The sequence below is a fragment of the Phalangium opilio genome, unplaced genomic scaffold (genome assembly GCF_054372755.1).
Source record: "Phalangium opilio isolate 3A_F unplaced genomic scaffold, DU_Popi_V2 ptg000060l_1, whole genome shotgun sequence".
In the NCBI taxonomy this organism is placed as follows: Eukaryota; Metazoa; Arthropoda; class Arachnida; order Opiliones; family Phalangiidae; genus Phalangium; species Phalangium opilio.
Genome location: NW_028324177.1, coordinates 4,316,640 through 4,387,861, shown reverse-complemented (window position 1 = coordinate 4,387,861; position 71,222 = coordinate 4,316,640). Strand labels below are relative to the sequence as shown.

Below are 71,222 nucleotides of genomic sequence, written 5' to 3'. Positions count from 1 at the left end.
CTTAAACTATATTCATCGCTGGCCTGCTAGTAATGGGCTCGATTTCGTAAAGAGTTAATTCCAAGATGGCCGCCAACCAGACTTGTGTTATTTTGACAGATCCCTGTTTGAATTTCCTGCCTTAAGCCCATGTCTGAGAAACAAAGACTAATATACAAATAAAGATTTTTTAATAACAAATACCAAATAATATATATAATAAAATAGAGAATAACAAGAATATAAATATAAACAAAGATATTGCCATTGTTTGTCATTAAGAAGGTCAATACTTCTTTTCTTTGAGTTGTGGCTTGTTCCCATGTTACATACTAAATTCGAAATTAAAAAAAAACAAAAATATTTACCGCCGCTTTTATCGCTAATGAAACCACTTTTTAAATCGTAATTTTGAAGGTAATTGGTCTTATCTCTAGTGTAAAAAGCATCTTGTTCAAAGTGACATTTTGATTTTCAAAACTTGATATTTTAGTCGAAATCTTAACTGAAAGCCGCTCTTTAAATCGTAATTAGCGCCACTAGCTTCCTTTATTTATTTATTTATTTGTTGTTTGGTACATAAAGTCATAGGTTGACTTTTGGAGACCGCCTTGTACTACAAATGGTTATAATTATCACAGGTATTGCATATAAAAGTAAGAAATATATACATTTGGTTATAGTTATCACAGTAAATGGTATATAAAGTAAAAATACACAGAGAAGAAAAAAAAAAAATAAAAAAAATAAAATAAAACACAGCCTTGAAACAATTATTGGCTAAATAACAGTAGCTTTTAATAGTTGGTAGGAACTAATAGTAATTTGTGTTGGTATTTTGGGTGTAATGTAATATAAGGGCCTTTCGAAAACAAGACTTATCTTTAAGGGATACTAAATCTGCTGGGAGATCATTCCATAGGTTTATAATGCTGCGTGTAAAATGGTTTTGACGGACGGTTGTTGTAGCACGTGGTTTAGACAATTTATGAGGATGACCGCGCGTACTAGTATACACTGAAGACGTGAAAAATGTATCGAAGTGCAGATCTAGTTTGTTATTAAAAAAGTCATGAAGAAGACACAAGTCATTTATCTGGTGTCTTTGATGGATGGGGTTGATGGTTAGTTTAAATAATCTGTCGGCGGCTGGTAGTTTTTCTAATAGTGGTGATAATTTTGTAAACCGATTTTGGGCCTTCTGCAACGATGTCATTACATTTTTTCCAGAAGGGGTCCAAATAGATGAGCAGTAGTCAATATGGGGTAAAGCTAAAGCATTGTATATAGTACGTAACAGAGTCGGTGAGCGTCGTAGGAAGTTACGCCTAACCAGGCCAGTGATGCTATGGAGTTTTTTGCAAATTTTATTAGTGTGGGTAGTAAATTTAAGGTCAGTGTCGATATGCACTCCAAGGTCACGTTCTGATAAAGTGGTAGATAGCGGTCGACCGTACAGGTAGTAGGTGAATTTTGGGTTCGAATGACCCAGATGAAGGACAGTGCATTTGTCCACATTAAATTTGAGACCGTGGTTTTCAGCCCAATGCTCCACCGAATTGAGGTCAGCTTGTAGTAGGTGTGAGTCTGAGATAGTACGTATTTTAAGGGATAGTTTCGTATCGTCAGCGAAAAGTAACACTTGGGCAGATTGCACTACTTGAGGAAGCGAATTGATAAGAATGTTAAATAATAAGGGTCCAAGAATTGATCCTTGGGGGACACCTTTTGCCACTGACGCCCAGTCAGACACTATCCCTTTAAGGACAACTCGTTGGGTACGGTGGGTAAGATAGTCCTTCATCCAGTTTAAGGCTTGACCAGTTATGCCAGCCAAGTTTAACGCTTCTAAAAGTTTGGCATGAGGTATTGAGTCAAAGGCCTTGGCTAGGTCTAGATATAGCACATCAACATAGTAACCCTCATCTAACCATTCAGTCCATTTATCAGTGGCTTGGAGAAGGTTAGTGGTGCATGACCTTTTCTTCAGGAAGCCATGTTGGGCTGTAGTAAAAAAGTTGGTTTGTTCTAGATGGGATATAATTTGACGTTGAACAAGAGTTTCACAAATTTTTGCAACAACGTTTATGGAGCTGATAGGTCGATAGTTGTTAGGGAGTACTTTAGGTCCTTTTTTGTGTATCGGTGTTAAATTTGCCTGTTTCCATTGATTTGGGAGAAGTCCAATTGCAAATGACTGAGAGATTAATGTATAAATTGGGGAACACAGTTGAGTAGCAAGACTGCGCAAGATATAGGGGTAAAGACCATCGGAACCGGGGGATTTGTTCGTTGGAAGACTTTTTAGGATGGCATGGATATCTTGCTCAGTACAAGTAAAATCTTGAAGGCCAGGCATAGGTAACGGTGAATATGATGGCGCATTTGGATCAGCAACAGTGGAGGAAAAGTAGTTCATGCATTCTGATGGCTGACGTCAAGTGGCGTAAGATAAACGATGCCGGATGAATTTTGATGAAAGACAGGCAGGGTAATCGAGGATTGTTAGAGAAAGATATTTTAAGTAAAGTCCTCTATTGGTTCTCGAAGATCATGGGCCGAGGCGTGGTTGTTTTTTCGTTACTTTCAAGAGGCCAATGGAAAACGCGTCAAATTAAGTCTTGCCGCGGAAGAAGTAGCAGGACTTAACTTAAACTCGATTTTCCTTCATTGCGGTAGTCAGTTGTATGGACGCATATGACACCGCAATGAAGATCGATTCTTGGCTATCAATTGGATCAGTGTTACTTTCTTTTTCCATACTATAATCGGTAATGTTTTATTTAATTATGAAAAACTAAATTTTTGTTATAAATGATTCCGAAAAATCTTACTTGATAGCCAACTTAGAACCCGACAAGTCGGGTTCTAATGAGTCGAATTTGGTCTCTTCCCAGACTATTCCTGAGAAGAGCCAGATGGAACAATCGAATTTGGTCTCTTCTCACACAGCTTTTGCTTTGTGAGTCCACGATCGGCGGGTAAAGACATCTTCGTACTGGTACTGAGTAGTTTTATGGATAAGCGTCTAGTTAAACAACTGATAACTCTCTCTTTAAAACACGGTTCTTATATACTAAAAGATCGAGGTCAAATTTAATATTAGAAGAGTTCTCTAGGCAATGCTTTCGATAAATTTATTTGTTACCGACCCCCAATCTTTAATCTATTTTATTGGATGCGGTTTAATTAACTATTCACGACTTTCACGTAGATGCTGCAAGGATGACGACTTAAAACCTTCCTTGTTTTGAGGAAAATATTTTATTGGATGCGGTTTAATTAACTATTGACGTAGATAGTTCGAGGATGACGACTTAAAACCTTCCTTGTTTTGAAGAAAATAATTTATTGGAAGCGGGTTAATTAACTATTCTTCACGCGCATTCTTCATCCATGATGAGTCTACGAACATTTTTCTTACACAGTTCCGTCGCGTATCTTGCTTTCTCTAACGCCTCAGAGGCTCAGAGAAAAGGAATATAATTCAAAGAGGGTAAGTATTAATTAATGTTATTTAGTTAGATTAATTACTAGTAGGATTAATTGTCTCAGTCGCAGGAGTATGATGTGGGATTTTGTTACCGATGCCTTGATGTCTCGACGATACGGAATGAATTTACATACTGTTGAACAACGAGATAATCGCTGGATTTTCGCTGTTCGTGCGATAAATCAGAAAGCGTTTCAACCGCATCAGTCTGGACTTAAAGATCAATCCTGGGCCTTGTTTCTAGTAAGTTATGTCATTTTTGTTAAATGGTAGAGTTGGAAAGTCAATTAGTATTAATTTCAGGATTACGGGAAGTTGAAAGGACGTAAAAAACCAGAGACGTCGGAAGAATACACCAAGTTGAGGTCTAATTTCTTTAATGCCATAATCAGATGCGCTTGTGATGGGATCATCTCAAAAGTTGATCGGCAAACGGCAGCTGATCTTGGTATTACACTCTTTAAGGATTATAAGTACTTTATGTATGAAGGTATGTCAATAGCGTTCATTTTTTTTTATCTTGAATTTATATTTTATTTTCATTTAATTCAATTTTTTTTATTTTTAACTATAGGAGAAAATATTCAGAAATATGAACACCATTTCCCCATTGTTGATAGCAGTTGTAAGTAAATGTTTATTTATTTATGTTTAGGAGTGAAGTTCTAAACCTTTTTACTTAAATTTTTGGTCTTTCTCAAATTAATTCGCGACCCTTTTCAGAGTAATTCGCGACCCTTTTCCCAATAATTTGCGATCCTTTTCCCAGTAATTCGCGACCTTTTTCCGAGTAATTAGCGACCCGTTTCCGAGTAATTAGCGACCCGTCTCCTATTAATTCAGGTTAATTAACATTAGTCTCTTAAACATTTTCAGCTTATGCATACTCGCGCTACAACAACGGCAGCCAAGACTCGAATGATAAATACCCAAATCCTGATCGCGGCCAAAATGATTTTGAAGGTCCGTTTCCTCAAGGCGATTATCTTTTCAGCGTCAGTATTGACGAAAACGGCAAAGTCACCAACACAAAATTATTAGGAGCGATGCCAGATGGTTATGACGTTAACGTCAAATCTGTTGACGCTCCTTACGAGTTTGTCAACACCAAAAAAATGCGTTTTGAACGTGTGCAACAAAATAATAATGTCAACAATAACGACAGTAACTCTTCACATTCATCGGGTGAAGAATCTTGTAGTAGTGATTTAATCGTTGAGGAACAACGTGACGCTGGTGGTCAAATTGTTGCCAAAAATAGTACACCCATTGTTGTTAAATTAGATCCAGGTTTTATATTGACGAATTTTGGCGAATCTGGGGACGAAATAGGTCAAAATTTGGATGTAGATGGGTTAAGGGAGGTGAAAAGCGAAGTCCAATCTAATTATATCGCGAATGGACAAACTGTTCATGCTCAAAACGGTGGAATTCATAAAAAATGGGTAAATGGAGGTAGAAAACTGGAAAATGGATGTACCGGTAGAAACACGATAACTGTACAACCTCGTCAAAAAGTTAAAAATGGGCGAGTTCGTCTGAAATCTGTAAAAGGACAAACTCGCGAATATTCGGTTAACGGAACTTCTCGTAAAAGTTCTGTAAATGGTACAATTTCACTTTGCGATAACGCTTCCAAATATAGTGTTAAACAGGTGCAAGTTGATATTAGCTGATAAATTTAATACCTCACTTAACAGTCATCAGACACGCATTAATTAAATTTTCACTACCCACAATCAATGAATTATTAACTTTAATCACCATGATTTAATTTTGACATTAACAGTCACTGCTGTTTTTTGTTTTTTCACGAACATATTCTCGAAGTTGTAAGCTTTTAAAATGATTACGGGTAATCTATTTTCTTTAACGCATGAGCTGTATAAAATTTAGGTTAAATAAAAAATGGCATAGTACGCTATAAAACGACTTTTATTTGCTTAATTTGCTCCAAATACCCACCTTAAAACTGTTGATTTTCAAAGAAACACGCACTTTTACCGGAGCAGTAATGCGGTAGAATGTTGTGTCTCGTATGGTGATGTCATAAGCGGATAATATGGCAGCTTCCTATAATTACCGGACGAAATAACACACAGCGATGCATTAGCATTTTCACCCAGCACATCAGAAGACGTTTAAAAAAAAAATCTACAGTTTAAACAACAAAATAAGCAATTAAAACAAGCCTAATGATTCTCTTTAGGGAGAAACAACTTGGAAGTACTTTCCATAACGAATTGCCTTCAATAATTTAAGCGAGACCAACTTGGTCTAAATTATTTCAATGGTGGAAAAATTAAATATTTACATTGGGTTTTTATTTAGAAAGCTTTTCACGCCTGCGTATTTAAAGGTTGCCTGATTTGAATTCAGTTCACAATTGGTCAGTTATTTAGGGTAAAATTTAGGTAATACGCCAGCGAATGTTTGTAAATTTGTTCTAGTTTAGACCGTGCTGCTGACGCGGGTGTACCAATTTTTTCAAAATAGATCAGTACTTTATCCGACATTTAGATGTACAAAAACAACTAAAGTCAACTTGATAAAATACGTTCTATGTTAATGGAACATTTATATTCATCAGGGTTCGTTCGTTATGGTGTTAGAATTTTTCTATGCTAATGGAACATTTATATTCAACAGGGTTCGTTCGTTAAGGTGTTAGAATTTTATAATAAATGCATCCATTTTAAAAATCTTTGGGGATTTACATTTGCAAGTGTTTTTGGAACTATCTTGAGACATAGAACAAAAAATGTCCGTACATTCGCAACTAAGATCCAGAACACAATGCGCGTTATTTTTGGCTCAAATTTCCTTCTCCTCTCGTTCGCAAACGTCCTCGCATTGTCCGTTTTAACTTAAGACCAATCCCGGGTAACACTCACTGTACTGTTATCGGAAGATTTGGGAATGCAAACGGCTGTGATGTCGGAACAATTATCAATTTCCTCGATTTCGCATATATCGACGCACTTCAAATCGGAATAAGGGCAAAAACCAATGGGACATTGGCAATAATACGTTGCATTATTAGTTTCATTAACGTGACATTCTGCATTAAGATTCTGACATTGAATAGCCGCTTTTGCTTCGCAAAAGTCAACGCAAATGCCGTCTTGACTTTCATAGTGGCCAGCTAAGCATTCGCAGTAAAATGTAGTATTTTCCTGACTCGATACGGCGCATTCGGCTTTAAGCTCTGAGCAGGCATTATCTCCCATATTTTTACAAATATTTACGCATGTTTGGGGTATTATCCTCAAACAGTCCAGCGGGACATTCGCAGTAATACGTTGAGTTGTCAATTTCATCAACACGGCGTTCTGCTTTAAAATCCTGGCATTCACTGTCACCTTTCACTCGACAAATATCACCGCAAATTTGGTTTTCATCTTCTAATAGCCCGGCGGGACATTCACAATAAGAAACAAGATTTGCATACGCAAAAAAAAAACTTGGACATTGAGCTAAATAGAGATTTCTAATTTTATAAAAACATATGTAAAAGTCAATTATGAATTTGTTAGCGGGAAGTTTAACATTTTCTCTCCCCATTATACAAGGTGTTTTCGACTGCCATAAATCAAAATGTGTGTTCTTACTCGAAAACCTGAGAAACACGTGAAACAGTGTTACGATTAATTCATCATATAGGACATGTCAAGAAATTTCTCTATTATTGTCTCTTTGTTTTTATTCGCCTTTCAGCTCCAAATACATTAGGATTTTTTTCTTTTGCATTACCCTAGAGTAATATTTCAAAGTACATAACTTGTCAAAAATGATTGGCTAGCTTATTTACAGACTCCAAAAAAAGCTCTAGTATAAAAATAGAAAAGGGACATGTCCTATATGATGAATTAATCGTAACACTGTTTCACGTGTTTCTCAGGTTTTCGAGTAAGAACACACATTTTGATTTATGGCAGTCGAAAACACCTTGTATAATGGGGAGAGAAAATGTTAAACTTCCCGCTAACAAATTCATAATTGACTTTTACATATGTTTTTATAAAATTAGAAATCTCTATTTAGCTCAATGTCCAAGTTTTTTTTTTGCGTATGCAAATCTTGTTTCTTATTGTGAATGTCCCGCCGGGCTATTAGAAGATGAAAACCAAATTTGCGGTGATATTTGTCGAGTGAAAGGTGACAGTGAATGCCAGGATTTTAAAGCAGAACGCCGTGTTGATGAAATTGACAACTCAACGTATTACTGCGAATGTCCCGCTGGACTGTTTGAGGATAATACCCCAAACATGCGTAAATATTTGTAAAAATATGGGAGATAATGCCTGCTCAGAGCTTAAAGCCGAATGCGCCGTATCGAGTCAGGAAAATACTACATTTTACTGCGAATGCTTAGCTGGCCACTATGAAAGTCAAGACGGCATTTGCGTTGACTTTTGCGAAGCAAAAGCGGCTATTCAATGTCAGAATCTTAATGCAGAATGTCACGTTAATGAAACTAATAATGCAACGTATTATTGCCAATGTCCCATTGGTTTTTGCCCTTATTCCGATTTGAAGTGCGTCGATATATGCGAAATCGAGGAAATTGATAATTGTTCCGACATCACAGCCGTTTGCATTCCCAAATCTTCCGATAACAGTACAGTGAGTGTTACCCGGGATTGGTCTTAAGTTAAAACGGACAATGCGAGGACGTTTGCGAACGAGAGGAGAAGGAAATTTGAGCCAAAAATAACGCGCATTGTGTTCTGGATCTTAGTTGCGAATGTACGGACATTTTTTGTTCTATGTCTCAAGATAGTTCCAAAAACACTTGCAAATGTAAATCCCCAAAGATTTTTAAAATGGATGCATTTATTATAAAATTCTAACACCTTAACGAACGAACCCTGTTGAATATAAATGTTCCATTAGCATAGAAAAATTCTAACACCATAACGAACGAACCCTGATGAATATAAATGTTCCATTAACATAGAACGTATTTTATCAAGTTGACTTTAGTTGTTTTTGTACATCTAAATGTCGGATAAAGTACTGATCTATTTTGAAAAAATTGGTACACCCGCGTCAGCAGCACGGTCTAAACTAGAACAAATTTACAAACATTCGCTGGCGTATTACCTAAATTTTACCCTAAATAACTGACCAATTGTGAACTGAATTCAAATCAGGCAACCTTTAAATACGCAGGCGTGAAAAGCTTTCTAAATAAAAACCCAATGTAAATATTTAATTTTTCCACCATTGAAATAATTTAGACCAAGTTGGTCTCGCTTAAATTATTGAAGGCAATTCGTTATGGAAAGTACTTCCAAGTTGTTTCTCCCTAAAGAGAATCATTAGGCTTGTTTTAATTGCTTATTTTGTTGTTTAAACTGTAGATTTTTTTTTTAAACGTCTTCTGATGTGCTGGGTGAAAATGCTAATGCATCGCTGTGTGTTATTTCGTCCGGTAATTATAGGAAGCTGCCATATTATCCGCTTATGACATCACCATACGAGACACAACATTCTACCGCATTACTGCTCCGGTAAAAGTGCGTGTTTCTTTGAAAATCAACAGTTTTAAGGTGGGTATTTGGAGCAAATTAAGCAAATAAAAGTCGTTTTATAGCGTACTATGCCATTTTTTATTTAACCTAAATTTTATACAGCTCATGCGTTAAAGAAAATAGATTACCCGTAATCATTTTAAAAGCTTACAACTTCGAGAATATGTTCGTGAAAAAACAAAAAACAGCAGTGACTGTTAATGTCAAAATTAAATCATGGTGATTAAAGTTAATAATTCATTGATTGTGGGTAGTGAAAATTTAATTAATGCGTGTCTGATGACTGTTAAGTGAGGTATTAAATTTATCAGCTAATATCAACTTGCTCCTGTTTAACACTATATTTGGAAGCGTTATCGCAAAGTGAAATTGTACCATTTACAGAACTTTTACGAGAAGTTCCGTTAACCGAATATTCGCGAGTTTGTCCTTTTACAGATTTCAGACGAACTCGCCCATTTTTAACTTTTTGACGAGGTTGTACAGTTATCGTGTTTCTACCGGTACATCCATTTTCCAGTTTTCTACCTCCATTTACCCATTTTTTATGAATTCCACCGTTTTGAGCATGAACAGTTTGTCCATTCGCGATATAATTAGATTGGACTTCGCTTTTCACCTCCCTTAACCCATCTACATCCAAATTTTGACCTATTTCGTCCCCAGATTCGCCAAAATTCGTCAATATAAAACCTGGATCTAATTTAACAACAATGGGTGTACTATTTTTGGCAACAATTTGACCACCAGCGTCACGTTGTTCCTCAACGATTAAATCACTACTACAAGATTCTTCACCCGATGAATGTGAAGAGTTACTGTCGTTATTGTTGACATTATTATTTTGTTGCACACGTTCAAAACGCATTTTTTTGGTGTTGACAAACTCGTAAGGAGCGTCAACAGATTTGACGTTAACGTCATAACCATCTGGCATCGCTCCTAATAATTTTGTGTTGGTGACTTTGCCGTTTTCGTCAATACTGACGCTGAAAAGATAATCGCCTTGAGGCAACGGACCTTCAAAATCATTTTGGCCGCGATCAGGATTTGGGTATTTATCATTCGAGTCTTGGCTGCCGTTGTTGTAGCGCGAGTATGCATAAGCTGAAAATGTTTAAGAGACTAATGTTAATTAACCTGAATTAATAGGAGACGGGTCGCTAATTACTCGGAAACGGGTCGCTAATTACTCGGAAAAAGGTCGCGAATTACTGGGAAAAGGATCGCAAATTATTGGGAAAAGGGTCGCGAATTACTCTGAAAAGGGTCGCGAATTAATTTGAGAAAGACCAAAAATTTAAGTAAAAAGGTTTAGAACTTCACTCCTAAACATAAATAAATAAACATTTACTTACAACTGCTATCAACAATGGGGAAATGGTGTTCATATTTCTGAATATTTTCTCCTATAGTTAAAAATAAAAAAAATTGAATTAAATGAAAATAAAATATAAATTCAAGATAAAAAAAAATGAACGCTATTGACATACCTTCATACATAAAGTACTTATAATCCTTAAAGAGTGTAATACCAAGATCAGCTGCCGTTTGCCGATCAACTTTTGAGATGATCCCATCACAAGCGCATCTGATTATGGCATTAAAGAAATTAGACCTCAACTTGGTGTATTCTTCCGACGTCTCTGGTTTTTTACGTCCTTTCAACTTCCCGTAATCCTGAAATTAATACTAATTGACTTTCCAACTCTACCATTTAACAAAAATGACATAACTTACTAGAAACAAGGCCCAGGATTGATCTTTAAGTCCAGACTGATGCGGTTGAAACGCTTTCTGATTTATCGCACGAACAGCGAAAATCCAGCGATTATCTCGTTGTTCAACAGTATGTAAATTCATTCCGTATCGTCGAGACATCAAGGCATCGGTAACAAAATCCCACATCATACTCCTGCGACTGAGACAATTAATCCTACTAGTAATTAATCTAACTAAATAACATTAATTAATACTTACCCTCTTTGAATTATATTCCTTTTCTCTGAGCCTCTGAGGCGTTAGAGAAAGCAAGATACGCGACGGAACTGTGTAAGAAAAATGTTCGTAGACTCATCATGGATGAAGAATGCGCGTGAAGAATAGTTAATTAACCCGCTTCCAATAAATTATTTTCTTCAAAACAAGGAAGGTTTTAAGTCGTCATCCTCGAACTATCTACGTCAATAGTTAATTAAACCGCATCCAATAAAATATTTTCCTCAAAACAAGGAAGGTTTTAAGTCGTCATCCTTGCAGCATCTACGTGAAAGTCGTGAATAGTTAATTAAACCGCATCCAATAAAATAGATTAAAGATTGGGGGTCGGTAACAAATAAATTTATCGAAAGCATTGCCTAGAGAACTCTTCTAATATTAAATTTGACCTCGATCTTTTAGTATATAAGAACCGTGTTTTAAAGAGAGAGTTATCAGTTGTTTAACTAGACGCTTATCCATAAAACTACTCAGTACCAGTACGAAGATGTCTTTACCCGCCGATCGTGGACTCACAAAGCAAAAGCTGTGTGAGAAGAGACCAAATTCGATTGTTCCATCTGGCTCTTCTCAGGAATAGTCTGGGAAGAGACCAAATTCGACTCATTAGAACCCGACTTGTCGGGTTCTAAGTTGGCTATCAAGTAAGATTTTTCGGAATCATTTATAACAAAAATTTAGTTTTTCATAATTAAATAAAACATTACCGATTATAGTATGGAAAAAGAAAGTAACACTGATCCAATTGATAGCCAAGAATCGATCTTCATTGCGGTGTCATATGCGTCCATACAACTGACTACCGCAATGAAGGAAAATCGAGTTTAAGTTAAGTCCTGCTACTTCTTCCGCGGCAAGACTTAATTTGACGCGTTTTCCATTGGCCTCTTGAAAGTAACGAAAAAACAACCACGCCTCGGCCCATGATCTTCGAGAACCAATAGAGGACTTTACTTAAAATATCTTTCTCTAACAATCCTCGATTACCCTGCCTGTCTTTCATCAAAATTCATCCGGCATCGTTTATCTTACGCCACTTGACGTCAGCCATCAGAATGCATGAACTACTTTTCCTCCACTGTTGCTGATCCAAATGCGCCATCATATTCACCGTTACCTATGCCTGGCCTTCAAGATTTTACTTGTACTGAGCAAGATATCCATGCCATCCTAAAAAGTCTTCCAACGAACAAATCCCCCGGTTCCGATGGTCTTTACCCCTATATCTTGCGCAGTCTTGCTACTCAACTGTGTTCCCCAATTTATACATTAATCTCTCAGTCATTTGCAATTGGACTTCTCCCAAATCAATGGAAACAGGCAAATTTAACACCGATACACAAAAAAAGGACCTAAAGTACTCCCTAACAACTATCGACCTATCAGCTCCATAAACGTTGTTGCAAAAATTTGTGAAACTCTTGTTCAACGTCAAATTATATCCCATCTAGAACAAACCAACTTTTTTACTACAGCCCAACATGGCTTCCTGAAGAAAAGGTCATGCACCACTAACCTTCTCCAAGCCACTGATAAATGGACTGAATGGTTAGATGAGGGTTACTATGTTGATGTGCTATATCTAGACCTAGCCAAGGCCTTTGACTCAATACCTCATGCCAAACTTTTAGAAGCGTTAAACTTGGCTGGCATAACTGGTCAAGCCTTAAACTGGATGAAGGACTATCTTACCCACCGTACCCAACGAGTTGTCCTTAAAGGGATAGTGTCTGACTGGGCGTCAGTGGCAAAAGGTGTCCCCCAAGGATCAATTCTCGGACCCTTATTATTTAACATTCTTATCAATTCGCTTCCTCAAGTAGTGCAATCTGCCCAAGTGTTACTTTTCGCTGACGATACGAAACTATCCCTTAAAATACGTACTATCTCAGACTCACACCTACTACAAGCTGACCTCAATTCGGTGGAGCATTGGGCTGAAAACCACGGTCTCAAATTTAATGTGGACAAATGCACTGTCCTTCATCGGGGTCATTCGAACCCAAAATTCACCTACTACCTGTACGGTCGACCGCTATCTACCACTTTATCAGAACGTGACCTTGGAGTGCATATCGACACTGACCTTAAATTTACTACCCACACTAATAAAATTTGCAAAAAACTCCATAGCATCACTGGCCTGGTTAGGCGTAACTTCCTACGACGCTCACCGACTCTGTTACGTACTATATACAATGCTTTAGCTTTACCCCATATTGACTACTGCTCATCTATTTGGACCCCTTCTGGAAAAAATGTAATGACATCGTTGCAGAAGGCCCAAAATCGGTTTACAAAATTATCACCACTATTAGAAAAACTACCAGCCGCCGACAGATTATCTAAACTAACCATCAACCCCATCCATCAAAGACACCAGATAAATGACTTGTGTCTTCTTCATGACTTTTTTAATAACAAACTAGATCTGCACTTCGATACATTTTTCACGTCTTCAGTGTATACTAGTACGCGCGGTCATCCTCATAAATTGTCTAAACCACGTGCTACAACAACCGTCCGTCAAAACCATTTTACACGCAGCATTATAAACCTATGGAATGATCTCCCAGCAGATTTAGTATCCCTTAAAGATAAGTCTTGTTTTCGAAAGGCCCTTATATTACATTACACCCAAAATACCAACACAAATTACTATTAGTTCCTACCAACTATTAAAAGCTACTGTTATTTAGCCAATAATTGTTTCAAGGCTGTGTTTTATTTTATTTTTTTTATTTTTTTTTTTTTCCTTCTCTGTGTATTTTTACTTTATATACCATTTACTGTGATAACTATAACCAAATGTATATATTTCTTACTTTTATATGCAATACCTGTGATAATTATAACCATTTGTAGTACAAGGCGGTCTCCAAAAGTCAACCTATGACTTTATGTACCAAACAACAAATAAATAAATAAATAAAGGAAGCTAGTGGCGCTAATTACGATTTAAAGAGCGGCTTTCAGTTAAGATTTCGACTAAAATATCAAGTTTTGAAAATCAAAATGTCACTTTGAACAAGATGCTTTTTACACTAGAGATAAGACCAATTACCTTCAAAATTACGATTTAAAAAGTGGTTTCATTAGCGATAAAAGCGGCGGTAAATATTTTTGTTTTTTTTTAATTTCGAATTTAGTATGTAACATGGGAACAAGCCACAACTCAAAGAAAAGAAGTATTGACCTTCTTAATGACAAACAATGGCAATATCTTTGTTTATATTTATATTCTTGTTATTCTCTATTTTATTATATATATTATTTGGTATTTGTTATTAAAAAATCTTTATTTGTATATTAGTCTTTGTTTCTCAGACATGGGCTTAAGGCAGGAAATTCAAACAGGGATCTGTCAAAATAACACAAGTCTGGGTTGGTTTAGACTTGTTTGGGGGGCATAGCATGGTGGAAGGCAGGAATACCCATAGCTCGGTGGAAGGTAGGGAATATCAGGTAAGATTTCTCCATAAATCGTATAATTATATAATTAATATATTTTAGTTTTGGTTTGAGTCTGAGTCTGGAGGATGACGTCATAGTCACCCAGGTTGAAAGCACCTTCTACGACTAGGGCTGGTCCGGACTTGTTTTAATTGATTATATGGGTAAATTACCTTATTAGTTACTAAAATAATCCGCTAGAAGGAGGGGCTGGTTGTAAGTTTTTAAATTTGGTACCCTTTACTAGTAGGGCTGGTTCGAACTTGTTCATGACCATTGAACGGGTCACAGCTATTAATGGTTACTAAAATAGTACGCTAGAAGGTGGGGCTGGAGAGAAGTTTTTTAAATATGGCGCCAATAATTTCATATTAGTTTGAGTTGGAAGGATGACGTCATGGATGCCCAGGTTGAAAGCAGCTTTACAAGTAGGGCTGGTAGTCCGAGCTTGTTCGGAGGGTTATTAAATAGGTCATTTCCCCTTAATAACACGCTGGAAGGTAGGACTGGAGGTAAGCTTTTTTAAAGTCCAGGCTGGTTTGGGTTTATTAAAGGGGTACCACCCATTACTAGCACTCTAGCAGGCAGGGTAAGATTGGGGGATGACGCCAAGGTTGAATATAGCTTGTTTTTGTTTTGATTAAGAAGATGACGTCATGGGTGTTGAAAATAACACAAGGTAGGAACTCGTGGTAGTCTGGAGCTATTAAAAGGGGGTAAAACCCCCTTAATAGCATGGTGGAAGGCCGAGTAAGTCAGGTAGGATTTTTTTTTATGGCCCAATCTTTGGTTGGAGGGTTAATCCGGGCTTGTTTGGGGAAAAATGGGTTAAACACCCCCGTTAATATTCATCGACGGCGATATAGCACGGTGGAAGGCAGGGAATGTCAGGTAAGATTTTCTCATACAATAACGTAATCTTTGGTCTTAAATTTAAAACGGGGATCTTGCAAAAAGAACTACACCCTCCGAGGGTTAAGCCAAGCTTGTTTTGGGGGAAAAAATGGGTAAAACCCCTCTAAAGAGTCATAGCATGCTGGAAGGTAGGGTTGGTCAGGTAGGAGTTTAGCTTAATCTTTGTTTGGAAGTTTGGTGGATGATGTTCTGGCCGCCATCTTGGGGTGGCGGCCATCTTGGAATTAACTCTTTACGAAATCGAGCCCATTACTAGCAGGCCAGCGATGAATATAGTTTAAGTTTTGGTTTGAGTTAAGAAGATGACGTCATGGGGTTTGAAAATAGCCTGTAAGAGCTCGGGCCAGTCCGGACTTGTCTGGGAAGTTTGGTTTGAGTTGGGTAGTGGCGGCCATCTTGGGGTGGCGGCCATCTTGGATCCATGCGTATCTAGGTAGTCCCTACTACTTGTGTTGAAGATCAAAAGGCCATCAAAGAAAAGATAAAGAAAATTGAAGTGACTCCACCAAATAAGATAAAGAAAGAGGAATTACTTGATCGGGGCGAGAAGAAAATTCTTGAGGAACAGTCTCAGTTAATTTATGAACATCGTGACGAGCTTGAAAAAAATATTAAAAAAAAGAAATGGTGGAACTATTAAAATATAACGACCAAAAAATTCCTTCAGGAAACAGCGAAATTCTAGATAGACTTTCCGATATCATGACGTTTGGATCTCTTGAACCTTGCACAGATAGTGACGGTGGACAATTGGTTTTCTCAAATGATGGTTATCACTCTACTGGAAATGCAAGCGAATGGAGCAAATGTACAAATGTAATAAAACTACCAAGAAGAAAGCCTTTCCAGATTCCAGATCACCTAAAAGAGGAATATGCATTCTTAAACAGCTACGAATACATAGAGCAAGACCGTTACATTCCTACAAACGCACCTACTCCAAGTACACCAGAAAATTTGCCATCAACCTCGGGTGTCAAGAGAAAGCCACAACCATTGGACGATACTAAAATAGTGTTGATTGGTAATCTCCATAGTTCCAAAGATTCTCTAAAGAAAAGCATAGCGAGATTAGGAGGCAATGTTGTCTCTCAAAATGACAAAACTACAGCTTGCGTTATAAGTACCAAGGAAGATGTTGAGAAAAATATCAAGGAAATTCGTGAAGCTTAGGAACACGATGTTCACGTTGTATCTGAGGACTTTTTAAGTGCTGTGGAATATGGAGGTTTAGTTTCTACGATCCAACAATACCGCATAGCCAGTTGGGGTGGAAATCCTCAAGACAGAATTAATTCTTACGCTGCTGAAAAAAGACTCAAAAGTGCGGCTGTAGGAAATAGTGACTCAACATTCTCATCTGGAAAGAGCACGAAAGTTAAACTGACAGTGAAAGGCAGCGTAGCTGTTGACCCAGATTCAAATCTTGAAGCCAGCACACACGTGTTTCAAAACGAAGAAGGAGCTTTCAACGCTGTTCTCGGAAACGTCGTCGTTACTCAAGGATCTAATTCGTTTTACAAGCTTCAACTTCTAAAGTCAGACGAAGGAAAGGATTACTATGTGTTTCGGAGCTGGGGACGTGTTGGAACTACTATTGGTGATAACAAGACGGAACACTTTGTTACTAAGTATGAAGCTGTTGCCGAATTCAAAAGGCTTTTCGAAGAAAAAACAGGAACTCCGTGGGAGTTACGCCACACTGCCTCAAAGGTTCCTAATAAAATGTATCCACTTGACATTGACTATGGAACTTCCGAAAAACTGGTTGTAGGATCTGGATCTAAACTTCCCAACGCCATCCAAGAACTAATTCGCCTTATCTTTGACGTGGAGAAAATGAACAAGGCCGTGTGGGAGTTAGAAATTGATCTGAAGAAAATGCCACTAGGAAAACTTTCGAAGAACCAAATTGAAGAGGCGTATTCCGTTTTGACGGAACTCCTGGCTTTACTCGACGATGAACCCAACGAAAACAAGAAAGCCCAGCTAATAGCTTGCACCAATACATTCTTCACGCTAATACCTCATGATTTTGGAACCAAAAGGGTCCCTCTTTTGGATAATGTTGAGATAATAAAATCCAAGGTAGAAATGCCAAATTTCCTTCTTGAAGTGGAGATCGGTTACAAGTTAGTTGAAGAGGAAGGTGGAACGACCAAAGATCCAATAGATCAACATTATGAACAATTGAAAACTGAAATTGAAGTATTAGATAGAGATTCTGAAGAATTCGAGACATTATTAACATACGTAAACAACACGGGCGCTGATTTTCACAGTGATTGTGAACTTGAAGTCGATCAAATATTTAAAATTACTCGTCAGGGAGAACGCGAACGCTACCGAGAATTCCAAAAATTCCCTAATAGAAAGCTACTATGGCATGGTTCCAGAACCCCTAACTTAATGGGCATTTTGTCTCAAGGCCTTCGTATTGCTCCACCAGAAGCTCCTTCTAATGGTTACAACTTTGGAAAAGGAGTGTACTTTGCAGATACGGTACTACACATAGCCTTTTAATAAAGAGTTAAATTATAGGTTGCTAACTTCAAATATTTGATTCTTTTAGGTCTCTGAAAGTGCCAAATACTGTCACGCCAGTCGAGAGAACAACACCGGGTTGTTGCTCCTCTGCGAAGTAGCTTTAGGAAATATGCTTGAGCTACCTCATGTATGGGTAGGAAATTTTTTGAAACTCGACCAATTTTTTCCCTCTAGTGATGGAAGCGACATGAAATCCTCAAATTTGTTCACTAGTGCCAGGATCTACTACCAATGCTTGAGCTCTTCACTTCCAGTCTCATCTTACTTCTGCTGCAACTAAGACCCGTACATAACGTTTTGGTTTTTAAATACATCATTAACCAGAAAAGTAAACCAAATAGTCAAGCTGTGCTAACTTATTCAAACCTCTTTGTATGATTTAGAGATGGATCGAGGTCTACCGAATATGCCAAAAGTGGCTGGTCATCATGCAAAAGCTGTAAAAGGCGCATAGATAAGGATGAGCTAAGAATGGCGGCAATTATTCAGGCGTCAAGTTTTGATAGAAAGGTAAAATATCAAAATTGAGCATCTGATGACGCGAGTAACATTAATTTCTTATTGTGGAAACAGGATTCCAAAGTGGTACCATTTTCGGTGCTTTTTCTCAAAAGTTTAAAGTGTCAACTGAGGCTGACATCTCACACTTTGAGGATTTACGTTGGAGAGATCAAGAGAAAATAAGGAGTGAAATTCCGAGTGGGTCTCAAGCAGCACCTGCTGCTTCAAGCAATACCCCATCTAAAGGAACGAAGAGAAAAAGCTCCTCCATTGAAATTCAAGACTTCTCAACTGAATATGCCAAAAGTAATCGGTCATCTTGTAAAGGTTGTGGAGAAACAATCGTAAAAGATCAAGCTCGCATTTCAAAACTTGACAGACAGAGTGCAAAAGCTAGACGATTTGGTCCACTACCAGCGTGGTATCACGTTGATTGGTTTGTACAAGCGAGAGAAACTCTGAAGTTTTTTGAAGATGGATCTAAAATACGAGGATTTAAGACACTCTGCGTTGAAGATCAAAAGGCCATCAAAGAAAAGATAAAGAAAATTGAAGTGACTCCACCAAATAAGATAAAGAAAGAGGAATTACTTGATCGGGGCGAGAAGAAAATTCTTGAGGAACAGTCTCAGTTAATTTATGAACATCGTGACGAGCTTGAAAAAAATATTAAAAAAAAGAAATGGTGGAACTATTAAAATATAACGACCAAAAAATTCCTTCAGGAAACAGCGAAATTCTAGATAGACTTTCCGATATCATGACGTTTGGATCTCTTGAACCTTGCACAGATAGTGACGGTGGACAATTGGTTTTCTCAAATGATGGTTATCACTGTACTGGAAATGCAAGCGAATGGAGCAAATGTACAAATGTAATAAAACTACCAAGAAGAAAGCCTTTCCAGATTCCAGATCACCTAAAAGAGGAATATGCATTCTTAAACAGCTACGAATACATAGAGCAAGACCGTTACATTCCTACAAACGCACCTACTCCAAGTACACCAGAAAATTTGCCATCAACCTCGGGTGTCAAGAGAAAGCCACAACCATTGGACGATACTAAAATAGTGTTGATTGGTAATCTCCATAGTTCCAAAGATTCTCTAAAGAAAAGCATAGCGAGATTAGGAGGCAATGTTGTCTCTCAAATTGACAAAACTACAGCTTGCGTTATAAGTACCAAGGAAGATGTTGAGAAAAATATCAAGGAAATTCGTGAAGCTAAGGAACACGATGTTCACGTTGTATCTGAGGACTTTTTAAGTGCTGTGGAATATGGAGGTTTAGTTTCTACGATCCAACAATACCGCATAGCCAGTTGGGGTGGAAATCCTCAAGACAGAATTAATTCTTACGCTGCTGAAAAAAGACTCAAAAGTGCGGCTGAAGGAAATAGTGACTCAACATTCTCATCTGGAAAGAGCACGAAAGTTAAACTGACAGTGAAAGGCAGCGTAGCTGTTGACTCAGATTCAAATCTTGAAGCCAGCACACACGTGTTTCAAAACGAAGAAGGAGCTTTCAACGCTGTTCTCGGAAACGTCGTCGTTACTCAAGGATCTAATTCGTTTTACAAGCTTCAACTTCTAAAGTCAGACGAAGGAAAGGATTACTATGTGTTTCGGAGCTGGGGACGTGTTGGAACTACTATTGGTGATAACAAGACGGAACACTTTGTTACTAAGTATGAAGGTGTTGCCGAATTCAAAAGGCTTTTCGAAGAAAAAACAGGAACTCCGTGGGAGTTACGCCACACTGCCTCAAAGGTTCCTAATAAAATGTATCCACTTGACATTGACTATGGAACTTCAGAAAAACTGGTTGTAGGATCTGGATCTAAACTTCCCAACGCCCGCCATCCAAGAACTAATTCGCCTTATCTTTGACGTGGAGAAAATGAACAAGGCCGTGTGGGAGTTAGAAATTGATCTGAAGAAAATGCCACTAGGAAAACTTTCGAAGAACCAAATTGAAGAGGCGTATTCCGTTTTGACGGAACTCCTGGCTTTACTCGACGATGAACCCAACGAAAACAAGAAAGCCCAGCTAATAGCTTGCACCAATACATTCTTCACGCTAATACCTCATGATTTTGGAACCAAAAGGGTCCCTCTTTTGGATAATGTTGAGATAATAAAATCCAAGGTAGAAATGCCAAATTTCCTTCTTGAAGTGGAGATCGGTTACAAGTTAGTTGAAGAGGAAGGTGGAACGACCAAAGATCCAATAGATCAACATTATGAACAATTGAAAACTGAAATTGAAGTATTAGATAGAGATTCTGAAGAATTCGAGACATTATTAACATACGTAAACAACACGGGCGCTGATTTTCACAGTGATTGTGAACTTGAAGTCGATCAAATATTTAAAATTACTCGTCAGGGAGAACGCGAACGCTACCGAGAATTCCAAAAATTCCCTAATAGAAAGCTACTATGGCATGGTTCCAGAACCCCAAACTTAATGGGCATTTTGTCTCAAGGCCTTCGTATTGCTCCACCAGAAGCTCCTTCTAATGGTTACAACTTTGGAAAAGGAGTGTACTTTGCAGATACGGTACTACACATAGCCTTTTATTAAACTCTGTACCTCCGGTATCGTCTGCTACGGTATGCCTGCTTCTTCAGACTCTTGTTGTGTTTGCGATAATCGGTTTTATGGAAAACAAAAGTGTCATTTTTGCACTGGACTATGCAAGCGCCGTGTACATAAAGATTGTACCCCTAATTCATACTTTACCTGTACGGAATGCAAAGCCGCTACTCGCAAATCTAGAAGTCCGGCTCGGCGACATAGTAATAGCGCCATACCCCGCGATAAAGAGTTCAATGGGGCCATACCTGCGCCTAAACCACCTGCTAAGCTGGCTGAGGGCGATAAGGGTCTCATCTTAGAGGTGGTGCACGAAGCATTCGTCCATCTACTTAGCGTTGATAGCCTCACTAGGGAATCTGATTCGATACTGGACAAAATGATGAATAAATTGGATAGCAACGACACCATCCTACTTAAGATGCAAGCTACGTTATCAGAGTTCCAAGAACGTCTGGCTTCATTAGAAAATGAGAACGCTGGCCTTCGTCGAGAACTTGCCAGTCGCCAAATACCATTTCAAGCCCCGCTTGGGTCACGGGCTTCTAGGGACGAAGCTCAATCTTTTCCACCATTGGCTAACCGTCCTGGCGCTCTCAACCCATCTGCCTTGCCCTGGCCACAGGGTTCCATTCCTTCATTCTCTGGAGCATTACCCAAGGCTTTGCAAACAAAAACTGACATCAACTCCACTCGTCATGTTCCTGCATCTAAGCCTGTGGTCTCGGGTGTGTCTTTGACAAGCCGGATCAAGGCTGCACCACGTCGAGTGAAGGCGGTCAAGAAAGCACTCTTTGCCACTGGGTTGGATGTTGGGATCACGTCGAAAGAACTGCAAGATTTTTTGAGGGCTGATTCAGGTGTGCAGTCGGTGCAGTGCATAAGACTGCGTACTAAAAATCCGAATGCCCGTCATTCGTCATTCTACTTGACGTGTGATGATGAGTCTGACATACCAAAAATGAGGGATCCCAATATTTGGCCTGCGAACAGCTTTCTAACAGATTTCCATGGGGTACCGAGAGACGAGCACAAACATGTCTCGGAACTGCATGGTGAAATCTCAGACGCGGGTTCCCCTGCGGATTCTTCAAATGTCCAAGAATGAAAGAACTGACTATAGCTTATCAGAATGTGCGCGGTCTACGAACCAAGTCTAGTACCTTTTTAACTAACCTAATCGTTAATGATTTTGATATTGTTTGTTTAACAGAGACGTGGCTTAACCACTCTCATTTTAATTCGGATTATTTTCCAAATTCCTATACTATTTTTCAGGCGGATCGATCAGATCCGGATTCTGTCAATGTTAGGGGCGGGGGATCCCTCATTGCTATCAAGAAGTCCCTTGTTTTTCACCGTCGAAGTGACCTGGAAGGTGCCGAAGGTGCCGAAGGGGGTGTGTTTGTCGAGTTTAAACTAAAAAATAATCTTCCGCTTCTTCTTGGCACTGGTTACTTTCGCCCCTCAGATGACGACGCTCAGTATCGGAAATTTAAGAATGTTTTGGTATCCTCGTTGGTAGATTATGACGGTGAAATTCTGATTCTGGGTGATTTTAATCTCCCCGGTATCAACTGGACTCTGGGTAGCAGTGTGGGATGCACTCACCAAACTAGAACTAAGGCTGCTCATGTTCTCGATGTTTGTTATGAATTTAATTTAAACCAAATTAACCCAGCTCCCACTTATGGTAATCTTCTGGACCTTTGTCTTACTAATGTACACGGCATTGATACTGTACCTCTCCTTGATCCATTTGTGGACATTGACAACTACCATCCGCCTTTCTATTTGCTTTGTCCATTTGACATTTGTAGGGTCTCCCCTAATTTACAACCAGTATATCAATTTAAAAAAGGTAACTATCACTTGCTATACTCAATTTTACGCGATTCAGATTGGTCGGTGGTTTTGGATTCGCAGGATGTTAATTTTTGTGTCCAGACATTAACGGAATATATAACGTCAGCTATGGATAGTTCGATCCCTAACAAGATTCCGCGTAATAATCGGGGCTTCCCCTTTTGGTATTCTTTGGACCTCCAAAAAAGCTATCAAGCGCAAAAAATATTATTTTAATAAGAAAAAGAGGTCGGGGTTAGCCTCCGACATAGCTAATTTTAGGCTGTCCCGTTCGTTGGTGAGAAGGCTTACAGTAAGGGACAAAGCTGCTATGGCAGTAAAATCTTGTCGAGACGCCTTGTCCCAACCCAAAAAATTTTGGAGTTTTATCAATGGTAATCTAAAAGACAGACACTCTGATATATTATTGAAAATTGGTAAGACAATCATTACTGATCCGGAGCAATTGGGGGAAACATTCATGGCGCATTTCTCAACAATTTCGACTGACAATACTGAAACTAGTTCAAAATACACTTTTGATACTTCTACCTTAGTTACAACGCCTCATAACTGTTTAAAACTAACTCAAGCGGACATATATGCTGCTATTAATCGTCTACCCAACAAACTCTCTACTGGTTTCGACAAAATTCCGTCGTTTGTTATCAAGGGCTGTGGGAATATATTGTTACCTATATTGGAGCATATATTTAATTTATCCTTCCGTACTCACTCATTCCCAACGCTTTGGAAAAAAGCTGTCATTGTCCCGGTTTACAAGTCTGGAAAATCCAGCGATGTCCGAAACTACCGTCCGATTTCCCTTCTTTGCGTTCTCGCTAAGGTATTTGATAGAGTAGTACACGTACATTTACAGCGTTGGTTTAGCTTGCTACCCAACGACTGTCAACATGGCTTTGTTCCGGGTAGGAGTGTGGAAACGAACCACGTTTCCTTTATGGATTACGTGGCTCCTGAGGTCGAGTGCCGGGGCCAGGTCGATGTTGTATACCTTGACCTGGCCAAGGCCTTCGACCGCGTCTCCCACTCTTACCTTCATGACAAGTTAGAGGCCCTTGGATTGGGGGGTGATATCTTGGAATGGATTGCTAGCTATCTGGCGAATCGAGTCAATGTCTTGAAATGCAATGGCATAATCACATCGAAAACATACGAAGTTAATTGTGGGGTTCCACAGGGATCATCTCTTGGACCCTTACTCTTTAATATGTATCTTTTCGATTTACAATTTTCGGTTTTACATTCCCGTATTCTTCAATTTGCTGATGACAATAAAGTTTTCAAAAGTATTAATTCTAAGTTAGACGGTAAATTACTTCAACTTTACCTTGACTCTATAGGAAGATGGTGCTCTCTTAACAAAATACCAGTAAATCCAACCAAATCCGTGCATGTCACATTTACAAGGCGAATTGCTTGAGAAATTTCCAACGACTATACCATTGAGGGCGCTCACATACCCCTTAAGTCCACTGTGAGAGATCTTGGCGTGATCTTTGACAGAGGACTTTATTTTACCGAGCAAGTACATAAATGCGTTGCTTTAAGTCGCCGTACTCTGGCTGTTTGCTTGAAGATGTGTAGGAAATTGCATTCCCTAGACCATTTCCGTCTTCTTTATCAAGCCCTAGTGAGATCACGGGTCCTGTATGGTGGCTTGGCCTGGGGTGGTTGTAGTATTATTATTATTGTTGATGAGGTGGGGCTCACGCCCTAGCACCGATGCCAAAGGCATATTGTGCAACCTCAAAATCAGGCCTTGAATAGGCCCGTAGCCGCAGCGTAGCGAAGAATTCGCTCCACCGTAAAAGAGGAGACCCGCGAGGGCTCCACAGTGTGTGAATCAAAATGTTCTAGTCTAAGCGAGGCGAAGAAGTCGCACTCGCAAAGTACGTGAGCGGATGTTTCTTCCTTCTCCTGGCACGACCTGCAGAGGGGGTCGTCAGCAAGACCCATCAGATGGAGGTGCCTATTTAGCCGACAGTGTCCGGTCAGAAGACCGGTGGCCAGCCTAATATCCCATCTGCTGAGCGAAATTAGGTCTCTAGCACGAGACCTGCAGGGACCATTGACTAACTGTTTTGTCTGTCTCTGGCCATCCATGTCATGCCAGAGCTGGTTTTGTATGACAGTCATCCTGTCATGCAGGCTCCGTTTGACATGCCCGTAGGGGATGGGGACGGCCGGCTCCGGCCCCAAGAGCTTGGCCTCCGCGCCCCTTTTCGCAAATCTATCGGCTTGCTCATTGCCATAATAACCGCTATGCCCTGGCACCCAGTACAACAGAACCCTGTTGCAGGACGCCAGTTGCGCTAGCAGATCAAGGCAGCTACGCACCAGTTGAGAGGTAATCTGACACTGGTCCAGCGCATTCAGGGCGGCCTGACTGTCAGAATAAATCCTCACAGTCCGTCCGTTATACCCTTTGTTAATGCAGTAGTCTGCGCAATAACAGATCGCGGCAATTTCCGCTTGGAACACACTAGCAAAGGTGCCCAGGCAAGCAGAAAAACCGACCCTTGTAGTTTGGCAGTAATAGCCGGCGCCAGCGCCGGAATCAGTCTTGGAACCATCGGTGAACCAAATAGTTTCACCCCCAGTGCCAAGAGGCAGCAGGTTAGTCCACTCGGCCCGACTGGGAAAGTGGATGCTGAATGGCTTAGTGAAATCAAAGCTGGTAACGGTTTTGTCAGAGCACATCGTTAACGACGGCTCAAGTGCAGCGTACTCCCGAAAGAGCTTCGTATGGCTGTAATCCCAAAGTCTTGGAACCCAACAGCCATTAATGTGGAGCCTGTAGGCCCCCATGACAGCCTCCTCCTCAATGAAAAGATGAAGAGGTAGCATGTCAAGAAGCACCTCCAGGGAAGCAGTTGGGGTCGATCTCATGGCCCCTGTAACACCAATGCAGGCAAGCCTTTGAAGCTTGCGCAGGGCAGCCTGCACCGTCTTCAGCCGGACCCTTGTCCACCAGACAAGTGCCCCGTGTGGTTGTAGTAGATATCTAAAGGTACTTCTTGAGAATGTGCAACGGAAGTTTATTGAATATTGCCATACTTATTTCATGAAAAAGGCTCCATATGATTACCATATTTTACTAGGGTATTTGGACATTCCTACTATAGCTCACATTCTCCTTATTAACGACGTTAAATTTCTACATAAATTAATTAATAATAGGATAACTCTTCCAGATTTGCTAGGACGGTTGGACTTTCTAGTCCCCAAGTCTGGAAGGTTTAGAAAAACATTTAGAGAATCTCTTAACCACTTAAATCCAATTAAAAGAATGCAAATTACAGTTAACAGTTTTGGCGAAAATTTTGATATATTTAATGTTAAATACAAGGAGCTGGATTAATAAGGTTTCACTTGGTTTGTTTTTAATTTGTCTTCCATTTGATATTCTTAACAGTTAGGAAATGCAAATATGATATCATTACAACTGTGTATATTCTCGTGAACCTTCGTGGTTTTTTATATGCACAATAAATATTCATTCATTCATTCATTAATAAAGAGTTAAATTATAGGTTGCTAACTTCAAATATTTGATTCTTTTAGGTCTCTGAAAGTGCCAAATACTGTCACGCCAGTCGAGAGAACTACACCGGGTTGTTGCTCCTCTGCGAAGTAGCTTTAGGAAATATGCTTGAGCTACCTCATGTATGGGTAGGAAATTTTTTGAAACTCGACCAATTTTTTCCCTCTAGTGATGGAAGCGACATGAAATCCTCAAATTTGTTCACTAGTGCCAGGATCTACTACCAATGCTTGAGCTCTTCACTTCCAGTCTCATCTTACTTCTGCTGCAACTAAGACCCGTACATAACGTTTTGGTTTTTAAATACATCATTAACCAGAAAAGTAAACCAAATAGTCAAGCTGTGCTAACTTATTCAAACCTCTTTGTATGATTTAGAGATGGATCGAGGTCTACCGTGGCGTACCGAATATGCCAAAAGTGGCTGGTCATCATGCAAAAGCTGTAAAAGGCGCATAGGACAGCGAAATTCTAGATAGACTTTCCGATATCATGACGTTTGGATCTCTTGAACCTTGCACAGATAGTGACGGTGGACAATTGGTTTTCTCAAATGATGGTTATCACTGTACTGGAAATGCAAGCGAATGGAGCAAATGTACAAATGTAATAAAACTACCAAGAAGAAAGCCTTTCCAGATTCCAGATCACCTAAAAGAGGAATATGCATTCTTAAACAGCTACGAATACATAGAGCAAGACCGTTACATTCCTACAAACGCACCTACTCCAAGTACACCAGAAAATTTGCCATCAACCTCGGGTGTCAAGAGAAAGCCACAACCATTGGACGATACTAAAATAGTGTTGATTGGTAATCTCCATAGTTCCAAAGATTCTCTAAAGAAAAGCATAGCGAGATTAGGAGGCAATGTTGTCTCTCAAATTGACAAAACTACAGCTTGCGTTATAAGTACCAAGGAAGATGTTGAGAAAAATATCAAGGAAATTCGTGAAGCTAAGGAACACGATGTTCACGTTGTATCTGAGGACTTTTTAAGTGCTGTGGAATATGGAGGTTTAGTTTCTACGATCCAACAATACCGCATAGCCAGTTGGGGTGGAAATCCTCAAGACAGAATTAATTCTTACGCTGCTGAAAAAAGACTCAAAAGTGCGGCTGTAGGAAATAGTGACTCAACATTCTCATCTGGAAAGAGCACGAAAGTTAAACTGACAGTGAAAGGCAGCGTAGCTGTTGACCCAGATTCAAATCTTGAAGCCAGCACACACGTGTTTCAAAACGAAGAAGGAGCTTTCAACGCTGTTCTCGGAAACGTCGTCGTTACTCAAGGATCTAATTCGTTTTACAAGCTTCAACTTCTAAAGTCAGACGAAGGAAAGGATTACTATGTGTTTCGGAGCTGGGGACGTGTTGGAACTACTATTGGTGATAACAAGACGGAACACTTTGTTACTAAGTATGAAGCTGTTGCCGAATTCAAAAGGCTTTTCGAAGAAAAAACAGGAACTCCGTGGGAGTTACGCCACACTGCCTCAAAGGTTCCTAATAAAATGTATCCACTTGACATTGACTATGGAACTTCAGAAAAACTGGTTGTAGGATCTGGATCTAAACTTCCCAACGCCATCCAAGAACTAATTCGCCTTATCTTTGACGTGGAGAAAATGAACAAGGCCGTGTGGGAGTTAGAAATTGATCTGAAGAAAATGCCACTAGGAAAACTTTCGAAGAACCAAATTGAAGAGGCGTATTCCGTTTTGACGGAACTCCTGGCTTTACTCGACGATGAACCCAACGAAAACAAGAAAGCCCAGCTAATAGCTTGCACCAATACATTCTTCACGCTAATACCTCATGATTTTGGAACCAAAAGGGTCCCTCTTTTGGATAATGTTGAGATAATAAAATCCAAGGTAGAAATGCCAAATTTCCTTCTTGAAGTGGAGATCGGTTACAAGTTAGTTGAAGAGGAAGGTGGAACGACCAAAGATCCAATAGATTAACATTATGAACAATTGAAAACTGAAATTGAAGTATTAGATAGAGATTCTGAAGAATTCGAGACATTATTAACATACGTAAACAACACGGGCGCTGATTTTCACAGTGATTGTGAACTTAAGTCGATCAAATATTTAAAATTACTCGTCAGGGAGAACGCGAACGCTACCGAGAATTCCAAAAATTCCCTAATAGAAAGCTACTATGGCATGGTTCCAGAACCCCAAACTTAATGGGCATTTTGTCTCAAGGCCTTCGTATTGCTCCACCAGAAGCTCCTTCTAATGGTTACAACTTTGGAAAAGGAGTGTACTTTGCAGATACGGTACTACACATAGCCTTTTAATAAAGAGTTAAATTATAGGTTGCTAACTTCAAATATTTGATTCTTTTAGGTCTCTGAAAGTGCCAAATACTGTCACGCCAGTCGAGAGAACAACACCGGGTTGTTGCTCCTCTGCGAAGTAGCTTTAGGAAATATGCTTGAGCTACCTCATGTATGGGTAGGAAATTTTTTGAAACTCGACCAATTTTTTCCCTCTAGTGATGGAAGCGACATGAAATCCTCAAATTTGTTCACTAGTGCCAGGATCTACTACCAATGCTTGAGCTCTTCACTTCCAGTCTCATCTTACTTCTGCTGCAACTAAGACCCGTACATAACGTTTTGGTTTTTAAATACATCATTAACCAGAAAAGTAAACCAAATAGTCAAGCTGTGCTAACTTATTCAAACCTCTTTGTATGATTTAGAGATGGATCGAGGTCTACCGTGGCGTACCGAATATGCCAAAAGTGGCTGGTCATCATGCAAAAGCTGTAAAAGGCGCATAGATAAGGATGAGCTAAGAATGGCGGCAATTATTCAGGCGTCAAGTTTTGATAGAAAGGTAAAATATCAAAATTTGAATCTGATGACGCGAGAAACATTAATTTCTTATTGTGGAAACAAGATTCCAAAGTGGTACCATTTTCGGTGCTTTTTCTCAAAAGTTTAAAGTGTCAACTGAGGCTGACATCTCACACTTTGAGGATTTACGTTGGAGAGATCAAGAGAAAATAAGGAGTGAAATTCCGAGTGGGTCTCAAGCAGCACCTGCTGCTTCAAGCAATACCCCATCTAAAGGAACGAAGAGAAAAAGCTCCTCCATTGAAATTCAAGACTTCTCAACTGAATATGCCAAAAGTAATCGGTCATCTTGTAAAGGTTGTGGAGAAACAATCGTAAAAGATCAAGCTCGCATTTCAAAACTTGACAGACAGAGTGCAAAAGCTAGACGATTTGGTCCACTACCAGCGTGGTATCACGTTGATTGGTTTGTACAAGCGAGAGAAACTCTGAAGTTTTTTGAAGATGGATCTAAAATACGAGGATTTAAGACACTCTGTGTTGAAGATCAAAAGGCCATCAAAGAAAAGATAAAGAAAATTGAAGTGACTCCACCAAATAAGGTAAAGAAAGAGGAATTACTTGATCGGGGCGAGAAGAAAATTCTTGAGGAACAGTCTCAGTTAATTTATGAACATCGTGACGAGCTTGAAAAAAATATTAAAAAAAAAAATGGTGGAACTATTAAAATATAACGACCAAAAAATTCCTTCAGGAAACAGCGAAATTCTAGATAGACTTTCCGATATCATGACGTTTGGATCTCTTGAACCTTGCACAGATAGTGACGGTGGACAATTGGTTTTCTCAAATGATGGTTATCACTGTACTGGAAATTGGTTTTCTCAAATGATGGTTATCACTGTACTGGAAATGCAAGCGATTGGAGCAAATGTACAAATGTAATAAAACTACCAAGAAGAAAGCCTTTCCAGATTCCAGATCACCTAAAAGAGGAATATGCATTCTTAAACAGCTACGAATACATAGAGCAAGACCGTTACATTCCTACAAACGCACCTACTCCAAGTACACCAGAAAATTTGCCATCAACCTCGGGTGTCAAGAGAAAGCCACAACCATTGGACGATACTAAAATAGTGTTGATTGGTAATCTCCATAGTTCCAAAGATTCTCTAAAGAAAAGCATAGCGAGATTAGGAGGCAATGTTGTCTCTCAAATTGACAAAACTACAGCTTGCGTTATAAGTACCAAGGAAGATGTTGAGAAAAATATCAAGGAAATTCGTGAAGCTAAGGAACACGATGTTCACGTTGTATCTGAGGACTTTTTAAGTGCTGTGGAATATGGAGGTTTAGTTTCTACGATCCAACAATACCGCATAGCCAGTTGGGGTGGAAATCCTCAAGACAGAATTAATTCTTACGCTGCTGAAAAAAGACTCAAAAGTGCGGCTGTAGGAAATAGTGACTCAACATTCTCATCTGGAAAGAGCACGAAAGTTAAACTGACAGTGAAAGGCAGCGTAGCTGTTGACCCAGATTCAAATCTTGAAGCCAGCACACACGTGTTTCAAAACGAAGAAGGAGCTTTCAACGCTGTTCTCGGAAACGTCGTCGTTACTCAAGGATCTAATTCGTTTTACAAGCTTCAACTTCTAAAGTCAGACGAAGGAAAGGATTACTATGTGTTTCGGAGCTGGGGACGTGTTGGAACTACTATTGGTGATAACAAGACGGAACACTTTGTTACTAACTATGAAGCTGTTGCCGAATTCAAAAGGCTTTTCGAAGAAAAAACAGGAACTCCGTGGGAGTTACGCCACACTGCCTCAAAGGTTCCTAATAAAATGTATCCACTTGACATTGACTATGGAACTTCAGAAAAACTGGTTGTAGGATCTGGATCTAAACTTCCCAACGCCGTCCAAGAACTAATTCGCCTTATCTTTGACGTGGAGAAATTGAACAAGGCCGTGTGGGAGTTAGAAATTGATCTGAAGAAAATGCCACTAGGAAAACTTTCGAAGAACCAAATTGAAGAGGCGTATTCCGTTTTGACGGAACTCCTGGCTTTACTCGACGATGAACCCAACGAAAACAAGAAAGCCCAGCTAATAGCTTGCACCAATACATTCTTCACGCTAATACCTCATGATTTTGGAACCAAAAGGGTCCCTCTTTTGGATAATGTTGAGATAATAAAATCCAAGGTAGAAATGCCAAATTTCCTTCTTGAAGTGGAGATCGGTTACAAGTTAGTTGAAGAGGAAGGTGGAACGACCAAAGATCCAATAGATCAACATTATGAACAATTGAAAACTGAAATTGAAGTATTAGATAGAGATTCTGAAGAATTCAGACATTATTAACATACGTAAACAACACGGGCGCTGATTTTCACAGTGATTGTGAACTTGAAGTCGATCAAATATTTAAAATTACTCGTCAGGGAGAACGCGAACGCTACCGAGAATTCCAAAAATTCCCTAATAGAAAGCTACTATGGCATGGTTCCAGAACCCCAAACTTAATGGGCATTTTGTCTCAAGGCCTTCGTATTGCTCCACCAGAAGCTCCTTCTAATGGTTACAACTTTGGAAAAGGAGTGTACTTTGCAGATACGGTACTACACATAGCCTTTTAATAAAGAGTTAAATTATAGGTTGCTAACTTCAAATATTTGATTCTTTTAGGTCTCTGAAAGTGCCAAATACTGTCACGCCAGTCGAGAGAACAACACCGGGTTGTTGCTCCTCTGCGAAGTAGCTTTAGGAAATATGCTTGAGCTACCTCATGTATGGGTAGGAAATTTTTTGAAACTCGACCAATTTTTTCCCTCTAGTGATGGAAGCGACATGAAATCCTCAAATTTGTTCACTAGTGCCAGGATCTACTACCAATGCTTGAGCTCTTCACTTCCAGTCTCATCTTACTTCTGCTGCAACTAAGACCCGTACATAACGTTTTGGTTTTTAAATACATCATTAACCAGAAAAGTAAACCAAATAGTCAAGCTGTGCTAACTTATTCAATCCTCTTTGTATGATTTAGAGATGGATCGAGGTCTACCGTGGCGTACCGAATATGCCAAAAGTGGCTGGTCATCATGCAAAAGCTGTAAAAGGCGCATAGATAAGGATGAGCTAAGAATGGCGGCAATTATTCAGGCGTCAAGTTTTGATAGAAAGGTGAAATATCAAAATTGAGCATCTGATGACGCGAGTAACATTAATTTCTTATTGTGGAAACAAGATTCCAAAGTGGTACCATTTTCGGTGCTTTTTCTCAAAAGTTTAAAGTGTCAACTGAGGCTGACATCTCACACTTTGAGGATTTACGTTGGAGAGATCAAGAGAAAATAAGGAGTGAAATTCCGAGTGGGTCTCAAGCAGCACCTGCTGCTTCAAGCAATACCCCATCTAAAGGAACGAAGAGAAAAAGCTCCTCCATTGAAATTCAAGACTTCTCAACTGAATATGCCAAAAGTAATCGGTCATCTTGTAAAGGTTGTGGAGAAACAATCGTAAAAGATCAAGCTCGCATTTCAAAACTTGACAGACAGAGTGCAAAAGCTAGACGATTTGGTCCACTACCAGCGTGGTATCACGTTGATTGGTTGGTACAAGCGAGAGAAACTCTGAAGTTTTTTGAAGATGGATCTAAAATACGAGGATTTAAGACACTCTGCGTTGAAGATCAAAAGGCCATCAAAGAAAAGATAAAGAAAATTGAAGTGACTCCACCAAATAAGATAAAGAAAGAGGAATTACTTGATCGGGGCGAGAAAAAAATTCTTGAGGAACAGTCTCAGTTAATTTATGAACATCGTGACGAGCTTGAAAAAAATATTAAAAAAAAGAAATGGTGGAACTATTAAAATATAACGACCAAAAAATTCCTTCAGGAAACAGCGAAATTCTAGATAGACTTTCCGATATCATGACGTTTGGATCTCTTGAACCTTGCACAGATAGTGACGGTGGACAATTGGTTTTCTCAAATGATGGTTATCACTGTACTGGAAATGCAAGCGAATGGAGCAAATGTACAAATGTAATAAAACTACCAAGAAGAAAGCCTTTCCAGATTCCAGATCACCTAAAAGAGGAATATGCATTCTTAAACAGCTACGAATACATAGAGCAAGACCGTTACATTCCTACAAACGCACCTACTCCAAGTACACCAGAAAATCTGCCATCAACCTCGGGTGTCAAGAGAAAGCCACAACCATTGGACGATACTAAAATAGTGTTGATTGGTAATCTCCATAGTTCCAAAGATTCTCTAAAGAAAAGCATAGCGAGATTAGGAGGCAATGTTGTCTCTCAAATTGACAAAACTACAGCTTGCGTTATAAGTACCAAGGAAGATGTTGAGAAAAATATCAAGGAAATTCGTGAAGCTAAGGAACACGATGTTCACGTTGTATCTGAGGACTTTTTAAGTGCTGTGGAATATGGAGGTTTAGTTTCTACGATCCAACAATACCGCATAGCCAGTTGGGGTGGAAATCCTCAAGACAGAATTAATTCTTACGCTGCTGAAAAAAGACTCAAAAGTGCGGCTGTAGGAAATAGTGACTCAACATTCTCATCTGGAAAGAGCACGAAAGTTAAACTGACAGTGAAAGGCAGCGTAGCTGTTGACCCAGATTCAAATCTTGAAGCCAGCACACACGTGTTTCAAAACGAAGAAGGAGCTTTCAACGCTGTTCTCGGAAACGTCGTCGTTACTCAAGGATCTAATTCGTTTTACAAGCTTCAACTTCTAAAGTCAGACGAAGGAAAGGATTACTATGTGTTTCGGAGCTGGGGACGTGTTGGAACTACTATTGGTGATAACAAGACGGAACACTTTGTTACTAAGTATGAAGCTGTTGCCGAATTCAAAAGGCTTTTCGAAGAAAAAACAGGAACTCCGTGGGAGTTACGCCACACTGCCTCAAAGGTTCCTAATAAAATGTATCCACTTGACATTGACTATGGAACTTCAGAAAAACTGGTTGTAGGATCTGGATCTAAACTTCCCAACGCCATCCAAGAACTAATTCGCCTTATCTTTGACGTGGAGAAAATGAACAAGGCCGTGTGGGAGTTAGAAATTGATCTGAAGAAAATGCCACTAGGAAAACTTTCGAAGAACCAAATTGAAGAGGCGTATTCCGTTTTGACGGAACTCCTGGCTTTACTCGACGATGAACCCAACGAAAACAAGAAAGCCCAGCTAATAGCTTGCACCAATACATTCTTCACGCTAATACCTCATGATTTTGGAACCAAAAGGGTCCCTCTTTTGGATAATGTTGAGATAATAAAATCCAAGGTAGAAATGCCAAATTTCCTTCTTGAAGTGGAGATCGGTTACAAGTTAGTTGAAGAGGAAGGTGGAACGACCAAAGATCCAATAGATCAACATTATGAACAATTGAAAACTGAAATTGAAGTATTAGATAGAGATTCTGAAGAATTCGAGACATTATTAACATACGTAAACAACACGGGCGCTGATTTTCACAGTGATTGTGAACTTGAAGTCGATCAAATATTTAAAATTACTCGTCAGGGAGAACGCGAACGCTACCGAGAATTCCAAAAAATTCCCTAATAGAAAGCTACTATGGCATGGTTCCAGAACCCCAAACTTAATGGGCATTTTGTCTCAAGGCCTTCGTATTGCTCCACCAGAAGCTCCTTCTAATGGTTACAACTTTGGAAAAGGAGTGTACTTTGCAGATACGGTACTACACATAGCCTTTTAATAAAGAGTTAAATTATAGGTTGCTAACTTCAAATATTTGATTCTTTTAGGTCTCTGAAAGTGCCAAATACTGTCACGCCAGTCGAGAGAACAACACCGGGTTGTTGCTCCTCTGCGAAGTAGCTTTAGGAAATATGCTTGAGCTACCTCATGTATGGGTAGGAAATTTTTTGAAACTCGACCAATTTTTTCCCTCTAGTGATGGAAGCGACATGAAATCCTCAAATTTGTTCACTAGTGCCAGGATCTACTACCAATGCTTGAGCTCTTCACTTCCAGTCTCATCTTACTTCTGCTGCAACTAAGACCCGTACATAACGTTTTGGTTTTTAAATACATCATTAACCAGAAAAGTAAACCAAATAGTCAAGCTGTGCTAACTTATTCAAACCTCTTTGTATGATTTAGAGATGGATCGAGGTCTACCGTGGCGTACCGAATATGCCAAAAGTGGCTGGTCATCATGCAAAAGCTGTAAAAGGCGCATAGATAAGGATGAGCTAAGAATGGCGGCAATTATTCAGGCGTCAAGTTTTGATAGAAAGGTGAAATATCAAAATTGAGCATCTGATGACGCGAGTAACATTAATTTCTTATTGTGGAAACAAGATTCCAAAGTGGTACCATTTTCGGTGCTTTTTCACAAAAGTTTAAAGTGTCAACTGAGGCTGACATCTCACACTTTGAGGATTTACGTTGGAGAGATCAAGAGAAAATAAGGAGTGAAATTCCGAGTGGGTCTCAAGCAGCACCTGCTGCTTCAAGCAATACCCCATCTAAAGGAACGAAGAGAAAAAGCTCCTCCATTGAAATTCAAGACTTCTCAACTGAATATGCCAAAAGTAATCGGTCATCTTGTAAAGGTTGTGGAGAAACAATCGTAAAAGATCAAGCTCGCATTTCAAAACTTGACAGACAGAGTGCAAAAGCTAGACGATTTGGTCCACTACCAGCGTGGTATCACGTTGATTGGTTGGTACAAGCGAGAGAAACTCTGAAGTTTTTTGAAGATGGATCTAAAATACGAGGATTTAAGACACTCTGCGTTGAAGATCAAAAGGCCATCAAAGAAAAGATAAAGAAAATTGAAGTGACTCCACCAAATAAGATAAAGAAAGAGGAATTACTTGATCGGGGCGAGAAAAAAATTCTTGAGGAACAGTCTCAGTTAATTTATGAACATCGTGACGAGCTTGAAAAAAATATTAAAAAAAAGAAATGGTGGAACTATTAAAATATAACGACCAAAAAATTCCTTCAGGAAACAGCGAAATTCTAGATAGACTTTCCGATATCATGACGTTTGGATCTCTTGAACCTTGCACAGATAGTGACGGTGGACAATTGGTTTTCTCAAATGATGGTTATCACTGTACTGGAAATGCAAGCGAATGGAGCAAATGTACAAATGTAATAAAACTACCAAGAAGAAAGCCTTTCCAGATTCCAGATCACCTAAAAGAGGAATATGCATTCTTAAACAGCTACGAATACATAGAGCAAGACCGTTACATTCCTACAAACGCACCTACTCCAAGTACACCAGAAAATCTGCCATCAACCTCGGGTGTCAAGAGAAAGCCACAACCATTGGACGATACTAAAATAGTGTTGATTGGTAATCTCCATAGTTCCAAAGATTCTCTAAAGAAAAGCATAGCGAGATTAGGAGGCAATGTTGTCTCTCAAATTGACAAAACTACAGCTTGCGTTATAAGTACCAAGGAAGATGTTGAGAAAAATATCAAGGAAATTCGTGAAGCTAAGGAACACGATGTTCACGTTGTATCTGAGGACTTTTTAAGTGCTGTGGAATATGGAGGTTTAGTTTCTACGATCCAACAATACCGCATAGCCAGTTGGGGTGGAAATCCTCAAGACAGAATTAATTCTTACGCTGCTGAAAAAAGACTCAAAAGTGCGGCTGTAGGAAATAGTGACTCAACATTCTCATCTGGAAAGAGCACGAAAGTTAAACTGACAGTGAAAGGCAGCGTAGCTGTTGACCCAGATTCAAATCTTGAAGCCAGCACACACGTGTTTCAAAACGAAGAAGGAGCTTTCAACGCTGTTCTCGGAAACGTCGTCGTTACTCAAGGATCTAATTCGTTTTACAAGCTTCAACTTCTAAAGTCAGACGAAGGAAAGGATTACTATGTGTTTCGGAGCTGGGGACGTGTTGGAACTACTATTGGTGATAACAAGACGGAACACTTTGTTACTAAGTATGAAGCTGTTGCCGAATTCAAAAGGCTTTTCGAAGAAAAAACAGGAACTCCGTGGGAGTTACGCCACACTGCCTCAAAGGTTCCTAATAAAATGTATCCACTTGACATTGACTATGGAACTTCAGAAAAACTGGTTGTAGGATCTGGATCTAAACTTCCCAACGCCATCCAAGAACTAATTCGCCTTATCTTTGACGTGGAGAAAATGAACAAGGCCGTGTGGGAGTTAGAAATTGATCTGAAGAAAATGCCACTAGGAAAACTTTCGAAGAACCAAATTGAAGAGGCGTATTCCGTTTTGACGGAACTCCTGGCTTTACTCGACGATGAACCCAACGAAAACAAGAAAGCCCAGCTAATAGCTTGCACCAATACATTCTTCACGCTAATACCTCATGATTTTGGAACCAAAAGGGTCCCTCTTTTGGATAATGTTGAGATAATGAAATCCAAGGTAGAAATGCCAAATTTCCTTCTTGAAGTGGAGATCGGTTACAAGTTAGTTGAAGAGGAAGGTGGAACGACCAAAGATCCAATAGATCAACATTATGAACAATTGAAAACTGAAATTGAAGTATTAGATAGAGATTCTGAAGAATTCGAGACATTATTAACATACGTAAACAACACGGGCGCTGATTTTCACAGTGATTGTGAACTTGAAGTCGATCAAATATTTAAAATTACTCGTCAGGGAGAACGCGAACGCTACCGAGAATTCCAAAAATTCCCTAATAGAAAGCTACTATGGCATGGTTCCAGAACCCCAAACTTAATGGGCATTTTGTCTCAAGGCCTTCGTATTGCTCCACCAGAAGCTCCTTCTAATGGTTACAACTTTGGAAAAGGAGTGTACTTTGCAGATACGGTACTACACATAGCCTTTTAATAAAGAGTTAAATTATAGGTTGCTAACTTCAAATATTTGATTCTTTTAGGTCTCTGAAAGTGCCAAATACTGTCACGCCAGTCGAGAGAACAACACCGGGTTGTTGCTCCTCTGCGAAGTAGCTTTAGGAAATATGCTTGAGCTACCTCATGTATGGGTAGGAAATTTTTTGAAACTCGACCAATTTTTTCCCTCTAGTGATGGAAGCGACATGAAATCCTCAAATTTGTTCACTAGTGCCAGGATCTACTACCAATGCTTGAGCTCTTCACTTCCAGTCTAATCTTACTTCTGCTGCAACTAAGACCCGTACATAACGTTTTGGTTTTTAAATACATCATTAACCAGAAAAGTAAACCAAATAGTCAAGCTGTGCTAACTTATTCAAACCTCTTTGTATGATTTAGAGATGGATCGAGGTCTACCGTGGCGTACCGAATATGCCAAAAGTGGCTGGTCATCATGCAAAAGCTGTAAAAGGCGCATAGATAAGGATGAGCTAAGAATGGCGGCAATTATTCAGGCGTCAAGTTTTGATAGAAAGGTAAAATATCAAAATTGAGCATCTGATGACGCGAGTAACATTAATTTCTTATTGTGGAAACAAGATTCCAAAGTGGTACCATTTTCGGTGCTTTTTCTCAAAAGTTTAAAGTGTCAACTGAGGCTGACATCTCACACTTTGAGGATTTACGTTGGAGAGATCAAGAGAAAATAAGGAGTGAAATTCCGAGTGGGTCTCAAGCAGCACCTGCTGCTTCAAGCAATACCCCATCTAAAGGAACGAAGTAGGGCTGTGCGAATAGTGGTTTTTCAAACCGAATCGAATACGAATCGAATAGTAAATCTCCTATTCGAAATCCGAATCGAGTACTCGTTCAAACGAATATTACTCGTTTATCAAAAATGCTGGTTCGAGTACTCGTTTTTTTCGATTAATCGGTTTTACCTGACGAATATTCGTTTCAAAGCGATTAATCGTTTTCTAAATACACCTAGCAGTACTAGTTTTTTAAAAGAATACTCGAAAATATGAATACTCGGTTTTATCAGACGGATGTTCTTTTCAAAACAATTAATCGTTTCCTAAATACACGCAAAAATATTGTAGTTCCACATAGAATGGAACTTTTCCTAAGACTGAGTAATTGGTGAGAGAAAAACAAAACATCGCGAATTGTGCATTGGCAATGAAATTCCATAAACGAAACAGCTTTATATATGTCATGTGACCACAGTCCCTCCCATTTCCAATCGAATACTCGTTTTCTATTCGAATTTAGCCCCTTGGAAGCGATTATTCGGTTAAGGGAACTGTATTCGTATGTAAATCGGTTATTCGAATTTCTTTTCGAATAATCGTTTCTTAATTCGAATACTCGTTTTTCTCCAAATGGCAAATTCGATTCGTCGAATCGAATAATCGATTCGAATTAAACGAATACTATTCGAAAATTCGAGTATTCGCACAGCCCTAGAACGAAGAGAAAAAGCTCCTCCATTGAAATTCAAGACTTCTCAACTGAATATGCCAAAAGTAATCGGTCATCTTGTAAAGGTTGTGGAGAAACAATCGTAAAAGATCAAGCTCGCATTTCAAAATTTGACAGACAGAGTGCAAAAGCTAGACGATTTGGTCCACTACCAGCGTGGTATCACGTTGATTGGTTTGTAGAAGCGAGAGAAACTCTGAAGTTTTTTGAAGATGGATCTAAAATACGAGGATTTAAGACACTCTGTGTTGAAGATCAAAAGGCCATCAAAGAAAAGATAAAGAAAATTGAAGTGACTCCACCAAATAAGATAAAGAAAGAGGAATTACTTGATCGGGGCGAGAAGAAAATTCTTGAGGAACAGTCTCAGTTAATTTATGAACATCGTGACGAGCTTGAAAAAAATATTAAAAAAAAGAAATGGTGGAACTATTAAAATATAACGACCAAAAAATTCCTTCAGGAAACAGCGAAATTCTAGATAGACTTTCCGAAATCATGACGTTTGGATCTCTTGAACCTTGCACAGATAGTGACGGTCGACAATTGGTTTTCTCAAATGATGGTTATCACTGTACTGGAAATGCAAGCGAATGGAGCAAATGTACAAATGTAATAAAACTACCAAGAAGAAAGCCTTTCCAGATTCCAGATCACCTAAAAGAGGAATATGCATTCTTAAACAGCTACGAATACACAGAGCAAGACCGTTACATTCCTACAAACGCACCTACTCCAAGTACACCAGAAAATTTGCCATCAACCTCGGGTGTCAAGAGAAAGCCACAACCATTGGACGATACTAAAATAGTGTTGATTGGTAATCTCCATAGTTCCAAAGATTCTCTAAAGAAAAGCATAGCGAGATTAGGAGGCAATGTTGTCTCTCAAATTGACAAAACTACAGCTTGCGTTATAAGTACCAAGGAAGATGTTGAGAAAAATATCAAGGAAATTCGTGAAGCTAAGGAACACGATGTTCACGTTGTATCTGAGGACTTTTTAAGTGCTGTGGAATATGGAGGTTTAGTTTCTACGATCCAACAATACCGCATAGCCAGTTGGGGTGGAAATCCTCAAGACAGAATTAATTCTTACGCTGCTGAAAAAAGACTCAAAAGTGCGGCTGTAGGAAATAGTGACTCAACATTCTCATCTGGAAAGAGCACGAAAGTTAAACTGACAGTGAAAGGCAGCGTAGCTGTTGACCCAGATTCAAATCTTGAAGCCAGCACACACGTGTTTCAAAGCGAAGAAGGAGCTTTCAACGCTGTTCTCGGAAACGTCGTCGTTACTCAAGGATCTAATTCGTTTTACAAGCTTCAACTTCTAAAGTCAGACGAAGGAAAGGATTACTATGTGTTTCGGAGCTGGGGACGTGTTGGAACTACTATTGGTGATAACAAGACGGAACACTTTGTTACTAAGTATGAAGCTGTTGCCGAATTCAAAAGGCTTTTCGAAGAAGAAACAGGAACTCCGTGGGAGTTACGCCACACTGCCTCAAAGGTTCCTAATAAAATGTATCCACTTGACATTGACTATGGAACTTCAGAAAAACTGGTTGTAGGATCTGGATCTAAACTTCCCAACGCCATCCAAGAACTAATTCGCCTTATCTTTGACGTGGAGAAAATGAACAAGGCCGTGTGGGAGTTAGAAATTGATCTGAAGAAAATGCCACTAGGAAAACTTTCGAAGAACCAAATTGAAGAGGCGTATTCCGTTTTGACGGAACTCCTGGCTTTACTCGACGATGAACCCAACGAAAACAAGAAAGCCCAGCTAATAGCTTGCACCAATACATTCTTCACGCTAATACCTCATGATTTTGGAACCAAAAGGGTCCCTCTTTTGGATAATGTTGAGATAATAAAATCCAAGGTAGAAATGCCAAATTTCCTTCTTGAAGTGGAGATCGGTTACAAGTTAGTTGAAGAGGAAGGTGGAACGACCAAAGATCCAATAGATCAACATTATGAACAATTGAAAACTGAAATTGAAGTATTAGATAGAGATTCTGAAGAATTCGAGACATTATTAACATACGTAAACAACACGGGCGCTGATTTTCACAGTGATTGTGAACTTGAAGTCGATCAAATATTTAAAATTACTCGTCAGGGAGAACGCGAACGCTACCGAGAATTCCAAAAATTCCCTAATAGAAAGCTACTATGGCATGGTTCCAGAACCCCAAACTTAATGGGCATTTTGTCTCAAGGCCTTCGTATTGCTCCACCAGAAGCTCCTTCTAATGGTTACAACTTTGGAAAAGGAGTGTTCTTTGCAGATACGGTACTACACATAGCCTTTTAATAAAGAGTTAAATTATAGGTTGCTAACTTCAAATATTTGATTCTTTTAGGTCTCTGAAAGTGCCAAATACTGTCACGCCAGTCGAGAGAACAACACCGGGTTGTTGCTCCTCTGCGAAGTAGCTTTAGGAAATATGCTTGAGCTACCTCATGTATGGGTAGGAAATTTTTTGAAACTCGACCAATTTTTTCCCTCTAGTGATGGAAGCGACATGAAATCCTCAAATTTGTTCACTAGTGCCAGGATCTACTACCAATGCTTGAGCTCTTCACTTCCAGTCTCATCTTACTTCTGCTGCAACTAAGACCCGTACATAACGTTTTGGTTTTTAAATACATCATTAACCAGAAAAGTAAACCAAATAGTCAAGCTGTGCTAACTTATTCAAACCTCTTTCTATGATTTAGAGATGGATCGAGGTCTACCGTGGCGTACCGAATATGCCAAAAGTGGCTGGTCATCATGCAAAAGCTGTAAAAGGCGCATAGATAAGGATGAGCTAAGAATGGCGGCAATTATTCAGGCGTCAAGTTTTGATAGAAAGGTAAAATATCAAAATTGAGCATCTGATGACGCGAGTAACATTAATTTCTTATTGTGGAAACAAGATTCCAAAGTGGTACCATTTTCGGTGCTTTTTCTCAAAAGTTTAAAGTGTCAACTGAGGCTGACATCTCACACTTTGAGGATTTACGTTGGAGAGATCAAGAGAAAATAAGGAGTGAAATTCCGAGTGGGTCTCAAGCAGCACCTGCTGCTTCAAGCAATACCCCATCTAAAGGAACGAAGAGAAAAAGCTCCTCCATTGAAATTCAAGACTTCTCAACTGAATATGCCAAAAGTAATCGGTCATCTTGTAAAGGTTGTGGAGAAACAATCGTAAAAGATCAAGCTCGCATTTCAAAACTTGACAGACAGAGTGCAAAAGCTAGACGATTTGGTCCACTACCAGCGTGGTATCACGTTGATTGGTTTGTACAAGCGAGAGAAACTCTGAAGTTTTTTGAAGATGGATCTAAAATACGAGGATTTAAGACACTCTGCGTTGAAGATCAAAAGGCCATCAAAGAAAAGATAAAGAAAATTGAAGTGACTCCACCAAATAAGATAAAGAAAGAGGAATTACTTGATCGGGGCGAGAAAAAAATTCTTGAGGAACAGTCTCAGTTAATTTATGAACATCGTGACGAGCTTGAAAAAAATATTAAAAAAAAGAAATGGTGGAACTATTAAAATATAACGACCAAAAAATTCCTTCAGGAAACAGCGAAATTCTAGATAGACTTTCCGATATCATGACGTTTGGATCTCTTGAACCTTGCACAGATAGTGACGGTGGACAATTGGTTTTCTCAAATGATGGTTATCACTGTACTGGAAATGCAAGCGAATGGAGCAAATGTACAAATGTAATAAAACTACCAAGAAGAAAGCCTTTCCAGATTCCAGATCACCTAAAAGAGGAATATGCATTCTTAAACAGCTACGAATACATAGAGCAAGACCGTTACATTCCTACAAACGCACCTACTCCAAGTACACCAGAAAATTTGCCATCAACCTCGGGTGTCAAGAGAAAGCCACAACCATTGGACGGTACTAAAATAGTGTTGATTGGTAATTTCCATAGTTCCAAAGATTCTCTAAAGAAAAGCATAGCGAGATTAGGAGGCAATGTTGTCTCTCAAATTGACAAAACTACAGCTTGCGTTATAAGTACCAAGGAAGATGTTGAGAAAAATATCAAGGAAATTCGTGAAGCTAAGGAACACGATGTTCACGTTGTATCTGAGGACTTTTTAAGTGCTGTGGAATATGGAGGTTTAGTTTCTACGATCCAACAATACCGCATAGCCAGTTGGGGTGGAAATCCTCAAGACAGAATTAATTCTTACGCTGCTGAAAAAAGACTCAAAAGTGCGGCTGTAGGAAATAGTGACTCAACATTCTCATCTGGAAAGAGCACGAAAGTTAAACTGACAGTGAAAGGCAGCGTAGCTGTTGACCCAGATTCAAATCTTGAAGCCAGCACACACGTGTTTCAAAACGAAGAAGGAGCTTTCAACGCTGTTCTCGGAAACGTCGTCGTTACTCAAGGATCTAATTCGTTTTACAAGCTTCAACTTCTTAAGTCAGACGAAGGAAAGGATTACTATGTGTTTCGGAGCTGGGGACGTGTTGGAACTACTATTGGTGATAACAAGACGGAACACTTTGTTACTAAGTATGAAGCTGTTGCCGAATTCAAAAGGCTTTTCGAAGAAAAAACAGGAACTCCGTGGGAGTTACGCCACACTGCCTCAAAGGTTCCTAATAAAATGTATCCACTTGACATTGACTATGGAACTTCAGAAAAACTGGTTGTAGGATCTGGATCTAAACTTCCCAACGCCATCCAAGAACTAATTCGCCTTATCTTTGACGTGGAGGAAATGAACAAGGCCGTGTGGGAGTTAGAAATTGATCTGAAGAAAATGCCACTAGGAAAACTTTCGAAGAACCAAATTGAAGAGGCGTATTCCGTTTTGACGGAACTCCTGGCTTTACTCGACGATGAACCCAACGAAAACAAGAAAGCCCAGCTAATAGCTTGCACCAATACATTCTTCACGCTAATACCTCATGATTTTGGAACCAAAAGGGTCCCTCTTTTGGATAATGTTGAGATAATAAAATCCAAGGTAGAAATGCCAAATTTCCTTCTTGAAGTGGAGATCGGTTACAAGTTAGTTGAAGAGGAAGGTGGAACGACCAAAGATCCAATAGATCAACATTATGAACAATTGAAAACTGAAATTGAAGTATTAGATAGAGATTCTGAAGAATTCGAGACATTATTAACATACGTAAACAACACGGGCGCTGATTTTCACAGTGATTGTGAACTTGAAGTCGATCAAATATTTAAAATTACTCGTCAGGGAGAACGCGAACGCTACCGAGAATTCCAAAAATTCCCTAATAGAAAGCTACTATGGCATGGTTCCAGAACCCCAAACTTAATGGGCATTTTGTCTCAAGGCCTTCGTATTGCTCCACCAGAAGCTCCTTCTAATGGTTGCAACTTTGGAAAAGGAGTGTACTTTGCAGATACGGTACTACACATAGCCTTTTAATAAAGAGTTAAATTATAGGTTGCTAACTTCAAATATTTGATTCTTTTAGGTCTCTGAAAGTGCCAAATACTGTCACGCCAGTCGAGAGAACAACACCGGGTTGTTGCTCCTCTGCGAAGTAGCTTTAGGAAATATGCTTGAGCTACCTCATGTATGGGTAGGAAATTTTTTGAAACTCGACCAATTTTTTCCCTCTAGTGATGGAAGCGACATGAAATCCTCAAATTTGTTCACTAGTGCCAGGATCTACTACCAATGCTTGAGCTCTTCACTTCCAGTCTCATCTTACTTCTGCTGCAACTAAGACCCGTACATAACGTTTTGGTTTTTAAATACATCATTAACCAGAAAAGTAAACCAAATAGTCAAGCTGTGCTAACTTATTCAAACCTCTTTGTATGATTTAGAGATGGATCGAGGTCTACCGTGGCGTACCGAATATGCCAAAAGTGGCTGGTCATCATGCAAAAGCTGTAAAAGGCGCATAGATAAGGATGAGCTAAGAATGGCGGCAATTATTCAGGCGTCAAGTTTTGATAGAAAGGTAAAATATCAAAATTGAGCATCTGATGACGCGAGTAACATTAATTTCTTATTGTGGAAACAAGATTCCAAAGTGGTACCATTTTCGGTGCTTTTTCTCAAAAGTTTAAAGTGTCAACTGAGGCTGACATCTCACACTTTGAGGATTTACGTTGGAGAGATCAAGAGAAAATAAGGAGTGAAATTCCGAGTGGGTCTCAAGCAGCACCTGCTGCTTCAAGCAATACCCCATCTAAAGGAACGAAGAGAAAAAGCTCCTCCATTGAAATTCAAGACTTCTCAACTGAATATGCCAAAAGTAATCGGTCATCTTGTAAAGGTTGTGGAGAAACAATCGTAAAAGATCAAGCTCGCATTTCAAAACTTGACAGACAGAGTGCAAAAGCTAGACGATTTGGTCCACTACCAGCGTGGTATCACGTTGATTGGTTTGTACAAGCGAGAGAAACTCTGAAGTTTTTTGAAGATGGATCTAAAATACGAGGATTTAAGACACTCTGTGTTGAAGATCAAAAGGCCATCAAAGAAAAGATAAAGAAAATTGAAGTGACTCCACCAAATAAGATAAAGAAAGAGGAATTACTTGATCGGGGCGAGAAGAAAATTCTTGAGGAACAGTCTCAGTTAATTTATGAACATCGTGACGAGCTTGAAAAAAATATTAAAAAAAAGAAATGGTGGAACTATTAAAATATAACGACCAAAAAATTCCTTCAGGAAACAGCGAAATTCTAGATAGACTTTCCGATATCATGACGTTTGGATCTCTTGAACCTTGCACAGATAGTGACGGTGGACAATTGGTTTTCTCAAATGATGGTTATCACTGTACTGGAAATGCAAGCGAATGGAGCAAATGTACAAATGTAATAAAACTACCAAGAAGAAAGCCTTTCCAGATTCCAGATCACCTTAAAGAGGAATATGCATTCTTAAACAGCTACGAATACATAGAGCAAGACCGTTACATTCCTACAAACGCACCTACTCCAAGTACACCAGAAAATTTGCCATCAACCTCGGGTGTCAAGAGAAAGCCACAACCATTGGACGATACTAAAATAGTGTTGATTGGTAATCTCCATAGTTCCAAAGATTCTCTAAAGAAAAGCATAGCGAGATTAGGAGGCAATGTTGTCTCTCAAATTGACAAAACTACAGCTTGCGTTATAAGTACCAAGGAAGATGTTGAGAAAAATATCAAGGAAATTCGTGAAGCTAAGGAACACGATGTTCACGTTGTATCTGAGGACTTTTTAAGTGCTGTGGAATATGGAGGTTTAGTTTCTACGATCCAACAATACCGCATAGCCAGTTGGGGTGGAAATCCTCAAGACAGAATTAATTCTTACGCTGCTGAAAAAAGACTCAAAAGTGCGGCTGTAGGAAATAGTGACTCAACATTCTCATCTGGAAAGAGCACGAAAGTTAAACTGACAGTGAAAGGCAGCGTAGCTGTTGACCCAGATTCAAATCTTGAAGCCAGCACACACGTGTTTCAAAACGAAGAAGGAGCTTTCAACGCTGTTCTCGGAAACGTCGTCGTTACTCAAGGATCTAATTCGTTTTACAAGCTTCAACTTCTAAAGTCAGACGAAGGAAAGGATTACTATGTGTTTCGGAGCTGGGGACGTGTTGGAACTACTATTGGTGATAACAAGACGGAACACTTTGTTACTAAGTATGAAGCTGTTGCCGAATTCAAAAGGCTTTTCGAAGAAAAAACAGGAACTCCGTGGGAGTTACGCCACACTGCCTCAAAGGTTCCTAATAAAATGTATCCACTTGACATTGACTATGGAACTTCAGAAAAACTGGTTGTAGGATCTGGATCTAAACTTCCCAACGCCATCCAAGAACTAATTCGCCTTATCTTTGACGTGGAGGAAATGAACAAGGCCGTGTGGGAGTTAGAAATTGATCTGAAGAAAATGCCACTAGGAAAACTTTCGAAGAACCAAATTGAAGAGGCGTATTCCGTTTTGACGGAACTCCTGGCTTTACTCGACGATGAACCCAACGAAAACAAGAAAGCCCAGCTAATAGCTTGCACCAATACATTCTTCACGCTAATACCTCATGATTTTGGAACCAAAAGGGTCCCTCTTTTGGATAATGTTGAGATAATAAAATCCAAGGTAGAAATGCCAAATTTCCTTCTTGAAGTGGAGATCGGTTACAAGTTAGTTGAAGAGGAAGGTGGAACGACCAAAGATCCAATAGATCAACATTATGAACAATTGAAAACTGAAATTGAAGTATTAGATAGAGATTCTGAAGAATTCGAGACATTATTAACATACGTAAACAACACGGGCGCTGATTTTCACAGTGATTGTGAACTTGAAGTCGATCAAATATTTAAAATTACTCGTCAGGGAGAACGCGAACGCTACCGAGAATTCCAAAAATTCCCTAATAGAAAGCTACTATGGCATGGTTCCAGAACCCCAAACTTAATGGGCATTTTGTCTCAAGGCCTTCGTATTGCTCCACCAGAAGCTCCTTCTAATGGTTACAACTTTGGAAAAGGAGTGTACTTTGCAGATACGGTACTACACATAGCCTTTTATTAAACTCTGTACCTCCGGTATCGTCTGCTACGGTATGCCTGCTTCTTCAGACTCTTGTTGTGTTTGCGATAATCGGTTTTATGGAAAACAAAAGTGTCATTTTTGCACTGGACTATGCAAGCGCCGTGTACATAAAGATTGTACCCCTAATTCATACTTTACCTGTACGGAATGCAAAGCCGCTACTCGCAAATCTAGAAGTCCGGCTCGGCGACATAGTAATAGCGCCATACCCCGCGATAAAGAGTTCAATGGGGCCATACCTGCGCCTAAACCACCTGCTAAGCTGGCTGAGGGCGATAAGGGTCTCATCTTAGAGGTGGTGCACGAAGCATTCGTCCATCTACTTAGCGTTGATAGCCTCACTAGGGAATCTGATTCGATACTGGACAAAATGATGAATAAATTGGATAGCAACGACACCATCCTACTTAAGATGCAAGCTACGTTATCAGAGTTCCAAGAACGTCTGGCTTCATTAGAAAATGAGAACGCTGGCCTTCGTCGAGAACTTGCCAGTCGCCAAATACCATTTCAAGCCCCGCTTGGGTCACGGGCTTCTAGGGACGAAGCTCAATCTTTTCCACCATTGGCTAACCGTCCTGGCGCTCTCAACCCATCTGCCTTGCCCTGGCCACAGGGTTCCATTCCTTCATTCTCTGGAGCATTACCCAAGGCTGTGCAAACAAAAACTGACATCAACTCCACTCGTCATGTTCCTGCATCTAAGCCTGTGGTCTCGGGTGTGTCTTTGACAAGCAGGATCAAGGCTGCACCACGTCGAGTGAAGGCGGTCAAGAAAGCACTCTTTGCCACTGGGTTGGATGTTGGGATCACGTCGAAAGAACTGCAAGATTTTTTGAGGGCTGATTCAGGTGTGCAGTCGGTGCAGTGCATAAGACTGCGTACTAAAAATCCGAATGCCCGTCATTCGTCATTCTACTTGACGTGTGATGATGAGTCTGACATACCAGAAATGAGGGATCCCAATATTTGGCCTGCGAACAGCTTTCTAACAGATTTCCATGGGGTACCGAGAGACGAGCACAAACATGTCTCGGAACTGCATGGTGAAATCTCAGACGCGGGTTCCCCTGCGGATTCTTCAAATGTCCAAGAATGAAAGAACTGACTATAGCTTATCAGAATGTGCGCGGTCTACGAACCAAGTCTAGTACCTTTTTAACTAACCTAATCGTTAATGATTTTGATATTGTTTGTTTAACAGAGACGTGGCTTAACCACTCTCATTTTAATTCGGATTATTTTCCAAATTCCTATACTATTTTTCGGGCGGATCGATCAGATCCGGATTCTGTCAATGTTAGGGGCGGGGGATCCCTCATTGCTATCAAGAAGTCCCTTGTTTTTCACCGTCGAAGTGACCTGGAAGGTGCCGAAGGGGGTGTGTTTGTCGAGTTTAAACTAAAAAATAATCTTCCGCTTCTTCTTGGCACTGGTTACTTTCGCCCCTCAGATGACGACGCTCAGTATCGGAAATTTAAGAATGTTTTGGTATCCTCGTTGGTAGATTATGACGGTGAAATTCTGATTCTGGGTGATTTTAATCTCCCCGGTATCAACTGGACTCTGGGTAGCAGTGTGGGATGCACTCACCAAACTAGAACTAAGGCTGCTCATGTTCTCGATGTTTGTTATGAATTTAATTTAAACCAAATTAACCCAGCTCCCACTTATGGTAATCTTCTGGACCTTTGTCTTACTAATGTACACGGCATTGATACTGTACCTCTCCTTGATCCATTTGTGGACATTGACAACTACCATCCGCCTTTCTATTTGCTTTGTCCATTTGACATTTGTAGGGTCTCCCCTAATTTACAACCAGTATATCAATTTAAAAAAGGTAACTATCACTTGCTATACTCAATTTTACGCGATTCAGATTGGTTGGTGGTTTTGGATTCGCAGGATGTTAATTTTTGTGTCCAGACATTAACGGAATATATAACGTCAGCTATGGATAGTTCGATCCCTAACAAGATTCCGCGTAATAATCGGGGCTTCCCCTTTTGGTATTCTTTGGACCTCCAAAAAAGCTATCAAGCGCAAAAAATATTATTTTAATAAGAAAAAGAGGTCGGGGTTAGCCTCCGACATAGCTAATTTTAGGCTGTCCCGTTCGTTGGTGAGAAGGCTTACAGTAAGGGACAAAGCTGCTATGGCAGTAAAATCTTGTCGAGACGCCTTGTCCCAACCCAAAAAATTTTGGAGTTTTATCAATGGTAATCTAAAAGACAGACACTCTGATATATTATTGAAAATTGGTAAGACAATCATTACTGATCCGGAGCAATTGGGGGAAACATTCATGGCGCATTTCTCAACAATTTCGACTGACAATACTGAAACTAGTTCAAAATACACTTTTGATACTTCTACCTTAGTTACAACGCCTCATAACTGTTTAAAACTAACTCAAGCGGACATATATGCTGCTATTAATCGTCTACCCAACAAACTCTCTACTGGTTTCGACAAAATTCCGTCGTTTGTTATCAAGGGCTGTGGGAATATATTGTTACCTATATTGGAGCATATATTTAATTTATCCTTCCGTACTCACTCATTCCCAACGCTTTGGAAAAAAGCTGTCATTGTCCCGGTTTACAAGTCTGGAAAATCCAGCGATGTCCGAAACTACCGTCCGATTTCCCTTCTTTGCGTTCTCGCTAAGGTATTTGATAGAGTAGTACACGTACATTTACAGCGTTGGTTTAGCTTGCTACCCAACGACTGTCAACATGGCTTTGTTCCGGGTAGGAGTGTGGAAACGAACCACGTTTCCTTTATGGATTACGTGGCTCCTGAGGTCGAGTGCCGGGGCCAGGTCGATGTTGTATACCTTGACCTGGCCAAGGCCTTCGACCGCGTCTCCCACTCTTACCTTCATGACAAGTTAGAGGCCCTTGGATTGGGGGGTGATATCTTGGAATGGATTGCTAGCTATCTGGCGAATCGAGTCAATGTCTTGAAATGCAATGGCATAATCACATCGAAAACATACGAAGTTAATTGTGGGGTTCCACAGGGATCATCTCTTGGACCCTTACTCTTTAATATGTATCTTTTCGATTTACAATTTTCGGTTTTACATTCCCGTATTCTTCAATTTGCTGATGACAATAAAGTTTTCAAAAGTATTAATTCTAAGTTAGACGGTAAATTACTTCAACTTTACCTTGACTCTATAGGAAGATGGTGCTCTCTTAACAAAATACCAGTAAATCCAACCAAATCCGTGCATGTCACATTTACAAGGCGAATTGCTTGAGAAATTTCCAACGACTATACCATTGAGGGCGCTCACATACCCCTTAAGTCCACTGTGAGAGATCTTGGCGTGATCTTTGACAGAGGACTTTATTTTACCGAGCAAGTACATAAATGCGTTGCTTTAAGTCGCCGTACTCTGGCTGTTTGCTTGAAGATGTGTAGGAAATTGCATTCCCTAGACCATTTCCGTCTTCTTTATCAAGCCCTAGTGAGATCACGGGTCCTGTATGGTGGCTTGGCCTGGGGTGGTTGTAGTATTATTATTATTGTTGATGAGGTGGGGCTCACGCCCTAGCACCGATGCCAAAGGCATATTGTGCAACCTCAAAATCAGGCCTTGAATAGGCCCGTAGCCGCAGCGTAGCGAAGAATTCGCTCCACCGTAAAAGAGGAGACCCGCGAGGGCTCCACAGTGTGTGAATCAAAATGTTCTAGTCTAAGCGAGGCGAAGAAGTCGCACTCGCAAAGTACGTGAGCGGATGTTTCTTCCTTCTCCTGGCACGACCTGCAGAGGGGGTCGTCAGCAAGACCCATCAGATGGAGGTGCCTATTTAGCCGACAGTGTCCGGTCAGAAGACCGGTGGCCAGCCTAATATCCCATCTGCTGAGCGAAATTAGGTCTCTAGCACGAGACCTGCAGGGACCATTGACTAACTGTTTTGTCTGTCTCTGGCCATCCATGTCATGCCAGAGCTGGTTTTGTATGACAGTCATCCTGTCATGCAGGCTCCGTTTGACATGCCCGTAGGGGATGGGGACGGCCGGCTCCGGCCCCAAGAGCTTGGCCTCCGCGCCCCTTTTCGCAAATCTATCGGCTTGCTCATTGCCATAATAACCGCTATGCTCTGGCACCCAGTACAACAGAACCCTGTTGCAGGACGCCAGTTGCGCTAGCAGATCAAGGCAGCTACGCACCAGTTGAGAGGTAATCTGACACTGGTCCAGCGCATTCAGGGCGGCCTGACTGTCAGAATAAATCCTCACAGTCCGTCCGTTATACCCTTTGTTAATGCATTAGTCTGCGCAATAACAGATCGCGGCAATTTCCGCTTGGAACACACTAGCAAAGGTGCCCAGGCAAGCAGAAAAACCGACCCTTGTAGTTTGGCAGTAATAGCCGGCGCCAGCGCCGGAATCAGTCTTGGAACCATCGGTGAACCAAATAGTTTCACCCCCAGTGCCAAGAGGCAGCAGGTTAGTCCACTCGGCCCGACTGGGAAAGTGGATGCTGAATGGCTTAGTGAAATCAAAGCTGGTAACGGTTTTGTCAGAGCACATCGTTAACGACGGCTCAAGTGCAGCGTACTCCCGAAAGAGCTTCGTATGGCTGTAATCCCAAAGTCTTGGAACCCAACAGCCATTAATGTGGAGCCTGTAGGCCCCCATGACAGCCTCCTCCTCAATGAAAAGATGAAGAGGTAGCATGTCAAGAAGCACCTCCAGGGAAGCAGTTGGGGTCGATCTCATGGCCCCTGTAACACCAATGCAGGCAAGCCTTTGAAGCTTGCGCAGGGCAGCCTGCACCGTCTTCAGCCGGACCCTTGTCCACCAGACAAGTGCCCCGTGTGGTTGTAGTAGATATCTAAAGGTACTTCTTGAGAATGTGCAACGGAAGTTTATTGAATATTGCCATACTTATTTCATGAAAAAGGCTCCATATGATTACCATATTTTACTAGGGTATTTGGACATTCCTACTATAGCTCACATTCTCCTTATTAACGACGTTAAATTTCTACATAAATTAATTAATAATAGGATAACTCTTCCAGATTTGCTAGGACGGTTGGACTTTCTAGTCCCCAAGTCTGGAAGGTTTAGAAAAACATTTAGAGAATCTCTTAACCACTTAAATCCAATTAAAAGAATGCAAATTACAGTTAACAGTTTTGGCGAAAATTTTGATATATTTAATGTTAAATACAAGGAGCTGGATTAATAATGTTTCACTTGGTTTGTTTTTAATTTGTCTTCCATTTGATATTCTTAACAGTTAGGAAATGCAAATATGATATCATTACAACTGTGTATATTCTCGTGAACCTTCGTGGTTTTTTATATGCACAATAAATATTCATTCATTCATTCATTAATAAAGAGTTAAATTATAGGTTGCTAACTTCAAATATTTGATTCTTTTAGGTCTCTGAAAGTGCCAAATACTGTCACGCCAGTCGAGAGAACAACACCGGGTTGTTGCTCCTCTGCGAAGTAGCTTTAGGAAATATGCTTGAGCTACCTCATGTATGGGTAGGAAATTTTTTGAAACTCGACCAATTTTTTCCCTCTAGTGATGGAAGCGACATGAAATCCTCAAATTTGTTCACTAGTGCCAGGATCTACTACCAATGCTTGAGCTCTTCACTTCCAGTCTCATCTTACTTCTGCTGCAACTAAGACCCGTACATAACGTTTTGGTTTTTAAATACATCATTAACCAGAAAAGTAAACCAAATAGTCAAGCTGTGCTAACTTATTCAAACCTCTTTGTATGATTTAGAGATGGATCGAGGTCTACCGTGGCGTACCGAATATGCCAAAAGTGGCTGGTCATCATGCAAAAGCTGTAAAAGGCGCATAGATAAGGATGAGCTAAGAATGGCGGCAATTATTCAGGCGTCAAAATTTGATAGAAAGGTAAAATATCAAAATTGAGCATCTGATGACGCGAGTAACATTAATTTCTTTTTGTGGAAACAAGATTCCAAAGTGGTACCATTTTCGGTGCTTTTTCTCAAAATTTTAAAGTGTCAACTGAGGCTGACATCTCACACTTTGAGGATTTACGTTGGAGAGATCAAGAGAAAATAAGGAGTGAAATTCCGAGTGGGTCTCAAGCAGCACCTGCTGCTTCAAGCAATACCCCATCTAAAGGAACGAAGAGAAAAAGCTCCTCCATTGAAATTCAAGACTTCTCAACTGAATATGCCAAAAGTAATCGGTCATCTTGTAAAGGTTGTGGAGAAACAATCGTAAAAGATCAAGCTCGCATTTCAAAACTTGACAGACAGAGTGCAAAAGCTAGACGATTCGGTCCACTACCAGCGTGGTATCACGTTGATTGGTTTGTACAAGCGAGAGAAACTCTGAAGTTTTTTGAAGATGGATCTAAAATACGAGGATTTAAGACACTCTGTGTTGAAGATCAAAAGGCCATCAAAGAAAAGATAAAGAAAATTGAAGTGACTCCACCAAATAAGATAAAGAAAGAGGAATTACTTGATCGGGGCGAGAAGAAAATTCTTGAGGAACAGTCTCAGTTAATTTATGAACATCGTGACGAGCTTTGAAAAAAATATTAAAAAAAAGAAATGGTGGAACTATTAAAATATAACGACCAAAAAATTCCTTCAGGAAACAGCGAAATTCTAGATAGACTTTCCGAAATCATGACGTTTGGATCTCTTGAACCTTGCACAGATAGTGACGGTGGACAATTGGTTTTCTCAAATGATGGTTATCACTGTACTGGAAATGCAAGCGAATGGAGCAAATGTACAAATGTAATAAAACTACCAAGAAGAAAGCCTTTCCAGATTCCAGATCACCTAAAAGAGGAATATGCATTCTTAAACAGCTACGAATACATAGAGCAAGACCGTTACATTCCTACAAACGCACCTACTCCAAGTACACCAGAAAATTTGCCATCAACCTCGGGTGTCAAGAGAAAGCCACAACCATTGGACGATACTAAAATAGTGTTGATTGGTAATCTCCATAGTTCCAAAGATTCTCTAAAGAAAAGCATAGCGAGATTAGGAGGCAATGTTGTCTCTCAAATTGACAAAACTACAGCTTGCGTTATAAGTACCAAGGAAGATGTTGAGAAAAATATCAAGGAAATTCGTGAAGCTAAGGAACACGATGTTCACGTTGTATCTGAGGACTTTTTAAGTGCTGTGGAATATGGAGGTTTAGTTTCTACGATCCAACAATACCGCATAGCCAGTTGGGGTGGAAATCCTCAAGACAGAATTAATTCTTACGCTGCTGAAAAAAGACTCAAAAGTGCGGCTGTAGGAAATAGTGACTCAACATTCTCATCTGGAAAGAGCACGAAAGTTAAACTGACAGTGAAAGGCAGCGTAGCTGTTGACCCAGATTCAAATCTTGAAGCCAGCACACACGTGTTTCAAAACGAAGAAGGAGCTTTCAACGCTGTTCTCGGAAACGTCGTCGTTACTCAAGGATCTAATTCGTTTTACAAGCTTCAACTTCTAAAGTCAGACGAAGGAAAGGATTACTATGTGTTTCGGAGCTGGGGACGTGTTGGAACTACTATTGGTGATAACAAGACGGAACACTTTGTTACTAAGTATGAAGCTGTTGCCGAATTCAAAAGGCTTTTCGAAGAAAAAACAGGAACTCCGTGGGAGTTACGCCACACTGCCTCAAAGGTTCCTAATAAAATGTATCCACTTGACATTGACTATGGAACTTCAGAAAAACTGGTTGTAGGATCTGGATCTAAACTTCCCAACGCCATCCAAGAACTAATTCGCCTTATCTTTGACGTGGAGAAAATGAACAAGGCCGTGTGGGAGTTAGAAATTGATCTGAAGAAAATGCCACTAGGAAAACTTTCGAAGAACCAAATTGAAGAGGCGTATTCCGTTTTGACGGAACTCCTGGCTTTACTCGACGATGAACCCAACGAAAACAAGAAAGCCCAGCTAATAGCTTGCACCAATACATTCTTCACGCTAATACCTCATGATTTTGGAACCAAAAGGGTCCCTCTTTTGGATAATGTTGAGATAATAAAATCCAAGGTAGAAATGCCAAATTTCCTTCTTGAAGTGGAGATCGGTTACAAGTTAGTTGAAGAGGAAGGTTGAACGACCAAAGATCCAATAGATCAACATTTTGAACAATTGAAAACTGAAATTGAAGTATTAGATAGAGATTCTGAAGAATTCGAGACATTATTAACATACGTAAACAACACGGGCGCTGATTTTCACAGTGATTGTGAACTTGAAGTCGATCAAATATTTAAAATTACTCGTCAGGGAGAACGCGAACGCTACCGAGAATTCCAAAAAATCCCTAATAGAAAGCTACTATGGCATGGTTCCAGAACCCCAAACTTAATGGGCATTTTGTCTCAAGGCCTTCGTATTGCTCCACCAGAAGCTCCTTCTAATGGTTACAACTTTGGAAAAGGAGTGTACTTTGCAGATACGGTACTACACATAGCCTTTTAATAAAGAGTTAAATTATAGGTTGCTAACTTCAAATATTTGATTCTTTTAGGTCTCTGAAAGTGCCAAATACTGTCACGCCAGTCGAGAGAACAACACCGGGTTGTTGCTCCTCTGCGAAGTAGCTTTAGGAAATATGCTTGAGCTACCTCATGTATGGGTAGGAAATTTTTTGAAACTCGACCAATTTTTTCCCTCTAGTGATGGAAGCGACATGAAATCCTCAAATTTGTTCACTAGTGCCAGGATCTACTACCAATGCTTGAGCTCTTCACTTCCAGTCTCATCTTACTTCTGCTGCAACTAAGACCCGTACATAACGTTTTGGTTTTTAAATACATCATTAACCAGAAAAGTAAACCAAATAGTCAAGCTGTGCTAACTTATTCAAACCTCTTTCTATGATTTAGAGATGGATCGAGGTCTACCTTGGCGTACCGAATATGCCAAAAGTGGCTGGTCATCATGCAAAAGCTGTAAAAGGCGCATAGATAAGGATGAGCTAAGAATGGCGGCAATTATTCAGGCGTCAAGTTTTGATAGAAAGGTGAAATATCAAAATTGAGCATCTGATGACGCGAGTAACATTAATTTCTTATTGTGGAAACAAGATTCCAAAGTGGTACCATTTTCGGTGCTTTTTCTCAAAAGTTTAAAGTGTCAACTGAGGCTGACATCTCACACTTTGAGGATTTACGTTGGAGAGATCAAGAGAAAATAAGGAGTGAAATTCCGAGTGGGTCTCAAGCAGCACCTGCTGCTTCAAGCAATACCCCATCTAAAGGAACGAAGAGAAAAAGCTCCTCCATTGAAATTCAAGACTTCTCAACTGAATATGCCAAAAGTAATCGGTCATCTTGTAAAGGTTGTGGAGAAACAATCGTAAAAGATCAAGCTCGCATTTCAAAATTTGACAGACAGAGTGCAAAAGCTAGACGAATTGGTCCACTACCAGCGTGGTATCACGTTGATTGGTTTGTACAAGCGAGAGAAACTCTGAAGTTTTTTGAAGATGGATCTAAAATACGAGGATTTAAGACACTCTGTGTTGAAGATCAAAAGGCCATCAAAGAAAAGATAAAGAAAATTGAAGTGACTCCACCAAATAAGATAAAGAAAGAGGAATTACTTGATCGGGGCGAGAAGAAAATTCTTGAGGAACAGTCTCAGTTAATTTATGAACATCGTGACGAGCTTGAAAAAAATATTAAAAAAAAGAAATGGTGGAACTATTAAAATATAACGACCAAAAAATTCCTTCAGGAAACAGCGAAATTCTAGATAGACTTTCCGATATCATGACGTTTGGATCTCTTGAACCTTGCACAGATAGTGACGGTGGACAATTGGTTTTCTTAAATGATGGTTATCACTGTACTGGAAATGCAAGCGAATGGAGCAAATGTACAAATGTAATAAAACTACCAAGAAGAAAGCCTTTCCAGATTCCAGATCACCTAAAAGAGGAATATGCATTCTTAAACAGCTACGAATACATAGAGCAAGACCGTTACATTCCTACAAACGCACCTACTCCAAGTACACCAGAAAATTTGCCATCAACCTCGGGTGTCAAGAGAAAGCCACAACCATTGGACGATACTAAAATAGTGTTGATTGGTAATCTCCATAGTTCCAAAGATTCTCTAAAGAAAAGCATAGCGAGATTAGGAGGCAATGTTGTCTCTCAAATTGACAAAACTACAGCTTGCGTTATAAGTACCAAGGAAGATGTTGAGAAAAATATCAAGGAAATTCGTGAAGCTAAGGAACACGATGTTCACGTTGTATCTGAGGACTTTTTAAGTGCTGTGGAATATGGAGGTTTAGTTTCTACGATCCAACAATACCGCATAGCCAGTTGGGGTGGAAATCCTCAAGACAGAATTAATTCTTACGCTGCTGAAAAAAGACTCAAAAGTGCGGCTGTAGGAAATAGTGACTCAACATTCTCATCTGGAAAGAGCACGAAAGTTAAACTGACAGTGAAAGGCAGCGTAGCTGTTGACCCAGATTCAAATCTTGAAGCCAGCACACACGTGTTTCAAAACGAAGAAGGAGCTTTCAACGCTGTTCTCGGAAACGTCGTCGTTACTCAAGGATCTAATTCGTTTTACAAGCTTCAACTTCTAAAGTCAGACGAAGGAAAGGATTACTATGTGTTTCGGAGCTGGGGACGTGTTGGAACTACTATTGGTGATAACAAGACGGAACACTTTGTTACTAAGTATGAAGCTGTTGCCGAATTCAAAAGGCTTTTCGAAGAAAAAACAGGAACTCCGTGGGAGTTACGCCACACTGCCTCAAAGGTTCCTAATAAAATGTATCCACTTGACATTGACTATGGAACTTCAGAAAAACTGGTTGTAGGATCTGGATCTAAACTTCCCAACGCCATCCAAGAACTAATTCGCCTTATCTTTGACGTGGAGAAAATGAACAAGGCCGTGTGGGAGTTAGAAATTGATCTGAAGAAAATGCCACTAGGAAAACTTTCGAAGAACCAAATTGAAGAGGCGTATTCCGTTTTGACGGAACTCCTGGCTTTACTCGACGATGAACCCAACGAAAACAAGAAAGCCCAGCTAATAGCTTGCACCAATACATTCTTCACGCTAATACCTCATGATTTTGGAACCAAAAGGGTCCCTCTTTTGGATAATGTTGAGATAATAAAATCCAAGGTAGAAATGCCAAATTTCCTTCTTGAAGTGGAGATCGGTTACAAGTTAGTTGAAGAGGAAGGTGGAACGACCAAAGATCCAATAGATCAACATTATGAACAATTGAAAACTGAAATTGAAGTATTAGATAGAGATTCTGAAGAATTCGAGACATTATTAACATACGTAAACAACACGGGCGCTGATTTTCACAGAGATTGTGAACTTGAAGTCGATCAAATATTTAAAATTACTCGTCAGGGAGAACGCGAACGCTACCGAGAATTCCAAAAATTCCCTAATAGAAAGCTACTATGGCATGGTTCCAGAACCCCAAACTTAATGGGCATTTTGTCTCAAGGCCTTCGTATTGCTCCACCAGAAGCTCCTTCTAATGGTTACAACTTTGGAAAAGGAGTGTACTTTGCAGATACGGTACTACACATAGCCTTTTATTAAACTCTGTACCTCCGGTATCGTCTGCTACGGTATGCCTGCTTCTTCAGACTCTTGTTGTGTTTGCGATAATCGGTTTTATGGAAAACAAAAGTGTCATTTTTGCACTGGACTATGCAAGCGCCGTGTACATAAAGATTGTACCCCTAATTCATACTTTACCTGTACGGAATGCAAAGCCGCTACTCGCAAATCTAGAAGTCCGGCTCGGCGACATAGTAATAGCGCCATACCCCGCGATAAAGAGTTCAATGGGGCCATACCTGCGCCTAAACCACCTGCTAAGCTGGCTGAGGGCGATAAGGGTCTCATCTTAGAGGTGGTGCACGAAGCATTCGTCCATCTACTTAGCGTTGATAGCCTCACTAGGGAATCTGATTCGATACTGGACAAAATGATGAATAAATTGGATAGCAACGACACCATCCTACTTAAGATGCAAGCTACGTTATCAGAGTTCCAAGAACGTCTGGCTTCATTAGAAAATGAGAACGCTGGCCTTCGTCGAGAACTTGCCAGTCGCCAAATACCATTTCAAGCCCCGCTTGGGTCACGGGCTTCTAGGGACGAAGCTCAATCTTTTCCACCATTGGCTAACCGTCCTGGCGCTCTCAACCCATCTGCCTTGCCCTGGCCACAGGGTTCCATTCCTTCATTCTCTGGAGCATTACCCAAGGCTTTGCAAACAAAAACTGACATCAACTCCACTCGTCATGTTCCTGCATCTAAGCCTGTGGTCTCGGGTGTGTCTTTGACAAGCCGGATCAAGGCTGCACCACGTCGAGTGAAGGCGGTCAAGAAAGCACTCTTTGCCACTGGGTTGGATGTTGGGATCACGTCGAAAGAACTGCAAGATTTTTTGAGGGCTGATTCAGGTGTGCAGTCGGTGCAGTGCATAAGACTGCGTACTAAAAATCCGAATGCCCGTCATTCGTCATTCTACTTGACGTGTGATGATGAGTCTGACATACCAAAAATGAGGGATCCCAATATTTGGCCTGCGAACAGCTTTCTAACAGATTTCCATGGGGTACCGAGAGACGAGCACAAACATGTCTCGGAACTGCATGGTGAAATCTCAGACGCGGGTTCCCCTGCGGATTCTTCAAATGTCCAAGAATGAAAGAACTGACTATAGCTTATCAGAATGTGCGCGGTCTACGAACCAAGTCTAGTACCTTTTTAACTAACCTAATCGTTAATGATTTTGATATTGTTTGTTTAACAGAGACGTGGCTTAACCACTCTCATTTTAATTCGGATTATTTTCCAAATTCCTATACTATTTTTCGGGCGGATCGATCAGATCCGGATTCTGTCAATGTTAGGGGCGGGGGATCCCTCATTGCTATCAAGAAGTCCCTTGTTTTTCACCGTCGAAGTGACCTGGAAGGTGCCGAAGGGGGTGTGTTTGTCGAGTTTAAACTAAAAAATAATCTTCCGCTTCTTCTTGGCACTGGTTACTTTCGCCCCTCAGATGACGACGCTCAGTATCGGAAATTTAAGAATGTTTTGGTATCCTCGTTGGTAGATTATGACGGTGAAATTCTGATTCTGGGTGATTTTAATCTCCCCGGTATCAACTGGACTCTGGGTAGCAGTGTGGGATGCACTCACCAAACTAGAACTAAGGCTGCTCATGTTCTCGATGTTTGTTATGAATTTAATTTAAACCAAATTAACCCAGCTCCCACTTATGGTAATCTTCTGGACCTTTGTCTTACTAATGTACACGGCATTGATACTGTACCTCTCCTTGATCCATTTGTGGACATTGACAACTACCATCCGCCTTTCTATTTGCTTTGTCCATTTGACATTTGTAGGGTCTCCCCTAATTTACAACCAGTATATCAATTTAAAAAAGGTAACTATCACTTGCTATACTCAATTTTACGCGATTCAGATTGGTCGGTGGTTTTGGATTCGCAGGATGTTAATTTTTGTGTCCAGACATTAACGGAATATATAACGTCAGCTATGGATAGTTCGATCCCTAACAAGATTCCGCGTAATAATCGGGGCTTCCCCTTTTGGTATTCTTTGGACCTCCAAAAAAGCTATCAAGCGCAAAAAATATTATTTTAATAAGAAAAAGAGGTCGGGGTTAGCCTCCGACATAGCTAATTTTAGGCTGTCCCGTTCGTTGGTGAGAAGGCTTACAGTAAGGGACAAAGCTGCTATGGCAGTAAAATCTTGTCGAGACGCCTTGTCCCAACCCAAAAAATTTTGGAGTTTTATCAATGGTAATCTAAAAGACAGACACTCTGATATATTATTGAAAATTGGTAAGACAATCATTACTGATCCGGAGCAATTGGGGGAAACATTCATGGCGCATTTCTCAACAATTTCGACTGACAATACTGAAACTAGTTCAAAATACACTTTTGATACTTCTACCTTAGTTACAACGCCTCATAACTGTTTAAAACTAACTCAAGCGGACATATATGCTGCTATTAATCGTCTACCCAACAAACTCTCTACTGGTTTCGACAAAATTCCGTCGTTTGTTATCAAGGGCTGTGGGAATATATTGTTACCTATATTGGAGCATATATTTAATTTATCCTTCCGTACTCACTCATTCCCAACGCTTTGGAAAAAAGCTGTCATTGTCCCGGTTTACAAGTCTGGAAAATCCAGCGATGTCCGAAACTACCGTCCGATTTCCCTTCTTTGCGTTCTCGCTAAGGTATTTGATAGAGTAGTACACGTACATTTACAGCGTTGGTTTAGCTTGCTACCCAACGACTGTCAACATGGCTTTGTTCCGGGTAGGAGTGTGGAAACGAACCACGTTTCCTTTATGGATTACGTGGCTCCTGAGGTCGAGTGCCGGGGCCAGGTCGATGTTGTATACCTTGACCTGGCCAAGGCCTTCGACCGCGTCTCCCACTCTTACCTTCATGACAAGTTAGAGGCCCTTGGATTGGGGGGTGATATCTTGGAATGGATTGCTAGCTATCTGGCGAATCGAGTCAATGTCTTGAAATGCAATGGCATAATCACATCGAAAACATACGAAGTTAATTGTGGGGTTCCACAGGGATCATCTCTTGGACCCTTACTCTTTAATATGTATCTTTTCGATTTACAATTTTCGGTTTTACATTCCCGTATTCTTCAATTTGCTGATGACAATAAAGTTTTCAAAAGTATTAATTCTAAGTTAGACGGTAAATGACTTCAACTTTACCTTGACTCTATAGGAAGATGGTGCTCTCTTAACAAAATACCAGTAAATCCAACCAAATCCGTGCATGTCACATTTACAAGGCGAATTGCTAGAGAAATTTCCAACGACTATACCATTGAGGGCGCTCACATACCCCTTAAGTCCACTGTGAGAGATCTTGGCGTGATCTTTGACAGAGGACTTTATTTTACCGAGCAAGTACATAAATGCGTTGCTTTAAGTCGCCGTACTCTGGCTGTTTGCTTGAAGATGTGTAGGAAATTGCATTCCCTAGACCATTTCCGTCTTCTTTATCAAGCCCTAGTGAGATCACGGGTCCTGTATGGTGGCTTGGCCTGGGGTGGTTGTAGTATTATTATTATTGTTGATGAGGTGGGGCTCACGCCCTAGCACCGATGCCAAAGGCATATTGTGCAACCTCAAAATCAGGCCTTGAATAGGCCCGTAGCCGCAGCGTAGCGAAGAATTCGCTCCACCGTAAAAGAGGAGACCCGCGAGGGCTCCACAGTGTGTGAATCAAAATGTTCTAGTCTAAGCGAGGCGAAGAAGTCGCACTCGCAAAGTACGTGAGCGGATGTTTCTTCCTTCTCCTGGCACGACCTGCAGAGGGGGTCGTCAGCAAGACCCATCAGATGGAGGTGCCTATTTAGCCGACAGTGTCCGGTCAGAAGACCGGTGGCCAGCCTAATATCCCATCTGCTGAGCGAAATTAGGTCTCTAGCACGAGACCTGCAGGGACCATTGACTAACTGTTTTGTCTGTCTCTGGCCATCCATGTCATGCCAGAGCTGGTTTTGTATGACAGTCATCCTGTCATGCAGGCTCCGTTTGACATGCCCGTAGGGGATGGGGACGGCCGGCTCCGGCCCCAAGAGCTTGGCCTCCGCGCCCCTTTTCGCAAATCTATCGGCTTGCTCATTGCCATAATAACCGCTATGCCCTGGCACCCAGTACAACAGAACCCTGTTGCAGGACGCCAGTTGCGCTAGCAGATCAAGGCAGCTACGCACCAGTTGAGAGGTAATCTGACACTGGTCCAGCGCATTCAGGGCGGCCTGACTGTCAGAATAAATCCTCACAGTCCGTCCGTTATACCCTTTGTTAATGCAGTAGTCTGCGCAATAACAGATCGCGGCAATTTCCGCTTGGAACACACTAGCAAAGGTGCCCAGGCAAGCAGAAAAACCGACCCTTGTAGTTTGGCAGTAATAGCCGGCGCCAGCGCCGGAATCAGTCTTGGAACCATCGGTGAACCAAATAGTTTCACCCCCAGTGCCAAGAGGCAGCAGGTTAGTCCACTCGGCCCGACTGGGAAAGTGGATGCTGAATGGCTTAGTGAAATCAAAGCTGGTAACGGTTTTGTCAGAGCACATCGTTAACGACGGCTCAAGTGCAGCGTACTCCCGAAAGAGCTTCGTATGGCTGTAATCCCAAAGTCTTGGAACCCAACAGCCATTAATGTGGAGCCTGTAGGCCCCCATGACAGCCTCCTCCTCAATGAAAAGATGAAGAGGTAGCATGTCAAGAAGCACCTCCACGGAAGCAGTTGGGGTCGATCTCATGGCCCCTGTAACACCAATGCAGGCAAGCCTTTGAAGCTTGCGCAGGGCAGCCTGCACCGTCTTCAGCCGGACCCTTGTCCACCAGACAAGTGCCCCGTGTGGTTGTAGTAGATATCTAAAGGTACTTCTTGAGAATGTGCAACGGAAGTTTATTGAATATTGCCATACTTATTTCATGAAAAAGGCTCCATATGATTACCATATTTTACTAGGGTATTTGGACATTCCTACTATAGCTCACATTCTCCTTATTAACGACGTTAAATTTCTACATAAATTAATTAATAATAGGATAACTCTTCCAGATTTGCTAGGACGGTTGGACTTTCTAGTCCCCAAGTCTGGAAGGTTTAGAAAAACATTTAGAGAATCTCTTAACCACTTAAATCCAATTAAAAGAATGCAAATTACAGTTAACAGTTTTGGCGAAAATTTTGATATATTTAATGTTAAATACAAGGAGCTGGATTAATAAGGTTTCTCTTGGTTTGTTTTTAATTTGTCTTCCATTTGATATTCTTAACAGTTAGGAAATGCAAATATGATATCATTACAACTGTGTATATTCTCGTGAACCTTCGTGGTTTTTTATATGCACAATAAATATTCATTCATTCATTCATTAATAAAGAGTTAAATTATAGGTTGCTAACTTCAAATATTTGATTCTTTTAGGTCTCTGAAAGTGCCAAATACTGTCACGCCAGTCGAGAGAACTACACCGGGTTGTTGCTCCTCTGCGAAGTAGCTTTAGAAAATATGCTTGAGCTACCTCATGTATGGGTAGGAAATTTTTTGAAACTCGACCAATTTTTTCCCTCTAGTGATGGAAGCGACATGAAATCCTCAAATTTGTTCACTAGTGCCAGGATCTACTACCAATGCTTGAGCTCTTCACTTCCAGTCTCATCTTACTTCTGCTGCAACTAAGACCCGTACATAACGTTTTGGTTTTTAAATACATCATTAACCAGAAAAGTAAACCAAATAGTCAAGCTGTGCTAACTTATTCAAACCTCTTTGTATGATTTAGAGATGGATCGAGGTCTACCGTGGCGTACCGAATATGCCAAAAGTGGCTGGTCATCATGCAAAAGCTGTAAAAGGCGCATAGATAAGGATGAGCTAAGAATGGCGGCAATTATTCAGGCGTCAAGTTTTGATAGAAAGGTAAAATATCAAAATTGAGCATCTGATGACGCGAGTAACATTAATTTCTTATTGTGGAAACAAGATTCCAAAGTGGTACCATTTTCGGTGCTTTTTCTCAAAAGTTTAAAGTGTCAACTGAGGCTGACATCTCACACTTTGAGGATTTACGTTGGAGAGATCAAGAGAAAATAAGGAGTGAAATTCCGAGTGGGTCTCAAGCAGCACCTGCTGCTTCAAGCAATACCCCATCTAAAGGAACGAAGAGAAAAAGCTCCTCCATTGAAATTCAAGACTTCTCAACTGAATATGCCAAAAGTAATCGGTCATCTTGTAAAGGTTGTGGAGAAACAATCGTAAAAGATCAAGCTCGCATTTCAAAACTTGACAGACAGAGTGCAAAAGCTAGACGATTTGGTCCACTACCAGCGTGGTATCACGTTGATTGGTTTGTACAAGCGAGAGAAACTCTGAAGTTTTTTGAAGATGGATCTAAAATACGAGGGTTTAAGACACTCTGTGTTGAAGATCAAAAGGCCATCAAAGAAAAGATAAAGAAAATTGAAGTGACTCCACCAAATAAGATAAAGAAAGAGGAATTACTTGATCGGGGCGAGAAGAAAATTCTTGAGGAACAGTCTCAGTTAATTTATGAACATCGTGACGAGCTTGAAAAAAATATTAAAAAAAAGAAATGGTGGAACTATTAAAATATAACGACCAAAAACTTCCTTCAGGAAACAGCGAAATTCTAGATAGACTTTCCGAAATCATGACGTTTGGATCTCTTGAACCTTGCACAGATAGTGACGGTGGACAATTGGTTTTCTCAAATGATGGTTATCACTGTACTGGAAATGCAAGCGAATGGAGCAAATGTACAAATGTAATAAAACTACCAAGAAGAAAGCCTTTCCAGATTCCAGATCACCTAAAAGAGGAATATGCATTCTTAAACAGCTACGAATACATAGAGCAAGACCGTTACATTCCTACAAACGCACCTACTCCAAGTACACCAGAAAATTTGCCATCAACCTCGGGTGTCAAGAGAAAGCCACAACCATTGGACGATACTAAAATAGTGTTGATTGGTAATCTCTATAGTTCCAAAGATTCTCTAAAGAAAAGCATAGCGAGATTAGGAGGCAATGTTGTCTCTCAAATTGACAAAACTACAGCTTGCGTTATAAGTACCAAGGAAGATGTTGAGAAAAATATCAAGGAAATTCGTGAAGCTAAGGAACACGATGTTCACGTTGTATCTGAGGACTTTTTAAGTGCTGTGGAATATGGAGGTTTAGTTTCTACGATCCAACAATACCGCATAGCCAGTTGGGGTGGAAATCCTCAAGACAGAATTAATTCTTACGCTGCTGAAAAAAGACTCAAAAGTGCGGCTGTAGGAAATAGTGACTCAACATTCTCATCTGGAAAGAGCACGAAAGTTAAACTGACAGTGAAAGGCAGCGTAGCTGTTGACCCAGATTCAAATCTTGAAGCCAGCACACACGTGTTTCAAAACGAAGAAGGAGCTTTCAACGCTGTTCTCGGAAACGTCGTCGTTACTCAAGGATCTAATTCGTTTTACAAGCTTCAACTTCTAAAGTCAGACGAAGGAAAGGATTACTATGTGTTTCGGAGCTGGGGACGTGTTGGAACTACTATTGGTGATAACAAGACGGAACACTTTGTTACTAAGTATGAAGCTGTTGCCGAATTCAAAAGGCTTTTCGAAGAAAAAACAGGAACTCCGTGGGAGTTACGCCACACTGCCTCAAAGGTTCCTAATAAAATGTATCCACTTGACATTGACTATGGAACTTCAGAAAAACTGGTTGTAGGATCTGGATCTAAACTTCCCAACGCCATCCAAGAACTAATTCGCCTTATCTTTGACGTGGAGAAAATGAACAAGGCCGTGTGGGAGTTAGAAATTGATCTGAAGAAAATGCCACTAGGAAAACTTTCGAAGAACCAAATTGAAGAGGCGTATTCCGTTTTGACGGAACTCCTGGCTTTACTCGACGATGAACCCAACGAAAACAAGAAAGCCCAGCTAATAGCTTGCACCAATACATTCTTCACGCTAATACCTCATGATTTTGGAACCAAAAGGGTCCCTCTTTTGGATAATGTTGAGATAATAAAATCCAAGGTAGAAATGCCAAATTTCCTTCTTGAAGTGGAGATCGGTTACAAGTTAGTTGAAGAGGAAGGTTGAACGACCAAAGATCCAATAGATCAACATTTTGAACAATTGAAAACTGAAATTGAAGTATTAGATAGAGATTCTGAAGAATTCGAGACATTATTAACATACGTAAACAACACGGGCGCTGATTTTCACAGTGATTGTGAACTTGAAGTCGATCAAATATTTAAAATTACTCGTCAGGGAGAACGCGAACGCTACCGAGAATTCCAAAAAATCCCTAATAGAAAGCTACTATGGCATGGTTCCAGAACCCCAAACTTAATGGGCATTTTGTCTCAAGGCCTTCGTATTGCTCCACCAGAAGCTCCTTCTAATGGTTACAACTTTGGAAAAGGAGTGTACTTTGCAGATACGGTACTACACATAGCCTTTTAATAAAGAGTTAAATTATAGGTTGCTAACTTCAAATATTTGATTCTTTTAGGTCTCTGAAAGTGCCAAATACTGTCACGCCAGTCGAGAGAACAACACCGGGTTGTTGCTCCTCTGCGAAGTAGCTTTAGGAAATATGCTTGAGCTACCTCATGTATGGGTAGGAAATTTTTTGAAACTCGACCAATTTTTTCCCTCTAGTGATGGAAGCGACATGAAATCCTCAAATTTGTTCACTAGTGCCAGGATCTACTACCAATGCTTGAGCTCTTCACTTCCAGTCTCATCTTACTTCTGCTGCAACTAAGACCCGTACATAACGTTTTGGTTTTTAAATACATCATTAACCAGAAAAGTAAACCAAATAGTCAAGCTGTGCTAACTTATTCAAACCTCTTTGTATGATTTAGAGATGGATCGAGGTCTACCGTGGCGTACCGAATATGCCAAAAGTGGCTGGTCATCATGCAAAAGCTGTAAAAGGCGCATAGATAAGGATGAGCTAAGAATGGCGGCAATTATTCAGGCGTCAAGTTTTGATAGAAAGGTAAAATATCAAAATTGAGCATCTGATGACGCGAGTAACATTAATTTCTTATTGTGGAAACAAGATTCCAAAGTGGTACCATTTTCGGTGCTTTTTCTCAAAAGTTTAAAGTGTCAACTGAGGCTGACATCTCACACTTTGAGGATTTACGTTGGAGAGATCAAGAGAAAATAAGGAGTGAAATTCCGAGTGGGTCTCAAGCAGCACCTGCTGCTTCAAGCAATACCCCATCTAAAGGAACGAAGAGAAAAAGCTCCTCCATTGAAATTCAAGACTTCTCAACTGAATATGCCAAAAGTAATCGGTCATCTTGTAAAGGTTGTGGAGAAACAATCGTAAAAGATCAAGCTCGCATTTCAAAACTTGACAGACAGAGTGCAAAAGCTAGACGATTTGGTCCACTACCAGCGTGGTATCACGTTGATTGGTTTGTACAAGCGAGAGAAACTCTGAAGTTTTTTGAAGATGGATCTAAAATACGAGGGTTTAAGACACTCTGTGTTGAAGATCAAAAGGCCATCAAAGAAAAGATAAAGAAAATTGAAGTGACTCCACCAAATAAGATAAAGAAAGAGGAATTACTTGATCGGGGCGAGAAGAAAATTCTTGAGGAACAGTCTCAGTTAATTTATGAACATCGTGACGAGCTTGAAAAAAATATTAAAAAAAAGAAATGGTGGAACTATTAAAATATAACGACCAAAAACTTCCTTCAGGAAACAGCGAAATTCTAGATAGACTTTCCGAAATCATGACGTTTGGATCTCTTGAACCTTGCACAGATAGTGACGGTGGACAATTGGTTTTCTCAAATGATGGTTATCACTGTACTGGAAATGCAAGCGAATGGAGCAAATGTACAAATGTAATAAAACTACCAAGAAGAAAGCCTTTCCAGATTCCAGATCACCTAAAAGAGGAATATGCATTCTTAAACAGCTACGAATACATAGAGCAAGACCGTTACATTCCTACAAACGCACCTACTCCAAGTACACCAGAAAATTTGCCATCAACCTCGGGTGTCAAGAGAAAGCCACAACCATTGGACGATACTAAAATAGTGTTGATTGGTAATCTCTATAGTTCCAAAGATTCTCTAAAGAAAAGCATAGCGAGATTAGGAGGCAATGTTGTCTCTCAAATTGACAAAACTACAGCTTGCGTTATAAGTACCAAGGAAGATGTTGAGAAAAATATCAAGGAAATTCGTGAAGCTAAGGAACACGATGTTCACGTTGTATCTGAGGACTTTTTAAGTGCTGTGGAATATGGAGGTTTAGTTTCTACGATCCAACAATACCGCATAGCCAGTTGGGGTGGAAATCCTCAAGACAGAATTAATTCTTACGCTGCTGAAAAAAGACTCAAAAGTGCGGCTGTAGGAAATAGTGACTCAACATTCTCATCTGGAAAGAGCACGAAAGTTAAACTGACAGTGAAAGGCAGCGTAGCTGTTGACCCAGATTCAAATCTTGAAGCCAGCACACACGTGTTTCAAAACGAAGAAGGAGCTTTCAACGCTGTTCTCGGAAACGTCGTCGTTACTCAAGGATCTAATTCGTTTTACAAGCTTCAACTTCTAAAGTCAGACGAAGGAAAGGATTACTATGTGTTTCGGAGCTGGGGACGTGTTGGAACTACTATTGGTGATAACAAGACGGAACACTTTGTTACTAAGTATGAAGCTGTTGCCGAATTCAAAAGGCTTTTCGAAGAAAAAACAGGAACTCCGTGGGAGTTACGCCACACTGCCTCAAAGGTTCCTAATAAAATGTATCCACTTGACATTGACTATGGAACTTCAGAAAAACTGGTTGTAGGATCTGGATCTAAACTTCCCAACGCCATCCAAGAACTAATTCGCCTTATCTTTGACGTGGAGAAAATGAACAAGGCCGTGTGGGAGTTAGAAATTGATCTGAAGAAAATGCCACTAGGAAAACTTTCGAAGAACCAAATTGAAGAGGCGTATTCCGTTTTGACGGAACTCCTGGCTTTACTCGACGATGAACCCAACGAAAACAAGAAAGCCCAGCTAATAGCTTGCACCAATACATTCTTCACGCTAATACCTCATGATTTTGGAACCAAAAGGGTCCCTCTTTTGGATAATGTTGAGATAATAAAATCCAAGGTAGAAATGCCAAATTTCCTTCTTGAAGTGGAGATCGGTTACAAGTTAGTTGAAGAGGAAGGTTGAACGACCAAAGATCCAATAGATCAACATTTTGAACAATTGAAAACTGAAATTGAAGTATTAGATAGAGATTCTGAAGAATTCGAGACATTATTAACATACGTAAACAACACGGGCGCTGATTTTCACAGTGATTGTGAACTTGAAGTCGATCAAATATTTAAAATTACTCG

At 40.1% G+C, this 71,222-nt stretch overlaps 5 protein-coding genes across 5 annotated transcripts; 4 read left to right on the top strand and 1 right to left on the bottom strand.

Moving 5' to 3' along the window:
* The first annotated feature begins 2,355 nt into the window (after nt 1-2,355).
* LOC149666709 (uncharacterized) lies at nt 2,356-5,148 on the top strand. Its single transcript, XM_089841619.1, has 7 exons — nt 2,356-2,425; nt 2,571-2,657; nt 2,821-2,941; nt 3,520-3,715; nt 3,776-3,962; nt 4,047-4,097; nt 4,349-5,148. Exons 1-7 carry the CDS (start codon nt 2,356-2,358, stop codon nt 5,146-5,148), a joined length of 1,512 nt encoding a protein of 503 aa, XP_089697745.1.
* Nucleotides 5,149-9,277: 4,129 nt separating this feature from the next.
* Nucleotides 9,278-10,919, bottom strand: LOC149666708 (uncharacterized). The gene is made up of 4 exons (XM_089841725.1): nt 10,750-10,919; nt 10,503-10,689; nt 10,368-10,418; nt 9,278-10,116 (listed from the first exon to the last, which is right to left on the bottom strand). The coding sequence occupies exons 1-4, from the start codon at nt 10,915-10,917 to the stop codon at nt 9,317-9,319; spliced, it is 1,206 nt and encodes a 401-aa protein (XP_089697851.1). The 5' UTR covers nt 10,918-10,919; the 3' UTR covers nt 9,278-9,316.
* Nucleotides 10,920-22,155: 11,236 nt separating this feature from the next.
* Nucleotides 22,156-24,265, top strand: LOC149666707 (uncharacterized). Its single transcript, XM_089841618.1, has 5 exons — nt 22,156-22,182; nt 22,302-22,476; nt 22,549-22,952; nt 22,996-24,048; nt 24,233-24,265. Exons 1-5 carry the CDS (start codon nt 22,156-22,158, stop codon nt 24,263-24,265), a joined length of 1,692 nt encoding a protein of 563 aa, XP_089697744.1.
* A 25,058-nt stretch (nt 24,266-49,323) lies between these two features.
* Nucleotides 49,324-53,294, top strand: LOC149666706 (uncharacterized). The gene is made up of 5 exons (XM_089841617.1): nt 49,324-49,345; nt 49,405-49,635; nt 49,708-50,024; nt 50,155-51,420; nt 53,232-53,294. The coding sequence occupies exons 1-5, from the start codon at nt 49,324-49,326 to the stop codon at nt 53,292-53,294; spliced, it is 1,899 nt and encodes a 632-aa protein (XP_089697743.1).
* A 7,652-nt stretch (nt 53,295-60,946) lies between these two features.
* On the top strand, nt 60,947-64,917 carry LOC149666705 (uncharacterized). Its single transcript, XM_089841616.1, has 6 exons — nt 60,947-60,968; nt 61,028-61,258; nt 61,331-61,734; nt 61,778-62,960; nt 63,015-63,148; nt 64,855-64,917. Exons 1-6 carry the CDS (start codon nt 60,947-60,949, stop codon nt 64,915-64,917), a joined length of 2,037 nt encoding a protein of 678 aa, XP_089697742.1.
* Nucleotides 64,918-71,222: the final 6,305 nt, after the last annotated feature.

What these genes read in the sequence shown, in the direction of transcription:
- LOC149666709 (XM_089841619.1), top strand. Translation starts at nt 2,356, where the DNA reads ATGGCGCATTTGGATCAGCAACAGTGGAGGAAAAGTAGTTCATGCATT. An exon ending in TCTCACACAGCTTTTGCTTT is followed by an intron (nt 2,942 to 3,519) that starts GTGAGTCCACGA and finishes AATTACTAGTAG; the next exon opens with GATTAATTGTCTCAGTCGCA. An exon ending in CCCCATTGTTGATAGCAGTT is followed by an intron (nt 4,098 to 4,348) that starts GTAAGTAAATGT and finishes AAACATTTTCAG; the next exon opens with CTTATGCATACTCGCGCTAC.
- LOC149666708 (XM_089841725.1), bottom strand. Translation starts at nt 10,917, where the DNA reads ATGTGGGATTTTGTTACCGATGCCTTGATGTCTCGACGATACGGAATG. An exon ending in TAAGTACTTTATGTATGAAG is followed by an intron (nt 10,419 to 10,502) that starts GTATGTCAATAG and finishes TTTTAACTATAG; the next exon opens with GAGAAAATATTCAGAAATAT. An exon ending in CCCCATTGTTGATAGCAGTT is followed by an intron (nt 10,117 to 10,367) that starts GTAAGTAAATGT and finishes AAACATTTTCAG; the next exon opens with CTTATGCATACTCGCGCTAC.
- LOC149666707 (XM_089841618.1), top strand. Translation starts at nt 22,156, where the DNA reads ATGTGCGCGGTCTACGAACCAAGTCTA. An exon ending in CGGTCTACGAACCAAGTCTA is followed by an intron (nt 22,183 to 22,301) that starts GTACCTTTTTAA and finishes ACTATTTTTCAG; the next exon opens with GCGGATCGATCAGATCCGGA. An exon ending in TCACATCGAAAACATACGAA is followed by an intron (nt 24,049 to 24,232) that starts GTTAATTGTGGG and finishes TTGACTCTATAG; the next exon opens with GAAGATGGTGCTCTCTTAAC.
- LOC149666706 (XM_089841617.1), top strand. Translation starts at nt 49,324, where the DNA reads ATGTGCGCGGTCTACGAACCAA. An exon ending in GTGCGCGGTCTACGAACCAA is followed by an intron (nt 49,346 to 49,404) that starts GTCTAGTACCTT and finishes TTTGTTTAACAG; the next exon opens with AGACGTGGCTTAACCACTCT. An exon ending in TCTCCCCTAATTTACAACCA is followed by an intron (nt 50,025 to 50,154) that starts GTATATCAATTT and finishes ATATAACGTCAG; the next exon opens with CTATGGATAGTTCGATCCCT.
- LOC149666705 (XM_089841616.1), top strand. Translation starts at nt 60,947, where the DNA reads ATGTGCGCGGTCTACGAACCAA. An exon ending in TCCGCTTCTTCTTGGCACTG is followed by an intron (nt 61,259 to 61,330) that starts GTTACTTTCGCC and finishes CCTCGTTGGTAG; the next exon opens with ATTATGACGGTGAAATTCTG. An exon ending in TGGTTTTGGATTCGCAGGAT is followed by an intron (nt 61,735 to 61,777) that starts GTTAATTTTTGT and finishes ATATAACGTCAG; the next exon opens with CTATGGATAGTTCGATCCCT.